General features: G+C 36.6%; 4 protein-coding genes and 1 long non-coding RNA gene across 6 annotated transcripts in view; 2 read left to right on the forward strand and 3 right to left on the reverse strand.

Annotated features, from left to right (window-relative positions):
• Positions 1-2238, reverse strand: part of LOC103415094 (uncharacterized) — a 5158-nt gene extending 2920 nt beyond the window's left edge. The window contains exons 1-2 of one of the 2 annotated variants that reach the window (XM_008353450.4): positions 1937-2238; positions 706-1139 (exon numbers count right to left, since the gene is read on the reverse strand). In XM_008353450.4, coding sequence (XP_008351672.1) covers positions 706-1021 — 316 coding nt within the window. In that variant the 5' untranslated portion in view covers positions 1022-1139; positions 1937-2238. Of the gene's footprint in view, positions 1-705; positions 1140-1384; positions 1693-1936 lie in introns of those variants that run through there. The other variant, XM_070822252.1, reaches the window with a different exon arrangement.
• A 5046-nt stretch (positions 2239-7284) lies between these two features.
• Positions 7285-7887, forward strand: LOC139196050 (uncharacterized). The gene is made up of 2 exons (XM_070821714.1): positions 7285-7594; positions 7697-7887. The coding sequence occupies exons 1-2, from the start codon at positions 7285-7287 to the stop codon at positions 7885-7887; spliced, it is 501 nt and encodes a 166-aa protein (XP_070677815.1).
• Positions 7888-44232: 36345 nt separating this feature from the next.
• LOC103448428 (protein CASPARIAN STRIP INTEGRITY FACTOR 1) lies at positions 44233-45436 on the reverse strand. The gene is made up of 3 exons (XM_008387694.4): positions 45253-45436; positions 44720-44775; positions 44233-44587 (listed from the first exon to the last, which is right to left on the reverse strand). Exons 1-3 carry the CDS (start codon positions 45332-45334, stop codon positions 44447-44449), a joined length of 279 nt encoding a protein of 92 aa, XP_008385916.1. The 5' UTR covers positions 45335-45436; the 3' UTR covers positions 44233-44446.
• An 11611-nt stretch (positions 45437-57047) lies between these two features.
• LOC139196051 (uncharacterized) lies at positions 57048-57380 on the forward strand. Its single transcript, XM_070821715.1, has one exon. The coding sequence runs from the start codon at positions 57048-57050 to the stop codon at positions 57378-57380; it is 333 nt and encodes a 110-aa protein (XP_070677816.1).
• A 12608-nt stretch (positions 57381-69988) lies between these two features.
• On the reverse strand, positions 69989-71076 carry LOC139195894 (uncharacterized). The gene is made up of 2 exons (XR_011580964.1): positions 70845-71076; positions 69989-70651 (listed from the first exon to the last, which is right to left on the reverse strand). It is a non-coding gene; the product is annotated as an uncharacterized lncRNA (long non-coding RNA).
• Between the last annotated feature and the right edge of the window lie 1013 nt (positions 71077-72089).

A 72089-nucleotide genomic window follows, 5' to 3' on the forward strand; every position in this document is an offset into this window, starting at 1 on the left:
TATTTGCAACGCATAGCCATCCAAGTCAACCTCAGTTCAGAGCGTGGCCTTTGATGGAATATGAGCTCATATAGGCAAGGTAACTGCATCGCATTGTCTTTTGAATTACATGCAACTATGCAACACATAGCCATCCAAGTCAACCTCAGTTCAGAGTGTGGCCTTTGATGGAATATGAGCTCATATAGGCAAGGTAACTACATCGCATTGTCTTTTGAATTACATGCAACTATGCAACGCATAGCCATCCAAGTCAACCTCAGTTCAGAGAGTGGCCCTTGATGGAATATGAGCTCATATAGGCAAGGTAACTACATCGCATTGTCTTTTGAATTACATGCAACTAAAAACATTATAAAGTTGTATATTGTCTTTTCTTATTCACCCATCTAGATACTTTTATTGGATGCAAAAGTCTTGTCTGCATATTTGTCAAAGTCTCATATATGCATGTGACACTAAAGCGAATACGGTACATTCAAAACACATGGCCAGCTTGCAAGAACAAATATAAGAGGGCAAAACGCAAAATTACAATCTAGCAAGACATAATCTTGTAAACAAGAAAGAAGAGAGCAAGCTCTTCAATCCAACCCTTCAATTGTATACCAAAACCTTCAGAAGAGAGAAGAAAATTCTTCAAACTTACACTGCAAAACTATTGGAATATGAATAAAATGAAAGAGTTTTCATACTAAAAAATACCTGAAGTAGGAGTCCTGACATGCTCGGCAGTTCCCTCAGAAATTGAGGATTTTCGCTGTGTATGTCTTCGAAAATGTTCTAATGGACTTCCCTCCTCAGATACACATGCCGACTCAAATTTAACTTCCGATCCATCATTTCTGCTAACACCATCAGAAAACCAACTTACAGAGGTCTCTTCAGCTGCTACCCCCACTCGGTTATCCCACCGAAAGCTCCATGTTGGTGAGTACCGAATATTACGATGTACAATTTCGCTACTAGCAGTGTTTGTTATAGTCTTGTCTCTAGCAGCAACACAACAAGCAGAACCCATCCTCAAAATACACAAACCTCTAACTTACAATTGTAACCCCTCAATCACAGCTCGCATCCTCAAACTTCAGACTCGACTGACAGTCACAGCAGCCTTGACCCCATAAACAGTTGCTCTTCTGAAATTTCAGTCAAAGAAACAAACCATCGTCAGTTGTATCATAACAAAGCAGCACAAAAGGAAGTAAGGGAGTTCAACAAACCCTAATTCTGTTGCATAAAAGCACGAAACATAAACGAACCCAAAACCACAAACCACGAAAAACATCTCAACCGGAAATTAAGACTAAAACCAACCTCCACACAGACACCACAAAAAATGAGAACTAAGTTTACCCAAATGAAAACGGTTCACGAATCTCACATCTCTTCCTTTTTCCAGCTGGGATAACACAGTGAAGCCAAAACATGGCAAAACCCGTACTCGAATCGAATACATAGACAGTAAAATAAACCTCTGGACAGTATACCCTAAAAAATTAGACAAACACAGATTCATATTTCATATTTTTCCACTCCTTTTGTTCTTTCAACACCGTTGGCACCAACCACCACCAAAACAGAGCTCACCGACACACAAACAAGCACAGTGACAGCGTGTGGGAAATATATAGACCTCCAGAAGTCAATTCAATCTGCTACCCCTGAGGGCTGTCTAAAATCCCAAAGTTGTGGAAAAATCACAAAGTAATGCCCTAAGAATTAGTTAATATTGAGGAGCTCCATGAGTCAGAGGATCCGATATCATGCCCAATATATAGAACTCGTAGTCAAAACTCAAAATATTTCGACAAAAAACATCCAACAATTTAATCCCTAAATTATGAAATTGGAAAACAATTAATAACAATAAAAAATTAATTTTGATTAAAAAAAAAGCACGCAAAACGCAAGCTCTGCATTACAAGGTACTCACAGAGAGGCGAAGCTGGAGAAAGGAATGAAGACTTCTAAAGAGTGAGAGAGAATTATAGAGAGAGTGAGAGGCGGCGGCTGCTGCTCCTGCTTGTTCGTTGCACAAGAATGGGGAAGAGAGAGAGAGAGAAAGGGCGGAAGAGAGGTAAACACTTCAGAGGTTTTGGTTACGCCGTTGGTTGCTGTTGAGAGCAACGGCGTCGTTTAGAGGCCTAACGGCGTTTGGTGACGCCATTGCGTGGGAAAGGAGCGCTATGTCTATTCCCCGATCGGTTTGTGGAAGTTAAAAATTAAAAAATAATAAATTGTTTCTTTTGGTGGATTTTAGGGAAACTAAGGCGTGCTTTATTGGGTTGTACTACACAGGCACAGTGGTAAACAGTGGCTCCCCAATAAACAAAAAATATAGAAGGTTCAGGATTTGGTGTTCCGAATTGATGAGTTTACTTAATTGTGATTACGAGTAAAGTGAATTTCTCATAGTTTTTCTGAACCCAGAAGTGGTGAATAACCATAAATTACCACAAGTTATCCTCTTAATATATATATTAAAAAAAATAAAAATAAAAAAGTGACTGAGCTATGCTGAACAGTGTTGTACTTTAGAGTTTATGGAAAGATTTGGGGTGGCGGTTGTCTTACGGATTACGCAGAGTGCGTAGTACGCATTCCGTGCTTTTTACGTTCCAGCAAAGTATCCTGTGAATTAATTTTAGAATTGAACGCAAATCGAAGAAAAAAATAAGCATAAACCAAAGAGTTTAATGCTTTTTCTGTTACTTTTTATTGGGAAATAATTTTAGCATCACCCCTTTTGAAGGAAGAGAAGGAATAGAATCAGAATCAGAAATATTGGGCGTAAAAAATGAATGATAAAGTTACAACATTTTCAAATGAGATGTCAATATGTTTAATTCAAATTGGCAATTTTGATTCTTTTTTTTTTTTTTTAAATTGACAACAACTTTAAAAAAAATTAATTAAGTATTAAATTCATTTTATCAATTTTTGTTTTTGTTTCAAAACATTTTAGTTTAATGTAATAAAATAATAATTTAATTTCACATATCAGATAGAAAACAAAACTTTATTTGTAAGTGCGTTTCATAATAAATAGATCATGGTTAACATAATTAATAACATCTTTTGTATAGTGGCTTAACTGTTTTTACAGCTTACACCCTCAAGGTTTTGTGTTCTATTTCTTTCTGTTACACCATGTAAGTCGGGTTCGCAACTTAAGTTATATTGTTTACCACTGCAATTCAAGGATAAAGACTTGAATCATATTTTTTTTGCCTTTTTGAAATTCGTTTTTTTTTCTTCATAAGCAATATTTTGAGAGAGAATTTGGCTTTGAAATGACTTGTCTATTGTATGATGTACTGACTTATTTCAATTTATTTTAAACAAGTAAAGATTAATACAACTATATTTTAGTGATTTTTTTAGTATTAAAATTTAGCGATATTCTTTTAGTCGTTCATAAAGAAAAGATTTTAAGTTTTATTCTTTTACGATAACAATTTTGAACTAAACTTTAATTATGTGGCTTAGATCAATTTTATTATTAGTTTAATACTATCGTATGTATTTCAAGAAAAGGAATTAGAAATGTGTTTTTAGGTTGTGGTGAGGTGGCCACTATAAAGTACAAAAAGGGTGATTTGTCAAAAGAGGAAGTGTGCGTGGTTAAAGACTTGAGAGTCATGCAATTAAGAAATTAAAACATCCACGTCAATGGGGGGATGGGATGATTAATCACCAAATGGGAAGGCTACAAGGAAAATTCACGAGAGCAACCTTTGCCACTTTGGTTACGAATGTAGGTAACCCACGATTTTGACCCTGGGAATTGCATCACGTGCTTTTGCAAGGTGTGTGGGTGGGATCATGGCGTAAGTAACTACCCATGTAAAACACCCTTACTAGGAAGCAAGTCGTAGAATGCTTCGCTCAAATGTTTTGGCATGCCGGTAGAGCAGTGAGTGGTGGGGTAGCAATCTAGATTACAAATGCGGCCCATGGCTTTAAGATCTGATTTTTAGTTAGGGTAGAGGAAAAGTGGTGGGGAAGAACATGATTGGAATGGAATTAGATGCATGTCTGTGATGGGAATATTGAGGGACTGAGGTTGAGGAAAATGGGAAGACAAGAAGACAATATAAAGGGAAATACGAGTAACAAACCTTCAAATCAAGACAAAGTTTCGTTCCACGTGGCTTTCTTTGGGAAGATTTTTTATGGGAGGCCCACATCACAAGTGTATAATGAGAATGAGCATCCTCACAGTCACAGGGCCACATCACAAGTACAATGAGAATGAGGATATTTTTTTATGAGGATTTCGGTAATCCTCTAATTACATTTATTTATCGTACATCATGTCAGTTTTCATTAAGTACTATTTATATTTAATTACAAATAAAAAAAATTTACAATGATTTCTGACCGCGTGAACAAACGTGATTTAAGGATCTCCGGAATCCTCACAAAGAGGATCCTGAGAGAATCCTCATTCTACAATGACTAGCCATTTATTATTGTTAGGAAAACTAATGAAAAGTAAACCAAAAAAAAACTTTAGTTTTAATAACAAAGGACAAATAAAGGTGTAATGAATAGTACCAAGAAAATGTAAAAATGTGATTTTTCGTTAAAAATGAACAATATCGGGAATGTTTCGTTAAAACTTCCATTATTGTTTTGTTGGGATGACATTGTATTTTATAGATAGGTTGACGGTGTTTGGTTTGTATTTTGTTTTGTTTTGTCTGTGATAGTTTTTAAGGCAACGTGAATGCAGTTTTTGTTTTATTTAATAAAATGATACTTTAACATTAAGTGGGTGAAATTTGGATTAACACAATGAACTAGCCATAACACATTAGCATCGAATTCAACATTTATAAAAGTTAGAACTAAGACTTCCACTAGTTTTAGAAAGAAAAAAAAAACTAAGACTTCCACTTGTAATGATGAAGGAGAATGGAAAATGATAAACATTCACTTACCTCTCACACACCTATGTTCGATCATGGCTGTAGTTTTCATTTGATTTATCCAATCTGATGACAGAAAATAAGGAGGAATGTGTGAGAAGCTAAAATTGGTGTGAAAATATCTCTCTAAAAAATAAAAGGAAATTAGCTAAAATGGTCCACTTTTGATATTTTTGTGGAGTAAAAAATAATCAAGAAGAATATGAAGACGATAAGTGGATTTTTTGGGTAAATAAGATAAAATTACGGGAAAATTAGGTTCACATCCTTCTTTTTCTTACTCTATTGATTAAAATCCTATTTATTTTCAATTTTTGATCAAGGTGTATTAATAACATCATTAATTATTTGAATAATAAAATATTTTTATTTTTAAATATATTCCTTTAATGTTAAAAATGTTACAATTAGTATATTTATATTTATGGCTAAATTTTTTTATCATATATTTTTATTTTTAGTCTGTACCTATTTTTAATTTGCAAATATTTTTTAATTTGTACCAATTTTCTTTTTATTTTTAATTTGTACCCATATATTAGTTTCTTTTTTTGCCCATATTTTTTAAAGTTTTATTTGTGTCTGTACGCATGTGTATACCGTCATGTGACATTTAATCAATGATAGAAAAATTACATATGGTATATTTATGTTTTATGCCTAAACTTTGTATCATATATTTATATTTTTAGTTTGTACCCACTTTTAATTTGCAACATTTTTTTTTTTAATTTGTAGTATTTTCTTTTTAGTTATATTTTGTACCCATGTATTAATTTCTTTTAGCGCCTATATTTTTAAAAATTCATTTGTATTCATAATTTTTAATCTTTTATTTGTACCCTAATTTATTTCTAATGTACCCATTCTTCTTTATTATTGTACCACTTTCTTATATGTGAAATGTACCAATTTTTTTAACACTATGAATACATTCTTTTGCCATTTATTATTTATTATTTTTACATAGTTTTTATCCATTTATTCAATCAAAATTTTTGAATTTTTTTATTGTAACCATTTCTAATAGTATTATAATGAGGGATTTTAAATTTATAGGATTATAAATCTCATAAAATATCAAACAATTAATGTCAAAATTATAAAAATATAAATATTAATAGTAATATAATGACGTGTTCAAAGTCAAGTGACCTTGATCAAACTTTGAATATTATTAAGATTTTAATAAAAAAATGTTAAGAATTAGGGGTCGCATCCAAAGTATCCCATAAAATTACCCTCGAGACATACTGGAACCCCCACGCGCAAGCAGCGGACAATCACGACTCAACTAAGATCAAAAGTCATCAAAATAGGTATTTATTTAAAACCTATTTCATCCATCCTCATCAGATCTTCCCCACAAGGTAACCCTCAAATATTCATTCAAATTATGATTAATTACCTAAATTAATTGGTTAATTCCTAATTAATGAATTAATTTTCTAATTGATTGCAAGATATTATTTTGACATAATATCTTGCAATTACACCCAAAAACCACCATAAGTGGTCTTACCCCTTTTCTCCAAATAGGGGCGGGCCGGCCACACCCCTATAAATAGCTTTAATTTCTCCCAAAAACCTAATTCCAACTCTCACAAAATTCTCCAAATTTCTCTAAACACTTTTCTTTCAAATTCTAACTTTGGCATCGGAGGTTCTTCGGCTAAAGCCTCCCCTCCATTCATCGTGGGCGCGTGAGGATCTTGGCCTTAACACCATTTATCCACTCCAGTGAACAGTAATAGACTCCAATGAATAGTAATAGGCCAATGCATCTCCACCCCTAAAAAAATGCGCTGGCATAAACGATCTTCACCCCTACAAAATGGGCTGGCACCCAGCCCATTTAAAATATTTTAAAATTTTTTCTAAAAGAATAAAAAAATAAAATAGTTTTAATTTCGCATAGGATTTTTAACCAATCTCGTCACGCCACGTGTCATTATCCGAATGTACTATTTTGTGAATAGATTTCCGCTAAGATTTTCAACCAATCCCGACGCGCCACGTGTCACTTCCGTTTTACAATAATTTAGCCAAGATTTCGATAAGATTTTCAATCAATCACGTCATGCCACGTGTCATTATCCGAACGTACTATTTTGCGGATAGATTTCCGATAAGATTTTCGACCAATCTCGACGCGCCATGTGTCACTTTCGGTTTACAATAATTTAGTCAAAATTTCGATAAGATTTTCAACCAATAAACCCTACATCCTTTCTTTTTTTGTCCATATAAACCCTACATCCCTACATCCATCCTCACACCAAGCTTAATCCTTCTTTTAAGCTCAGAATCCTTGTTCATCATTTTCAAATCTTGAGTCCTTATTACAATGTCTTCTTCAAGGAGAGTGTATAAACAATTGCAGGAGCAACAGAAAAGGTTGTTGGCACAACAGGCAGAATTGGCCAATCTCGAGGAAGGTGGAGATGGAGATGAGGCTTTTTTCATGGAGGAGGATGAGGATGATCACCATAGAACGCAGAGGGCCTCACATTCCTGCCGTGTCATGGAAGCCGTGGGTCAGATAGCCAAACCTAGACGTGTTGCAAACCTCGATAGAAAAAGGGAAAGACGAGATAAAGATCTCTTGGAAGATTATTTTATTCCCAATAGCATATTCTCTGATCATGTTTTTAGACGTCATTTTAGAACGCAATGAAGTTTGTTCGACAAAGTCATGAATGTTATTTGCAACCATGATCCATACTTTGTGCAAAAAGATGATGCTTTTCATGTTCTAGGTCTTCTTCCTGAGCAAAAAATTACGGTTGCCTTGCGAATGCTTGCATATAGAGCATCTGCAGATCAAGTGGATGAGATCGCGAGGATGGGAAGAACAACTGTTCTGGAGTCCTTGATGCGGTTTTGCTTTGCTATTGAAACCCTCTACACCAATGAGTACCTCCGGACACCCACGCCAAGGGACATATGAAGGCTTCTGAGGAAGGGTGAGATGCGAGGCTTCCCTGACATGATTGGAAGCATCGACTACATGCACCGGACTTGGAAAAATTGTCCAAGTGCGTGGTAAGAAGCTTATGGTGACAAAAAATGAACCAAAAGCATCATTTTGGAAGCGGTGGCTTCATTTGATACATGGATTTGTCATGCTTTTTTTGGTGTTCCAAGAGCTCAGAATGACCTAAATGTCATTGCCCAATCCCCAGTGTTCGACGAACTGCTGCAAGGAAAATCGCCGAGATGCACATATTGGGTTAATGGTACCCAATACAAGGGATCATACTACCTTGCAGATGACATTTACCCAAGGTGGTCAACGTTTGTCAAAACAGTGCCACATCCATAGACTGAAAAGGAAAAACACTTCACAAAATGTTAAGAAGGGTGTAGGAAGGATGTCGAGCGTTGTTTTGGTATCCTGCAAGCTCGTTGGGCGATTGTCAGGGCTGCAGCTAGAATGTTTGATGTCGAGGCTCTTCAATCCATCACGATGACATGTATTATTCTCCACAACATGATTGTTGAAGATGAGTATGATTATGATGTCGTCGATGAATATGAGCTGGATCCGATGAACAACTCAAGAACACGTATCTACTTTGCTCATGACCGAACTGAAGATCCCTTGCAACACGAGCCGTTGGAACGCGATAGACTTTACAATGAATTGATCGTTCAGCGGTACACTAATGTGCAAGAGCCATACTGGCACGTAACTCGCCAGAATGACTTGATTGAGCACCAGTGAGGATTGCATGAAGGCGAAGATAATTAAAATGAGGCTTGTGGTTGAAGAATAAAGTGTTTTTTTTTTTTAAGTTTATGTAATTCTATGTAGTGTGTTTTGTTTTTAAGTTTATTTGGTGAGTTTATGTAATCTTATTTCATGTGTTTAAATAAAGTACAAAAATAAATAAATAATTACATTAAAATTGCATAATAAATTTAATAAAAATAACATAAGAAATTACATAAGAAATTAAATAAAGTTCAAAAGAAAAAAAGAAAAAACATACAAATTACATAAGAAATTAAATAAAACTCTAAAAAAAAAGAAATTACATAAAAATTATACAAAGTCTATGGAGCTAGGATATGTGGTGCTAGGATCTTGGTTGCTATGATTTGTGTAGCTAGAACCCCCTTGACTTGTTTCCGCATCTCTTGCACTCCTCCTTCGCATGACATCTCTTTTTTCCGATGTCCAAAAATATTTTGAATTCGGAGACAGTCCTACGAAATACTTGCTTATAGTGTCACAATCTACTTGAGCCATCCTTTCTTCTCTAAGCATTTCATTTTCTCGATGAAGTGCTTGTCTAACCAGCTCGTTCTCTCGATTAACTATTTCTCTTTGTCTCTCAGTCGCCGCATCACGGGCCTCAGTAGCTGCTATTATTGCTGCCATAGCAGCAACTTTTTCCTCATCTCTAGCATTTTCCCGTGCCATGTTTAGTTCACCTTGGCAAGCAAGTTCCTCCATATATTTAGTGTAGTTATTTTTGGAAGAACTACCTTTTTTCTTTGATGCCTTTTTACCTTGAGGCCTGAGGGACCGACGAGTCGGTTGGATCTCGAGCACTTGTTCAGGCGTCCCTTCCGTGTCTTGAAATGTGTCGGCTTCTTGTTCGGCCATGTCTGGTTTTGGTGAACTATGTAGACCCATGCCGTGCATGACAACTTTTGGACAGTTTGCCACAATTTTGTATTTAGGGTAGTCTTTGACAATTTCCCAACATTCCCATTTGTTGAATGATTTGTTCTGGTTTTTGAATTGTAGAATGCTTAAGCTTGTAGTGTCTATAAAAATGTGGGATAAGATAGTGTTAAAAAATGCGGGTGTAACACAAATAAATAAATTAAAATATTGATGCGGGTGGAATGCATATAAGTTACATAAAAATTACATAAGAAATTAAATAAATTAAATTTTGATGCGGGTAGAATGCATATAAAAATTACATAAGAAATAACATAAAAATTACATACGAAATTAAATAAATTAAAATATTGATGTGGGTGGAATGCATATAAATAAATAAAAATATTGTCACCTAATCCGCTAAACTTGTCCCACTACGCAGGTTACCGGAAGCATGAGAGATGGCGTTTTTGCAACAAGTAAAGGATGCGTTGAGTTTTTTCCAACGACCTTAAAGACCTTGACTAGTTCTAGCATCTTTTCCATGTACATCGCAAAATGCTTTCGTAATTTTACTCCACATTTCTCGCTTATCCATCTCATTACTCGTAATCGGGTCATGAGTAGTGTGAACCCAACATTCACACAACGTAACATCTTCAATGAGCTTCCACGAAGACATTTTTTCTCTCTTAAAGTGTAGAAAATATTGAAATGTAGTGTAAGGTGGAAGATGAGGGTTAGATATTTATAAAAAAAAATTAACTTTTTTTAAATTTTATTGTATTTTAAAAAAAAAGTTTATGTATTTTTTATAATTTTTAATTAATTTTAATGTAGTTAATTAATCTGGACTGTTGGATTTGAAAAATATTCAAATCCAAGAGCCAAGGATATGCCACGTGGCCAACGGTCATAAATCTGACTGTTGGGCCCTTATTTTTTTTGGGGAAAAAACGTGGACCGTTGATCTGTGATCGGACGGTCCAGTTTAAAAGTAAAATTTAAATTTTTGTTACCGTTGGAAATCCAACGGTTTATAAAAACTAGCTGTTGGAAATCCAATGACTCTGAGCATGCCACGTCGCTGCAGCACAAGTGGGCTGACAGCAGGCTGACAGCGCCTGCTCCTTTGTCCCTTACTCGTTGTTAAGCCCGAGTCTAGTCCACACGCAAGCCAAATAGGCCGGCTCTTGGGTCTGTCAAAAATCGGCTGGTTTGTTGCTTGGCTTGGGTTGGGTGCCAGGTAACTGAACGGGCTGGAGTGAATTCTCTGACCCCTCAGCTTGATATTTGGACTGGGTGTTGGGCAAATGCATCTCCGGTGGACTTGCTCTAAGGTGTTAATTATTTTGCAGGTGCATTTTCGTCCAAGAAGAAAAAGGTTGAAATTTGTATCCACAAGTTGGTGCTTTCATTGAAAGCTTGAGTTACACGCTCGTAAAAGACTTTCACAATCAAGGTTTTTCGTTTTCTTGTTCATTTGTAGATTTTTTGTACGTTCTTACTCTTGGAATTTTTATTTATAAAAATTCTTAGATAAAATATAAAAGAGAAGTATAATGACAAGAGATTCGGAAATCTTGACGAATGGATATTCCAACGTTCAAGAAATGGGACCACGGCGATCCACGAGGCTAAACGCGACAACAAATGGAGCGACACCACCACCACAAGGCCCCACTTTGGCAGCTACCACTGAAGCAACTGTAGCAGCCACCCTCAGCAAGGCCCACGATGCCAAGGCCTCAGTCCAAGCTGTGCCATTGAAGCCCACACAGACCCAAGCCCAAGGCGAGCCGGCCCAAGCCACCCAAGCCCAATTCAAGCCAAACGCGTTGCCGAACTAAGCCTTAGCCTTGCACCCGCGTGCACCACATGCTATCCATCCCACTCTCATGGTGTCCCAATTTCCCAACTCAAATCTTGCACCCGGAGTCTACCACACTTTCACTACCCAAGGAGACACATTTCATCCAAACTCTTCCAACCCAAATGGAGAACAACACTTGTCTCGACAAGTCGTAGAGTTGACGAGCGCCATCGCACAATAGATGACCTTGGTGAATCAGCTCTTGGAGCTCACCAAGATGTAACATGTCCCAGACGAAGTGTCCCGAAGTAGGACAATGGCAGACGAAGAACCTCTCTAGCAGCATCCCTGCAAACAGCTGCTCGACCAGGCATAAACTGAGCATTCCAACAATGTACACTCCCGACTAGGAACCCAAGATATCGTATACTCCTGTCTTAGCGCGCAGAGTAGCGTGCATTCTTGACTAGGCCCACAGACGAGTAGACATTCATATTTGGGGCCACACTCGGATAATCAACATGAGCAGCCTTCCTGGCAAAGTTTTCATTCGCGGCTAGGCCCGCAAGGAGCATCATTCACCTCACATCAGAGTAGGCAGTATGATGGACGAAGAGAAGCAGTCACTCAATTCGGCTTAAGTTCAACCCGCAGTTTACAAGAAATTCGTTCGCCTGCTAAGAACGTGCCACATGCACCACAACCGTGGCATAAACGAGCCGAACACATGGAAGAGCAGCTGAGATTAGCAGGTCACGATCGGGAGCAGCCGAGAGCTCCATTACCCCCAACAAAGGCAAATTCAGGAAAAATAGAGAGACTCTTAAATGAGCGATTGCGCGATTTCCAACCCAACAAAGGTCACTAACGAGGCACTACGACATGACATAACCAACATAAGCAGGCCACCCTTCACGGATGAGATCGAGCAGGAAGAGCCTTCACGCAAGTTTAGCATGCTGCATTTCACATCCTTCAAAGGGGATGGAGACTCTGAGAAACACCTAAAGCACTACCGAAGCGCAATGATCCTCTATCGAAATAACAATGCTCTCATATGCAAGATAATTGCCACCAATCTACAAGGCAAGGCGCAAGATTGGTTCCACACCTTGCCGCCACAATCCATCAGGAGTTTCGACGAACTTTCTTTGGTTTTCACCAAAAAATATTCATCATATCGCTCGACCAAGAAGAAGCCCGACATCCATCTGGGTTTGCTTTCTAGTGTGAGAGGATAAACTAATTGCTCTCAAGTGCAAGAGGGTAAACCAATTCCCCGACACCCACATGGGTATGCTTTCCAAGGCGGGAGGATAAACTTACACTCCGAATATCCAGGTGTGGATGAGCCAGGATTCCCTGGTATAATTAGGTGCACAATAGCTTACGCCGGGATTCCTAGAAGTAGCCATAATGGTCCTTTCAAGGCTTAGCTAACTAAAGCATTTTAGGTCTCTTGGCCTAATCCACGGGGAACCGGGCCTCAGAGACAGAGGAGGCACATTACGCAGTACACCCTAGGGACGGCTGCCCTGGAACTCTAAAGCTGCTATCAAGTGCACTAAGGTAGCCTGCGGTTTCTAGAAAACTACCTACGGCTTGCCCTTCAAGCAGTAAAGTCGCGTTAGACTTATACAACTGCACATTCTTGTGAAAGGTTAAACAAGCTAGCGTGCATATACAAAGATATATCCACTGCCAACATTCTACGCAGTCAATAAGCTTCACCTCTGGCAAGCACGAAATGATCGTAATACCCCGTATGTAAAAAAAAAAATGGTTATATATATATGTGTGTGTGTGTGTGTGTAATTATTTTTACGTAACAATTTTATTAGATTTATTTTATGCAAGAACCCACTTTCGATATGTAAAATAGTTTCAATGTAAAATCCTTTTTGCTACAAATTATTTCAAAAACTTGCTAGTATTTATTTCATGTTCATATGTAATTAGAGATATTGTTAGTTTGAATTGGAGAAGGGGATTATGATGAGTTTGGCTTTATTTTTCTCACAAAGGCTAAGTGGCGTTTTGCCAACCATTGGAGAATAAAGAGGAGGGGTTAATCACTACTCTAGATAGGTTGATGTGGAAGTTGGTAATTAATAGAAGCTAATAATTAGGGTGAAGAGGTGGAGTCTATAGCATATGTATGTTAGTTTATTTGCATGTAGGTGGCAACACTTTGAGGTATTAGAAGTGCTTACTCATCAATCTATAGGAATCTTAATCATTAGGATGATATTCACCACTCTAAATAGAGGAAGATGACAACTTATTGTGGTTAAAACATTTCACGTGGCCTTTGATGGAAGGAACATCTTGCATGATATTCATTAACTTAACACTTGTTGTCTTTCCATTGGAACACATTTCATTCTTAATGATTAGGACAACATTTATTGCCTTGTTATTGGAACACATTTCATGGTAATGATTAGAACAATACTTGGTTTCTTTCTATTGGCACACTTGGAAGCTTTCTCCTCAAACTAGATGGGAATGAAGATGTCATGCAATCTTTATAAAGGAAGGAGCAAGAACCAATGCAAGACATGGAGAAAAGAGAGAGGAAGAAGAAAAAAAAAGGAAGAAAGAACAACTCAAACAAAAGCCATCCTCCATTTCATATTGCCCAATTACCTTTCTTTTACATATTGTTAAGGCTTTAAGCCATCTTTCATTGTATTTGTAAGTTTATCATATATAGTGAAATAAAATGAAAGCAAACCCCAGTGGATGTAGTCGATTTGGCAAACCACTTAAATCTTGTGTTGTTTATGCAATTACATTTTGAGATCATTGTTATGAGAGCACTCCCACTAAACCTTTGAAAAGCTCCATTTACTTCCCTTGAGAATGTTGTAAAATAAGAGAGACAAATCCTAGAAAAATGCATGAGAACTTACCCAACAAAATTACTCTATAGAACTCAAATGGAGTCATGCATCAATACCACCTAGAAAGAGAGATGGAGTAAAATGTTAAAGTAATATTTATCAATTAGATTGTTGTGTGTTATCCACACTATATATTAATGATAATATAATATGATTTTGGCTACTAACAATTTGATTAGTGTTGCAGATATAATACAATTTTGGCTACTAATAGTTTGATTAGTGTTCGAGATGTTATAGAGCATGTGATTATTGATATCCTTGTTACATGGCATATAAAATGAGATTATTGATATCTATATGAACATGACATATACATAAACATTCATGCAAAGAAAGTAAAAGAGTTGTGTTGTATCAAGTGCTCACTTGTGTAAAATGTTTAAGTTGTGAGGATATTCACGGGCTGAAGTTTGCCTTGAATATAAAATAATGAACCTTGTAATTGTCAGGCATAGGGTGCAGGGCTTGAGTATATAAATTGGTTGATTATAAAAATAATGAAATCTTGTATATATCAGGCGTCGAGGGAAGGGCTTGAATATACAATTGGGTGTCAGGCTTGAATATACAATTGGGTGTCAGGGTAAGTACCTGTATAATAAAGTGGAAACTGAGAGTTTAATTACAAAAATTGGGTTTAAGGGATGAACGGGAGTTAACTCATTTTCTAAGGTATTCAGAGCCAAGTGGTATAAGCATAGTATGGGACATGCAGGCTTGAGTGCCTTAGGTATTGGTTGACGGGATTAGAAGGGAGTGAGTACATTCATTCATCTCATTGCATATACATTTTTTTTTGTATTTGCAAGAGCTACTGATTTCATTTATTATTTTAGTTGGTACTTTTGTTATGAATCAATTTTGTATACTAATATTTTATTTCCACTACGTATTAAATAAATTATATGTGGTAAACTCAAGCTTTTATTATGTAAGATTTGTTATATGTTGTACGGTGTAATCGTTGTAATTTTATTTTAATTTTTCCACCATATCTTGGTTGTAGAATTTATTTCTATAGCTAAGATATGGCTCACACCCCAGCTCCTGAATGGTCTTTATTCACGGGTCAGGGTGTGATGGATCGATTAGATTTACACTAATTCCTAAAGTGTTGTGATACTTGCTACGCAACCCACGTAATTGGTTACATAAAGAGCGAGGAGTTCTCTCGAACCTTTACTTACGAAATTCCATACAACCACATACTTTTGATACGAAAGGTTAGTGAATTTCATGACCCAAAAATCTTTAGTATGTTGTGATGTAGGCCACACAGCTCAAGGATTGAAGAAAGCCAAGGTTAACAACCAAGTGGTCACGCAGACTCATTTGCTTCTGTAAGTAAGGCGTCCGGCTGCCGACCCTATGGTTAACAACCTTGCAAAAGTTTTACACCAATACCTAAGGCTGCATAGGCTACGCGGGCCTGTCTGCTTATAGAAAAGCAACACGCTTGCCGCTAGTCTAAAAGTCAAAGGTTGGGCGTAAACAAAAGAAGTGAAGATGAAGAAAAGCAAAGGAAGCAAGTTTATTAAATTTTCTAGCAAAATTGATAAACAAATAGTAAAGGCCAAAGGAGTTCAAGCAAAACAAAAGCAACAAGAAAAACAAAGAAAACCCTAAAGGCTACCTAGGAGACTACCCTTCAGTAGCTTGGACATCCCACCACTACTCGGCCGCCACACATTCAGCAACCGCAACGTTCCAAGCAACGGCATTATCCGGCGTTTCACCCCTGGCTGTTCTAGCTTGGGCATCAACCTCTCCGACTACTTCACCAATGGGGGCCTCAAAAGTAAAAAAGTAAAGGCAAGCAAATATTCCGGAGAAATAAAGAAGGTTTCGAAGTCTTTCCTAGCAAACTTGAAGTTAGACGGCCTACTAAAGAGATGATCTAAGCTTGTGGAAATTGGCCTGACTCTGAATAAGCGAAGCCTCGAGCCTAGCCTTCTCATATTTTAGCTGCACGTTCTCCTCAAGCGGACGAACATGGACGCGCCGCAGCTTATCCATTTCTTTCTTTCAAACTTTCGTTGATCTTTAGTGCACCTTGGAGTTCCAACACTTGGGTTTCAAGCCTATTAATGACCTTTTTGAAATGGTTCACTTGGTTATAAGCAGCAATCAACTCTTCATCCTTTACATAAGCAGCAGAACGAAGCTCAGAAACAGCACTCTCAAGATCTTAAATTTAAGGTATGTAGCATCCGATCTCCTTCTCTGCACTTTAATACTTAACTTGGATCACGTCAAGCCTAGTCTTCAAGTCAACGATCTCTTTGCAAGTGATCTCAAGCTACAGAGAAGTGGGGGCAGCTATATTAAACCCCTTCAAAGCGATGAGCTCAGATTTCAACCTTTTGATATTCTCGGCAGAAGAATAAGTTTCCATTGCTATAGCCTTTACCATATCCTTGGCAACCTTGGTATCCTTTTGGTCAAATGGCATAGACTAGACTGCCAGAATAGCCATTTTCTACATCATGGCAAGTAGGGCAGTCTTCGTATACTCGGTTATGTACTTCACAAAGGAACTTAAGCAAATAACCCTTCTAACGACATCGATAAACTTGGCAAAAACGTCTATATTTTCAAGCAGATCTGGTTTTAAAAGTGCATAGATCTCAGTAGTCTTCCAAGAAGCAGGCTTAGTGGATTTCTCACAGCTGCCCACTCGAGCAGTCTTCTTCTTCCCAACATGCAAATTAGTCTCAGCAGCAGGGGGAATAGGCCTTGGTGCCACTTTAGCAGCAGAGTCTACCTTATCGCTCTTCATATTAGTAAGCCTCTCCAAAGGTGAACCAGACTTAGCTCCCAACGGACACCTTAGCACTAGTTTCGGCACTAAGGGCACGATGGAGGCTCTACGCTAAGCAATCTTATTGGTAATCGAACTAGCCATCTTTGGCATGGTAGGCGTCACTGGCTCAGATCTAACAACCCCAATCTTTCGTCTCCTTGGAAGAAGTCAAGTCAATCACAAGCCTAGGGGAAACTAGTAAACCCTCGCTGTCACATCCCGGCCCGGGCCCCCACCACATCCCAGGCTTGACTTCACCGTAGTACGATATTGTCCACTTTGGGCCCTAACCATGCCCTCACGGTTTTGTTTCTGGGAACTCACACTAGAACTTCCCAGTGGGTCACCCATCTTGGGGTTGTTCTTGCATGAACTCGCTTAACTTCGGAGTTCCTATGGAACCCGAAACTAGTGAGCTCCCAAAAGGCCTCGTGCTAGGTAGAGATGGGAATATACATATAAGGCTTACATGATCCACTCCTTTAGGCGATGTGGGATGTTACATTTCACCCCCCTTAGGGGCCCGAAGTCCTCGTCGGTATATCCCTGGCCAGGGATTGGCTTTGATACCAAATTGTCACATCCTGGCCCGGGCTCCCACCACTTCTCTAGCTTTACTCTGCCGTAACATGATTTTGTCCACTTTGGGCCCCGACCACGCCCTCACAGTTTTGTTTCTGGTAACTCACATGAGAACTTCCTAGTGGGTCACCCATCCTGGGATTGCTCTTGTGTGAACTCACTTAATTTCGGAGTTCCGATGGAACCTGAAGCCAGTGAGATTCCAAAATGCCTCATGCTAGGTAAAGATGAGAATATACATATAAGGTTTACATGATCCACTCCCCTAAGCGATGTGGGATGTTACACTCGCGAGCAGTGGAAGAAGTCTTTGGTTTTTTCTCAGTTAGTACCTCTTGAGCAAGTGTGGAAGATCTCTTGGATGCCCAACATTCCAACAGTTCATGAGGCCCGCGACCTTTTCATTTCTCTCAATATTCGACCTGGCTCGTGTTATATCCAAGAGCCTAAAGGACATGAGCCATGCGGCTCGCCTAGCACTGCGCCCTATCGCCTTAATCTACGACCTCAATCGCACAGTTGCCTTTGGCTTTAGCCAAACTGAGCAGCCCAAGTAGTGGTCCCTGCCACAACACCTCATCTGCCCATGTCGAGCCAACTCTTGGCCCCTACTAGCATAAGTGTAGCATCACTCCGATAGCTGCCCCGCGACAGTAATATCCAAGAAGAAGACAAGGAAAATTAATTTTTTCTTACCTCGGTGCAGCACGGAGAAGACGAAGAAAGCAACTAAAGATGGTCCTTTGCACGTGGAAGTGTAGAAGATAGCTAGGGGATGGGGAACAAATATCCTTTAACTTTCTCTCTCTTGTATGGTAGAATAAATTGCTCTCTAAAGTTGATTTAATAATCAACTTAAGGTAGACTTAAATAGACTTTGGGAGAAATTTATTTCCCTTTCCTAGAAGGATCTAATTTCCAATTAAAGAGGGAATCTACATCAAAATAGGAAGCAATCCTACGTTTCCTAAAGCAAGAAGATCTTTACACCTGCTGCCCTTTCCTGCAAGCAGCCCAACAGGTGTAGGGGCATTTGTGGCGTAAAAAATAATCAAGAAGAATATGGAGACGACATGTGGATTTTTTGGGTAAATAAGACAAAATTACCCTCGAGGTACATCAGAACTCCCACGCGTAAGCAATTGACACACACGACTCAATCAAGGTCAAAAGTGATCAAAATAGGTATTTATTCAAAACCTATTTCATTCATCCTCATCAGATCTTTCCCACAAGGTAACCCTCAAATATTCATTCAAATTAGGATTAATTACCTAAATTAACTGTTTAATTTCTTAATTAATTAATTAATTAATTTTCTGATGTGGTACAAACTAACACACAAATTAAACCGTATTAAGATAGTTGTAGTACGCGTAAGTAGGGATCGTTCTAGGCCGGGTATTAGTTAGGGATGCTAATCAACACAAATTAAACTTAAAAACTGAAAACTAGACTCAAACAACTCAAAACAAGCTAAACTGACTCAATTAACACAAAACTAAGTTAAATTGACTCAAAACAAGAACTACAGGGTGATTTGGACAATAATTAAACTAAGAAGACTCACAACAATAAAAAGAAACCAATTTGGACAGATTTTAACGTAAAGACACGAAATATAAAAGGGGGGGGAGTGGTTTTGACGAATTTAAAACCAAACAAAGTAACTTGCAGAAAACAAAGTAATTGATACGAAATTGGGTGAATGAAAGGGTGAAAGGCTAGTTAGAGGGTCCTTCTCCACACAGGACACATATGCATACAAATTGATTTCTAGTTATGATTTCATAAATCGTGAATGCAATTTACTTATTTGTTTGATTAATAACTTATTCTTGTGTGTTGATTAAGGACGCATACTTAGTTTGCATGCATGAATTCGATGATAGAATATAAGGGAATTTCACCTAATCGTTATGAACTTATATTCACAAGTAGTAAAAGTCACTAGTCATGATTGTGTTAAGTGAATTCTTGGCAAGAGTATCATGTAGTTCATAGTTACGAATGCCTTGTCAATGCTTATGATTTTCATAGAACTTAATGATCTTTGATATGTATTTCTATCATGTTGTTCATATAGGGAACTTGATAAGAATAATTTGGTTGCGTCGCTGAGTCCAATTCAATGAATATAGGAAAATCTGAAAGTTAATTTGTGATTCTCACGATTAATTTGGGGCATTGTCATTCATGGTTTATAGGAAGAATAACTGGAAATTGATTTGTATGCATATGTGTTATGTGTGGAGAAGGACCCTCTAGTTAGCCTTTCACCATTTCATTCACCCAATTTCGTATCAATTACTTTGTTTTCTGCAAGTTACTTTGTTTTAGTTTTAAATTCATCAAAACCACTCCCCCTTTATATTTCATGTCTTTAGGTTAGAATCTGTCCAAATTGGTTTCTTTTTATTGTTTTGAGTCTTCTTAGTTTAATTTTCCTCCAAATCACCCTCTAGTTCTTGTTTTGAGTCAATTTAACTTAGTTTTGTGTTATTTGAGTCAGTTTAACTTGTTTTGAGTTGTTTGAGTCTAGTTTTCAGTTTTTAAGTTTAATTTTTGTTGATTAGCATCTCTAACTAATCCCCGGCCTAGAATGATCCCTACTTACGAGTACTACAACTATCTTAATAGGGTTTAATTTGTGTGTTAGTTTGTACCACATCAAATTTTGGCACCGTTGCCGGGGATTAGCAAAATTGCTAATCTTCCCTTTGTTTCTGTTTTTGTTTTGTTTTATTTTCTTTGTTTTAGGTACTAGTTTATGACTCGAAGTTCTCAACCTGTTCGTGCACATATATTGGAGTTTGACGACGATTTTGAAAGAACTTTGAGAAGAAAGAGGAAGCAGCCAGAACCGAATCACCTAGTTCTAGTTCTGAATCTGAATCAGAAGTTGAAATTGAAGAGGAATTCGGAGAAGAACAAGACATGGCTATTGACAATCGAACAATCAAGGAACTTTCAGCCTTGGGATTGGACAATGCCATGTCTCTTTGCATTCAATACCCTACAATAACTCATGGCAAGACCGATGAGTTCTAATTGAAGTCTAGTTTGCTGCATCACATTCCCAAATACCATGGGTTGTCCATGGAAGATCCGAACAAGCATTTGAAGGAATTTGAAGTGGTGTGCTTGAGCATGACACCAATCAACGTGGATGGCAATATTCTGAAGATGAAAGCCTTTCCATTCTCTCTTATGGACAAGGCTAAAGATTAGCTCTATGAATTAGCACTGGAACTGTCACTTCTTGGGAAAGCATGAAGAGAGTATTCTTAGAGAAATTCTTCCCAACTTTAAGAGTCATTCTGTTGAGGAAGAAAATTAGTGGAATTCAACAAAGCCAAAGGGAATCCTTTCCAGCATACTATGAGCATTTTAAGACATTAGTTGCATCCTTCCCACAACATCAAATGAAGGAAGAGCTTTTAATTCAATATTTCTACGAATGACTACTTCCAATTGAGAGACAAATGCTAGATGCCTCGACAAATGGTGCTTTGGTTGACAAAACCCCAGTTACAGCCAAGATCTTAATAGCAAATCGAGCCTTGAATGCACTACAATATGAAGGAATTGGACAAAGAGACCCCTCACGGCAACACCACATTAATATGGTAAGTTCAATGGCCGAAATTCAATCTTAATTGGCTAATCTCACTGTTCTTGTGTCACAAGTTGTTGAAGGATCCAAAGGGCAAGGAACAAGTGTATGTGGTGTGTGCTCTATGCAAGGACATCTCAATGATCAATGCCCTCAGTTGATAGAGAATGGGGGATGGGAAAGTGCCAATGCCATAGGTTATCAAAGCCAAAATCAACCAAGGAATGACTCATTCTCCAACACTTACAATCCGGGTTGGAGATATCACCTAAACATGAAGTGGAGGGAGCCTCAACAAGCTCAACAACAAGGGGGATATAGAAAGCCACCTTCGGGACTCTATTAAAGCCCATTCGCCACCACAACTCCCATTACAATCTGCCCAACCAAACTCAGGTTCGTCATTGGATAATGATAAAGTTCTTCAATTACTAACTTCATTGATGCAAGGACTACAAAATCAAGCCAAGGAGATGGGTGAGGTGAAGAAGCAAATTAGGCAGATGGCGGAATTCATGGGACAATTTAGAGAAGAAGGCAAACTACCTAGTTCAACCATCATTAATCCCAAGGGAGCTTTTGAAACGGCTAAGGCTATCACCTTAAAAAGTGGCAAGGAGTTTGGAACCATCCCACAAACATCCAAATCAAGCTAAAAGGAGGAAGAGAAGCTACTGCTCGAAGAAGAAGAACTAGACAAAGCCACGGCAAGGGTAGAACAACCCTTGCCGCAACCCTCTAAACCTTCCAAACCGTCCAATTCAGGTAAGGTTGGTTCAAATTCGATTCTTTCTAACCCTATTCCACCAAATGTGCCTTTTCCTAGCAGGTTCAAGCAATCTAAGAAAGAAGAGAATGAAAAAGACATTCTAGAAACCTTCAGGAAAGTACAAGTCAATATCCCACTCCTTGATGCAATCAAGCAAGTTCCAAAGTATGCTAAATTTTTGTAAGAGCTTTGCATAACAAGGAAAAGGATTTCGAATAAGGAAGTGGTACAGGTAAGTGAGAATGTTTCAGCAGTTTTACAAAGGAAACTGCCTCCTAAATGCAAAGATCCAGGTAGTTTCACAATCCCTTGTGTTATTGGAAATACTAAGTTTGAACATGCTATGCTAGATTTAGGTGCTTCCATTAATGTCATGCCATACTCTATCTATGCATCTATGAACCTAGGAGAGCTTAAAAACGATGGGGTTATTATTCAATTAGCTGATCGTTTTAATGCAAATCCGAAAGGAGTTTTGGAAGATGTTTTGATGCAAGTTAACCACTTGATATTTCCAGCAGATTTTTATATGCTTGACATGGAAGATTCGACCCATTCTACACCATTGTTGATCCTTCTTGGGAGACCTTTCATGAAAACAGTCCGCACCAAGATAGATGTGTTTAAGGGGAAGTTAACAATCGAATTTGATGGCGAGATTATTGATTTTAACATTTTTGAAGCTAATAGGTATCCTAAAGACGATCATTCTTGTATTTTCATTGATGTATTTGATTCGTTGGCGCAGGAATATCTTGACTCCTTGAAGAGGGATCCCCTTGAAGCAACTATTGCTGAAGGAATGAGACTTAAACCCAAAATGGCCGTGCCTAATTGTGCAGAAATTAGCGAGATGGTGGCTGCCATTGAGTCTTTACCACAACACATTGGTACGCCTCTAATCCCAATTCTAATTCTCGTTTCTACTAATAAGTTGTTACCCTCAGTGATTCAGGCACCCTCCATCGAGCTTAAACCATTACCAAATCATTTGAAGTACGTTTTCTTGGGAGATAAAGAGACATTGCCTATCATAGTTTCTTCATCACTCACGGAAATAGAGGAGGAGAAATTGGTTCGGGTGTTGAAAGAGTACAAAATAGCCATTGGATGAACCTTGGCCGACATTAAAAGAATTAGCCCTACAACGTGCATGCATCACATACTTCTAGAGGAGGGGGCTAAACCAACTCGAGAGGCTGAACGTCGTTGGGTTTCACCGGTTCAAGTAGTTCCAAAGAAATCTGGAGTCACTGTGGTGAAGAATGCAAAGAATGAACTTGTGCCCACTCGTATCCAAACAGGTTGGAGAGTTTGCATTGAATATAGGAAGCTCAACGCCACAACATGGAAAGATCATTTCCCCTTGCCATTCATTGATCAAATGCTTGAAAGGTTAGCTGGTCATTCTTTTTATTGCTTTCTTGATGGTTATTTGGGATATAATCAGATTGTTATAGCTCCAGATGATCAAGAAAAGACTACTTTTACTTGTCCATTTGGTACTTTTGCTTATCGTCAAATGTCATTCGGTTTATGTAATGCACCAACCACGTTTCAAAGATGCATGGTAAGTATCTTTTCAGATTTTGTTGAGAAGATTATTGAAGTTTTCATGGACGATTTTAGTGTTTTTGGTGATTCGTTTGATGATTGTTTAGCTAATCTAACATTAATCTTGAAACGCTACATTGAAACTAACCTTGTTTTAAATTGGGAAAAATGTCACTTTATGGTAAAACAAGGCATAGTTTTAGGCCACATAGTTTCAGAAAGGGAATTGAGGTTGATAAATTGAAAATAGATCTTGTACACTACTTACCCTCTCCCACTTCGGTGAGAGAGGTTTGTTATTTTCTTAGACATGCAGGATTCTATAGGAGATTCATCAAAGTTTTTTCAAAGATTTCCCAACCTCTCTGTTGTCTCCTTCAAAAGGATGTGCCCTTTGAATTTAACGAGGAATGTGAAAAGGCCTTCAATCACCTCAAAAAGATGCTAACTTCGGCCCCTATCATAGTTCCACTAGATTGGAGTCTTCATTTGAGCTTATGTGCGATGCTTCAGATTATGCATTAGGGGCTGTTTTGGGACAAAGGAAGGACAAACAGCCGCATGTCATATATTATGCTTCTCGGACCTTGAATGACGCTCAATTAAACTACTCCACCATTGAAAAAGAACTTCTTGCTGTTGTGTTTGCTTTAGATAAGTTTCGTTCGTATTTACTTGGTACTAAAGTTATAATTTACTTTGACCATGCAGCTTTGAAGTACTTAATCACAAGGAAAGAAGCTAAGCCAAGACTTATTCGCTAGATGCTTATTCTCTAAGAGTTTGACGTGGAAATCCGAGACAAGAAAGAAAGTGAAAACGTGGTGGCTGACCACTTGAGATGAGGAGCCATTACCCATCCCAGAAGCATTCCCAGACGAGCAGCTGCTGTTCATAGAGGTAAGTGAGCCATGGTATGCCGATTTAGTGAATTATTTGGTGTCTAAACAAGTTCTAAACACCCTAAACAAGCATCAACGTGACAAACTTAAAAATGATGCACGGTTTTATGTGTGGGATGACCCGTACTTGTGAAATATTACCCTGATCATATTCTTCATAGGTGTGTGCGTGAATCTGAGTTTAATTCAATTTTAACTTTCTGTCACACTTTTGCATGTGAGGGTCATTTTGGTACACAACGCACAACACTTAAGGTTCTAGAATGTGGATTTTATTGGCCTACTATCTTTAAAGAAGCTAGAACTTTTTGTATGACTTGTGATCGTTGTCAAAAAATGGGCAATATAGGTGGAAAAGATCAAATTCCGCAAACCCCTATCTTTTCTGTTGAGATTTTTGATGTTTGGGCTATTGATTTCATGGGTCCTTTTCCTTCCTTACATGGTTTCAATTATATTTTACTTGTTGTGGATTATGTGTCGAAATGTGTGGAAGCAAAAGCCACCCGTACTAATGATTCCAAAGTGGTTGCAAATTTTGTCAAAACTAACATATTTGCCAGATTTGGAATGCCAAGAGTACTTATAAGTGATGGGGGTTCCCATTTTTGCAATCGCACTATTGAGGCGCTGCTCAAGAAGTATAACATCACACATAAGGTTTCGACACCTTATCATCCTCAAACAAGTGGGCAAGCCGAAGTTTCTAACCGAGAAATCAAGTAGATTTTGGAGAAGACAGTGGGGCTAACTCGGAAAGATTAGAGCTTGCATTTGAATGATGCACTGTGGGCGTATAGTACAGCCTACAAAACATTAATTGGGATGTCTCCATTCCAGCTCATCTATGGGAAACCGTGCCATTGGGCAGTCAAAACGTTCAATATGGACATAGATGCGGCTGGACTTCATAGAAAGCTTCAATTAAACGAACTTGAAGAAATTAGGAATGAGGCTTATGAGAATGCTCATATTTACAAGGAGAAAATGAAGGCATTCCATGACAAGATGATTCGTAGCAAGACGTTCTCTATAGGGCATAAAGTGTTACTTTTTAACTCCTGCCTTCGATGGTTTCCAAGTAAGTTGCATTCCAAATAGATTGGTCTTTTTGTTGTTACTAATGTCTTTACATATGGTGCAGTCCAAATTCAAAGTTTAAAGATCGGACATGAATTCAAAGTGAATGGACACCATTTGAAGCCCTACTACAAGAATTTTGAGGAGCATGTCGTGGAGGAAATACCCCTCCATGCCTTTGGCCCTAATGAAGCTTAAATGGAGGTATCATCGGCTGGAAGACGTTAAAGCAAGCACTTCTTGGGAGGCAACCCATGCGTTCAAATAAAGAAGACCTAGGAATCTCCAGCTCCAAAATCTAGATTTGCGTTCCTTAACCCTACTCTTTATTGCTTTTACTTTGCCATGATTGTCATGTTTGTTAGTTGTGTTGTTTGATTGTTTGCGTGTTAGTTTATGTTTGAAACATTGAGGACAATGTTTGGTTTAAGCGTGGGGGGGGTAAACAAATGATTTTTCATTTTAGAGTCGTTTTTGTGTGTTTGTTTGTGTCTTAGGGTACCTTCCAACACAATGATGGGGATTTGGTTTTTAATTGCATGACCGTTAAAGGAAATTACAAACATGGGTGGAAGTTTGATATGCTCTTTGGTTAATACTTGGTTGTAGTTGTCATTAACGAATTCACATGTAATCACAAAGGAAAAAAAATCAGTTTTGTAACATGCTTGAAGGAAGGAACTCAAACTAACGCTATAACCCTGAGAGACTTGAGCCTATACTTTATTTGGAGAGTTATTAATCTGTGAATTTTTGTTTTCTAAAGTCGTTGCATGATCTCATTAATTTTTTTGCTTGGTTGCTACTTAGAATGTTTTTTTTCATCATTTTAATTCCAAATACTAGAACTCATGCCCGTTTCATTCAAAGCTTAAAATTGAGTGCATAACATATAACAAGATGAAGTTGTTTAGTTACCACCAGAGCCAAAAAGCCTTATTCCCTTGCATATGTATTGTAGGTTTAACCCCTTTGAGCCTTATTTAGCCTATTTTCTTTGTTAGCCACATCATCCTTACCTAGCCTAGATTAGGACTATCCATACCCTTGTTCTTAAAGTATAGTGGAGCATGACTTAGAGGGAATTCCTTTTGATCAACATTATGCAGAAAACAAGTGTGGGGAAAGGTTATTTCCAACGAAAGAAAAGAAGAAAAAAAAGAAAAAAAAAGTGAAAAAGAAAAAAAAAAGAGAAGAAGTTGAGAAAGAAAGAAAAAGTTCAAAATAAGTGAGAATGAACTCACAAGTATTGGTTGTTGAAGAAGGGGTCCAAAAGTTTGAATTCGGCCCTACGTGATGTGTGAATTCTCCCTTGGGTTTAAAGTTGGTTGCTGCATTCAAAAGTGAATTCTAAGTATTGATTTCATCACTTTGCTTACTATCACTTTAAGAACCTTTGTTTATCCTTAACCTTTCATCGTTAGCCAATACCTTAGCCCCAATACAACCCTTTGACCTGTATCTTGATTGTTGTGTGTTCAATAATGTGGAGTTTGAAATTGTTACGAGCATATGGAATCCCTGGTTCTCGCTTCTAAGTAGTGGCATTCCGTTCATGAGATCATATACATGTTATATTGATAATTCCAGAAAGTGCCTTCTTTGATTATAAACGTATGTGAGTGGCTAGTCTACATGTTTACATCAATCTTCTCACATGTACCTAGTATAGGGAGTGTAGTCAGAAAATCTGTGTGAACATAGAGAGTATATTTGGTGAGGAATTGAGGGAATTCTCTAAGGCATGTTACTACATTCAAAATGTTGTTTTAATTGATTAAATGTGAGCTAGTGAGTGGTGACTGTGATTGAGTATGAGCCCGAGGGTAAGGATGGCTAAAACCTATGGGAGTAGTGATTTTTAATGTGTCATGTTTCATTGGAAATCCCTGAAGCAAACGTTGGAAGGTCTAGGTTATGTTTTGTTTGTTTCATTTTGTTCGAGGACTAGCAAAAGCTAAGTGTGGGGGAATTTAATAGGAGCATATTTATGCGACTTAGTTAGCTCGTTTTCTTGCATTTACATAGCTAGTTTCTGCTTATTAGAGTGTTTTAAGCTATTTTCATGTGTTTTCAGGTTCAAATGACAAAGTTAGCAAGAAAGTGCAATTTGGAGCAGTTTTGGGCCAAGAATGGATAGCACATGCATGGAGCAAGGTGGATGGACGTTTTTGAAGTTCAGAAGGCTAGGAATATGTTGAAGAGATGAAGAAAATAAAGTAAAGACAAAGAAGATGAGGAATCAGCTAAAAGGAAGAAACATTATCCAAAACCTTATCTTATCCAACATTATCCAAACTAACTTTATCTTATCTTATCCTATCCTAATCTTATCCTACCTTAATTCCAGCTGCAAGGGGAGACTAATTTCACATTAAATCACCTACAAATTAGGTTTCTAAAAGCCAAGACCCTATCCTTAGATTGGTGCCGCACCCTCTTATCCCTTTCCTTCTAGAAACCTGTCACAAACCCTTTCTAGAAGCCTTATTCCTGATCCTAAAAGAGTGCCGCCCTAGCCCTTCTAAAAGTTATGTTTCCTGCAGCAAGGACCAATCATTTTCCTCCCTGGAATCTGAATAAGAAAAGTCCTTTTTCCTTGTTGATTTGGAGTCCTGATTTCCCTCTTTCTCAGCTTTGCTGTGCCCTAGCCCTATATATATATATATACCTTGGCCGTATAACTCAGTCACCACCACCATAAGTTCACACCACACGCAAAAGAGAAAATTCAGAGAAAAACACAAGAGTGCCATGGCTTTGCAAGGAAGGAAGGAGAAGAAGGAGCTTGTGCCATGCCTGCCATCCAAGGCCATTGGATTGCTAGAGCATTTCTGGGTTCTTTCTATCCTTAGTTTTAGTTCAATGTTTAAATTAGATTGTCTTTGTTTAATTCCAAACATGTGAAACTAATTTTGTTTTAGTTAGAGTAGAATTCAAAGCCATGAACATATGTGATATGAATTGATTACATCTAGTTATGATTTCATAAATCATGAATGCAATTTACTTATCTGTTTGATTGATAACTTATTCTTATGTGTTGATTAAGGATGCATACTTAGTTTGCATGCATGAATTCAATGCTAGAATATAAGGGAATTTCACCTAATCGTTATGAACTTATATTCACAAGTAGTAAAAGTCACTAGTCATGATTGTGTTAAGTGAATTCTTGGCAAGAGTATCATGCAGTTCATAGTTACGAATGTCTTGTCAATGCTTATGATTTTTATAGAACTTAATGATCTTTGATATGTATCTCTATCATGCTGTTCATATAGGGAATTTGATAAGAATAATTTGGTTGCGTCGCTGAGTCCAATTCAATGAATTTAGGAAAATCTAAAAGTTAATTTGTGCTTCTCACGATTAATTTGGGGCATTGTCATTCATGGTTTATAGAAAGAATAACTGGAAATCGATTTGTATACATATGTGTCATGTGTGGACAAGGACCCTCTAGTTAGCCTTTCACCCTTTCATTCACCCAATTTCGTATCAATTACTTTGTTTTCTGCAAGTTAGTTTGTTTTAGTTTTAAATTCGTCAAAACCACTTCCTCCTTTATATTTCGTGTCTTTAGGTTAGAATTTGTCCAAATTGGTTTCTTTTTATTGTTTGAGTCTTCTTAGTTTAATTTTCGTCCAAATCACCCTCTAGTTCTTGTTTTGAGTCAATTTAACTTAGTTTTGTGTTATTTGAGTCAGTTTTGCTTGTTTTGAGTTGTTTGAGTCTAGTTTTCATTTTTTAAGTTTAATTTGTGTTGATTAGCATCCCTAACTAATCCCCGGCCTTGAACGATCCCTACTTACACGTACTACAACTATCTTAATAGGGTTTAATTTGTGTGCTAGTTTGTACCACATCATTTTCTAATTAATTTCCTAATTGATTGCAAAGCGGAAATTTGCATCCACAAATTTTTTATTGTTGAAATGAAGAAAATAAAAAATTGACAATATATCAATCATACATTAGCAGTACAATGAAAATAAAATGCTAGTTAGACCAATTTTTTAGACCACGTTTGCAAACTATGTGACATGTGTCTAATCAGAAATAAGAATATTAATAACACTTAGTAATAATTTACAAAATATGATTTAAATTGATGATCTTCTTAACATTACTCATGATAATATAAAGACGAACTACATATTTGTATCATCATATGTCCCATCCAACGATATGTAAAAAAACAGGACAACCAAATGGTCCGAATGTCAAAACTAGACCATTTCATCCAAAAGACAGGTTGGGAGGTAAAATGGGTGTGTGTGAGAAAACAACCCATTTTTGCTTTCTTCTTCTTAACGATATGTGAGCCTCAACAAAGCCGAAGTCTCTAGAAGCTGAAGATGATAAGGTGAGCGAGAGCTGCTGCTTATCCGTCTTAGAAAAGTTCTTCAAAGTTGGTTGTAAGCCCAATGTGATTACTTTCAGCGCAACCATCCACGAGATTCTTGTTGACAATAGAGATTCAGAGGCAGCAGGACTTTTAAAAAAAATGGTGGACGAAAGTTGTAAGCCTGATGTGATTACTTTCAACACAGTGAAAGGTTTTTGTACGACGGGTAACAATAATGCAGCTATTCAATTGCTCAGGAAGAAAGAAGAAAGAGGTTGTAAGACCTACATCGTTGCTTCTAACACAATCATTGACAATCATTGACAGTCTCTATGTCAATGCATTGAAATCTTCTCGAAAATGATTGGTAAGGGTGTTGCCCCGGACGTCATTACGTGTACCTCTGTGATTCATGGAGTTTGTAGATAGGCGAGTGAAATGAAGCTACATTGCTGAACGAAATGGTGTGCAAAATATTGTTTCGGATTTGTTCACATTCAAGGTCTTGGTTGATGCATTTTGTAAGGAGGGGATGGTTGTGGAGGCGAGGAGCGTGATTGAAATTATGATACCGAGAGACGTTGTGCCTGATACCGTACGCACAATTCACTCATGGATAGTTATTGTCTGCGAGGTGAATATTGAAATGTTCCACATCGACCGTATTTATGAGAAAAGAAGAGTTTAAATATCCTAACAACCATAGTCCCACCACGTGAAGAACATATATGAGCCAAATATATCAACACTCCTGTTATGTTTATTAGTTGGACTTCCAAATGTTTGGACTTCCAAATTCCAGTTATGCATACTTGTGGTGTTTGACTGACTGGACTGTCTAAAAACAAACAAGCTGGGATGGCAATGGAACTTTTTGGAGAGATCGAACACAAGAAATTGGGTATGAGTATTGGAATTTACAATATTGGTATCGAGGGTTTGTGCATAGCCCAAAAACATGAATCTGCAGACATTAAGGGCAATGGAACTTATTCGCGAAATGGTGCAGAATTTCTCTGCAGATGCATCAACCACATAATTGATAGTTGATTTATTGTCCATAGATAAAGTAAATCCCGCTTTGTTGCCATTGATAAAAGAATCATTAATTATGAGGTTAGTTCCAATCTTTGAAGCAGAGCCTTCTCAGTATTCCAATGACTTTTGAAGCTGCTGGACCTTTGTTAAGTCATGCAGGTATTATGTATATAATTTGTGAGAGAAATCCATCAATTACTTTGTCATTCTTATGGCTGCAAAAGCAAGTGGTTAATTTTGTAGATTTGATTTCAAACTGCTGATAGAGCTAAGATTTCATGTCACAGGAAAGTTATTGGTTATCTGTTGAATTTATCCAATATAAATCAACCTTTAAGTTGTCTACTACATGTAATAGGAATGTAATATTGGAGAAATAATGTTGACTGTGATTCGATCTCTTAAAGATATTAATCCTATATCATGTGTCTTATATTGGAAATAGGATTGATGGAATCCTTAATTGACTTTCAAAGTGTTATCTTGTATTTCATTCATAACCTCATTGATTTACGCCATAACTAACGGCTTAGGGAAGATAAAACAGCAGCTTCTTGAATTAAGGAGTTGACAACCAAGATGAGACTCCTATACAAGTATTACTAATCACAAGAAAAGTGTAGCCGGCTATTAACCACTTAGGGAACAATCAATACCCAGAGGAAACATACTTGAGTAATTGACTAAACCCTAATTGCCCAATTTTACAGTGAACCACCTTAATATTCATGAGACTCAAATAACCACTGGACTACTTCCAATACTCCCCCTCAAGCTGGATCTAAAAGGTTTATGGATCCAAGCTTGGACAGAAGCCTTTGAAACTAATGAGAAGCCAAGGGTTTGGTCAATATGTTTGCCAACTGATCGAAGCTTCTTGTATAATGGGTCTAAATCACCTGCGACTGTACTTGTTCACAAACATAATGACAGTCAACTTCAATGTGTTTCGTCCTCTCGTGAAACACTGGGTTTGATGCTATGTGCATGGCTGCCTGGTTGTCACAGAATAAGGACATAGGTTGAGTTGTAAACACACCTAAGTCACGCAGAAGATTTTTTAGCCATATCAGCTCACACGCAGTTGAGGCCATTGCACGGTGCTCAGTTTCGGCACTTGATCTTGTGATGACAATTTGTTTTTTACTCTTCCATATGACCAAGTTTCCACCGACAAAGGTACAATAACCAGTGGTGGACTTGTGATCGATTGCATTTCCTGCCCAATCGGCATCACAATACCCCATGATTTGGGTGTTCTGATTCTTCTTCATGATGATGCCACGACCCACAGACCCTTTTAAGTAGCGTAAGATCCTTTTAACAAGGTTCAAATGTTCGATTGTGGGAGAGTGCATGAATTGCTTGCGATACTCACTGAATATGTGAAGTCGGGTCTGGTGATTGTTAGGTAGATCAACTTCCCAACAAGTCTCTGATAATAGCTTATGTCCATGAGTGGGGTGCCCTCTAAGCTAAGTTTAAGCTTGCTATCAAGAGGAGTAATTACAGGTTTAGCATTGCTCATGTTAGCTTCCTTAAGCAAATCCAAGACATACTTTTTTTGATTAAGAAATAGACCCTTGTGAGAAGTTGCCATCTCTATTCCAAGAAAATACTTCAATACCCCAAGGTCTTTAATTGCAAATTTTTGTTGCAGTGATTGTTTGAGTTGGACATCTCTTCAACATTATCACTTGTAATTATTAAGTCATCAACATAAATCAACATAACCAATTTGCCCACAGCTCCAATGCAAACAAACAATGATGAATCGACATTACTTCTTTTGAAACCAACACTATTAAGAACTGAACTTAGCTTGGCATACCAAGCTCAAGGAGATTGTTTCAGTCCATAAATTGATTTGTGCAATTTGCACACTAAATCAGGTTCATTGCTTTGATGATGCCCTGGTAGCAATTTCATATAGATCTCCTCTTCGAGATCACCATGCAAAAAAGCATTCTTCATGTCCATTTGATACACGAACCATCCCTTGTTGACCGCAACAGACAATAGAACCCTAACTGAGTTCATTTTTGCAACAGGTGCAAATGCTTCTTTGTAATCCACCTCAAATGTTTGAGTGAATCCCCGAGCCACCAGCCTTGCTTTATGCCTCTCAATTGAACCGTTTGAATTAAATTTGATCTTATAGATCCATTTACAACCCACTGCCCTTTTTCTTTTTAGAAGTTTGGTGATGCTCCAGGTTTTGTGTTGGTCTAGAGCTTTAAGTTATTCTCACATTGCTTCTTTCCACACATCTTTGTTGTTAGCCTCATGAAAACTTTGAGGCTCACAGTAACTTGAAATGGTGCTTAGGAATGCAGCATGAGAGGAAGTCACCTTTTGGCACGACACACAATTTGAGATTGGATGCTTAGGTTTGTAGGTGACAAAATCTTGAAACCTTGTGGGAGGTTGTCTATCACGCATAGGATTGCGTCGTGGGGCTGCGATAGTTGTCTCACACTCGTTCAAGACATGAGTCACACTTTAAAGATCGTTTTAGTTGTATCCATCATCATGCATTGTACCATCAGGATGTGTGCTTTCATTGTTACTTTCAGTGAGTGGTGCATCATTATTGACATGGCTAGGACCTTTATTTGTTGCAGCATCATTGAGCTCGATTCTTGGTAGAGGGAACAAATCCAAGATACACTCCTCTTGACTTATGGTCTCAAGTGACTTGCTGAAAAAAGGGTTAGCTTTATGAATTGAACATCTTTAGACACAATCATTTTTCTCAGTTGGAGATTATAGCACTTATATCCCTTTTGTGTTGATGAATAACCAAGAAAGATGCATTTCACAGCTCCAGGGTCCAGTTTATCTAGGTGATGAGGTTGAACATGAACAAAACAAATACACCCAAAGACCCTAAGGTGTGAAAGGTTAAATTTTCTTCCTTTCATGACCTTTATGGGAGATTTAAATTCCAAGATTCGGCTAGGAAGTCTATTGATGATGTAGGCCGCTGCCATAACTCCTTGGGACCAAAATCTCTTTGGTACATTCATTTGTAGCATTAGTGCTCTAGTCTTTTCAAGTAGGTCACGATTTTTCCTTTTGGCTATGCCATTTTGTGGAGGTGTGCCAACACAACTTGTTTGATGCATGATGCCATGATTGCTCAAATATTATGTCATGATTTGGGACATGTATTCGGTGCCATTATTAGACCTTAAGGTTTGAATTTGAGAAGAGAAATGGTTTTTAACGAGATTATGAAAATCCTTGAACACTTCCATAACTTCATTCTTAGACTTTAAAAGGTACAACCATGTGGCTCTAGAGAAATCATCAACAAAGATTACAAAATACTTATAACTATCAAAAGATTCACCATTTGGTCCCCATACATCCGAAGGAACAAGTTCAAAAATCTTGCTAGCCCTGGATAAAGACGAGTTAAAAGGCCTTAGACAAGTGGCAGGTTTCACATGGATTTAAATCCTTCCCTAAGTTTGGAAACAAAGTTGACAAAATAGGTTGAGAAGGATGAGCTAGACGTTGATACCACAATTGGTTATCTTGGATAAAGTTGGACTTGGCTTGAAAACCTCTAGGGCTACTCTTTGATATGTAATAGAGGCCATCTAGATAAAACCCATCACCAATTGTCTTCTTGGTGACACAATCCTGAAAAATGACATTGTGAGGAGAGAAGATGGCTAAACAATTTAAGGTATTGGTGATTTTTCCTACAGATAGGAGTTGGAATGGAAAGGAAGGAACATATAAGGCCACTGACTTAATTTTATCTGACATTAAGTTGATTTTTCCCTTTCCCAAAACCTTGGCACCATCACCATTTGCAACTGAAACTTGAGAGGGTTTTGATAAATTTTCAAACTTATGAAACATAGACACATGGTTGGTTATATGATATGTGGCACCCAAATCTACGACCCAAAAATCATGCAACATATTTACATTAAGAGCAGTTTTGAAAGCATTCATGATACCTTGCATGTCTTGTTGGGATACGTGTTCAGTCTTCGCCAGAAAACCAGCAAATTGGCCTAGCAAAGCTATCGAGTTTCCATCTTCAATACCGACTATTTGGTCAATTCCAGCCCTCTTTTATTGCTTTGAAGATACGATGCAAACTCATTTATGAGTGCAACTGGGTTTGTTGTGAAGTTCTTGAATGTATTAGATCCATTGAAAGTGGAGGCAGATGCTTGGTTGGCTCTGTGTGCAGCATGGTTCAACCTCTGTGAGCCCTTGTTGTCCTTCATGAAACCAGGCTTTAATTCTGGATGTAAAATCTAGCATGTCTCCTTAACATGACCAATGTAGTTGCACTGTTGGCACTTTAAGTTTGGATGCTTCCTTTTGTACTTCCTCTCATTGGTTATATACGCCCTTGCTTCAGATACATTGACCTTTGTACCAACGTTCATGACCTTCCTCCGCACTTCTTCACGTTGGATTGTTGCACATACACTGGTGAAGGATGGAAGTTTAATGTTTATGAGTATATGGCTTCGTAGGTCTTCATATTCTGAGTCGAGAATGGACAAGAGTTGGAATATCTTGTCTTCTTCAGCCCTCTTCAGTAACGTAGACGCATCAGTTGTGTGAGGGTGATACATTTCAAACTCATTCCACATGCTCTTCATGTTACCGAGAAGGTGTATGAAGGGCTTTCCTTCTTGTTGCAGATTGGAGATGTCCTTCTTTAGTCGGAAAACACGTGCATCATTGTTCCGATTGCCATACATTTCCTTGACAGTCTCCCATAGCTTGAGTGATGATTCAGAGTAACTGAAGATTTCAGCTAGTTTACGTTCTATGGAATTTAGGAGCCACGACATAACTAGTTAATCCTTGCTAAGCCGGGATTCATAAGTTGGTGAGGAAGCATCAAGTACTTCGATGCTTCCATTTATGAACCCTAACTTGGACCTTCCACCTAGGGCAAGAGATACTGCTCTCGACCAAGGCAAGTAATTAAACTCATTCAACAAGACTGAGCTTAATCTTTGATTTGGGTTGACATCTACCTTAGACAAATTAAAGGAGGAAAGAACCTATGAACTTTCAGCTTCAGATCCAAAGGGATTATCTTCAGCCATTTTGAAGGTTGAAAAAGATCGGATGGTAGTAAAGCAGAAGCAGGTTATTTTCCTTGCTCTGATACCATATTGACTTTGAAAGTGTTATCTTGTATTTCATTCATAACCTTATTACAATTGTACAGAATTATATAAGGAAACTAACCCTCATTGATTTACGCCACAACTGACGGCTTAGGGAAGATAAAACAACAACTCCTTGAATTAAGGAGTTGACAACCAAGATGAGACTCCTATACAAGTATTACTAATCACAAGAAAAGTGTAGCCGGCTATTAACCACTTAAGGAACAATCAATACCCAGAGGAAACATACTTGAGATATTGACTAAACCCTAATTGCCCAGTTTTATAGTGAACCACCTTAATATTCAGGAGACTCAAATAACCATTGTACTGCTTCCAATAACTATAATTATGATACTTAACTTAGAGGCTAAGAAAGTAAGTTTAGGTTTCTTTTATGGATGGAAACCCTAGCTTTTAGCCTATATATATAAACACCGGTCTCTATAAGCCCTAGAAACACAACATAATGCTTCCCATAGAGTAGTTGTATTAGGCTAGGAGTTTATAGAAGATCTTGGTGTTGCCGTACGCTGCTCCTTTTGCATGCATGGCTTCCGTTGGATTCAGGTCATTCACTCATTCGTTTGTGTTTTAATTATACAACCTTGTAAGGCTAACAGTTGGTATCAAAGCCTTTGGTTATATAATTAAAACCTATTAAGTTCGACGATATATAGAGTCGTTTTACAAGATATGTAAACTGAATTTTGGTCTTAAATTCAAGTGTGATTCCATATCCTTGGCGTACTAATATGATATGTTCAGACATATTCTACGATCAGTTCCTTTTGATCCTAAATTCAAGTGTTAGTTAAATATTAAAAATCAAAGATGGAGATCGGTTAAAGAGCAAAGGTCGATGGGGCTTACGATTGTGTTGTTCATGGTATCAAGATTATTTCTTACTAAATAATCTTTTGGCACGAATTTGAAATTTTTTATCAGAAATAGCCATAAACCGTGTTTCAATCCTATAAACATATAGGAACGTAAAGAAGCATATATGTAAGGCGTGGTATTATATTATGTATTTTACAGTGGAAACCATGGCCCTGAGATGAATATATAACAGTTTTGTTCTATTTCAATTTTCATGCTAATGTTTTGGTTGAATTGATTTACCATGTGCCACTGATGATCTCAATTTTTGTAAGCATCCTATATTTGTTCTGACCTTACTGAAGAGGCTCCTCCGATTAGCAAGCAGAACGAAGTCATCTACCAAAACAAAATGGTTTGTTTCATTGACTTTGATTTCCATGATGGTTTATGGTATTTTGGTTGATATATATTTGGGTTGATCCCTGAAAGCTTAAATTGGTAATAAGATAAAGATATAATTGCATGAGTGATGTGCTAATTATTGTAGAGCATGTACATACATTGAATACCATGTATCAGTTAAGTATGTCATGAATATGGATCAAATTATTTTATGTTTGGCAACCCTATAAAAATAGGCACATGATTTATGTGTTTGACTAAGAATTGAGATTATCAAATTTTAATCTGGTATATGTTAATATACTTCATTTCGATCAGGAAGAGCAATGATAAATTTAAGGTTTGCAATTTCTCTGAATTATTACTCCAGTAAAGGTACCGTTATGATATAATTTGGTTGCCATAAATTTCTATTACACATTCACTGATTTGTTCTCTACAAAATGGCTTGAGGTGATACTCCAATTTAACAAGAAATAATTGCATAAGTGTCGGCAAATGGCATATGCAGACATGCCAAGAAGTATGTAAATGTCAAATCTATCTTGGTTGTTCGTGGCTAATTTTGTTAGTGCCACATGAGAGCAAGCTTGATGGAATCAAAAGCTCCAGCCACAGGTTTAAAGGGGTTTTTTTTATACTGCCACACGCGAGAACACCTGTGTGAGGTGCATCTTGGGTGGACAGGCGACAAGGGGACACTAACCACCTTTCAAATGCCTCACGGATTATTGCAGGTTCTGTTTTCCTTTTGCATTACATGATTATGTGTAGGAAATATATATATAGACTGAATTAAAGAGCCATGTCATTAGTTGTTGTCGGAAATATCTAATATGGATTCAATTTTAAGTATGCAAACATGGAGCAAAATTGACATATGGCGTGTTTTATTAAAGGGATTGGGTTGTCCTATATTGCTTTAAGCTTGAGATGATCTTATGTAAAGACACAATGTGTAGATTAGTAATGCAGTATACTAGTACTTAAGTATGATTGGGGATTATTTCAAGTAAGGTTTATAATGAGATTAACTCCATAAGGAATTTGCATGACTAATCAAATTAGTTTTGCCTACAGTTTTGCTTTCCTATCTCAGTATAGTCATTTAATTGTACATGACTAGTTAACTATGAAATTGATGCATAACTTGTGGATTGACTGAGAGTGACAGAAAGCATCCAGTGACAAGGACAAGAATACTAAATGAATGAGATTTGTGGTAATCATGTGACAATTCTCATTTGTATTTTTATATATTCTTATATGAGAATTTTGGTTGGTCATGTGGTTGTATATGTTTACAAAGAAGTGCTGAACATATGAAGGCATGAGGTATGTAATCCATTCAAAGTATGTGGCTTAATTAATAAGCATGAATTTTCAAACATGTATTATTGTTTGTGGTTTTTCCTATCCCTAAAGAATTTAAACAATACTTTGATCAGTCAATTTTTATGTGCCATAAGGGGAGAAGGAAAGAAACGTTTCAAGGCTAATGTAGGGCATATATTGGAGATGTTTTCTATGGAAGAAACTTTTCAAGTATGATGTCAGGTTTCTTGAGATTAATATAATGTCAAAGGGAGTCATGAAGGAATTAGTGTCATTTGTTGGCAAGACTCGAAGCTCGAATCAGGTTATAATAATTTTGTCACTTACAGTTAATTAATCCATGTGACTACTTGTATTGTTTCAGGGCAGAGTTGATCAATGTCTTGTCAACTAAGCAAGCCGTAGTGGCTTAGTTGATGCTGGGACTATGGTTTTTGAGTTACTTCGATCAACATTGCATCTTAATTAGAATAAAAGCGATAATCTTCAACCCGCATGTGTGGATTGTTTCTTTTAGTTTAATTATGATGGCATAGTATGGGTTTTATTTCATAAGAGTAGTGAAAGCTTCATCTGCCCATAGGTGTTGAAGTTTTTCATGAAGGTACTCTTGAGACATAAAATCTAGTACTAGAAACTAGTTAATTTTCTGCCTATAGGTGTAAATTAACCTAGTTTCATGAAGTTTATTGGGGATAAAGTTCCATGCCATCAGTTGCAAATATTTCCACTATGAGCCCCATAATAGGTTGTGGTTTTAAGGCATGGAAATTGGTTGCATCATGATGTATTTTGTGTCTCTTCATGAGACTTGTTGATGCGAAGTATTGGACCCATGAAAATTAATCAAGGATTGCTAATGTACGCATTGTTTAAATCTTATGCTTGTAAATCTTTTCAATTTGAACTATGATGTCGGTTTAGAGGATGAAATTTGATTACTAAATATGAAATTGAATTTGTTATGGGTGCATAAATTCATTATAGATGCACATAATTGTTTCTGGCAGATTACGTGGCTTGATTTAAATCGGGTGAATGACACGTCTAATGGTCACCAAATGACCTGAATTTTAGATATGTTCAACATATAGATGTCTACTATGTGTTTGCAAATTTTAGTAATTTTCTGCCATGTATGTTAATTATGGTGAATTTACTAGTAACCCATACTCGTATAGACAGTTTTTACTAACAGATTATGTTGGTCTTTTTGAGACATCACTTTAGACTACTATTTTGACACAAAACAGCTCCATATTTTTGTCTTATGAAGATTAGTATGTCTATTTTGGTTAGTATAACTTTGGTAGCAATCAAGGTTGTAAATTAATTATGATAAATTCTAAAGTAAGTGTAACTCGTTGCTGAAATTCTGTTTGACAACTTTATGTTGGTTGTAATGTCTATTTTATTATGTCCAAAATATAAAGTAGTTTTATTTAGGTACATCTTTGAAAGAGTTTTTGCCCAAGTGGGAGAATTAGTGAACAAAAATTGGGCTTCACACTCATTAATTTATTTGCAAGTATAAACTCTGAAAACTTAGTGGGAGTTGTTCTAAAATTTTGAGCATTAAGTGGACTTGAATGAATCTATTAAAGTGTTATCTTCTATGAATTTGTGTTACTCGAATGTCTATAATATGTTTAAGTTGCACGAATGGATACTTGGTATATGCATACATTTTTCTGTTATTTGCAATCATTTGGATTTCTTGGTTGATCATTTGTTTTGAGGCTCATAAGGACTTAGCATAAATGTGGATTTATTAATACATATAAGGTGGTTGTTGGATGCATGTTTTTGTGTAACAGTGGTGAATGCTTTCGTGCTTAGTTGTACCTTTCATTGGGGTAATATGCATTCATAATTGATTGAGTAAGGTTATTCCCAACGGCATATTTTCAAAAGTATGATTTAAGTATTGATTTGCAAATTAAGTAATGATGTTGCAGATCAGTGGGAGCTTAAGTTTCGTGTTAGTAATGTCTTACATTTGCAGATGACCTATAAGGTATGTATAGAATCCATGTATTCAGTTTAATCTTTAGTTGGATTCATTAAGTCACATTTTTGTGTGCTAGTCATTTATCTGATGAAATATATGTCAGATATCAAGTTGTTATCAAAATGCATACTAAATGGTATGCCATGGTCTATACATCAGTTGTGAGGTTTTCCATCTGTCCGCAGGTGTTGGAAATCACCATTAAAGTAATTGGTAAAGTGCATAGATCAGTGTCAAAAACATGTTAATTCATCTGCTTATAAGTGTTGGATTAATTTGTTTTACAAAGCTTTTGGGTAATTTACTTGGACATGTGCCTATTTGGTACTTTTAGTTGTGTCTGTTGGCTTCAAACATTATTTGTATGCTTATTATTGGTCTAATGAAAGTGATGTGTGATTGTTTTGAGATGTATTCACATCTGCATGTTATGGTGGTTTCATTAGATGAAGGATATCTACATTGGCAGATTTAAGGCTTCAAAGAAGCATAAAGTGTAACTTATGAGTTACAATAAGGTGGACCTGAGATGATATAAAGTAAGACATTTTGGTTAATTTAAAGTTTAATTTAAAGTTTCATCTCTTGATCATAATTTGTGTTCATGTGAATGAGGATCTTAGCATGTGTGATTATGAAGGTTATGGACTGTGTCAACCCTACAACCTTGTTAGTTCCATGTTGAGAAATGCATTTGACAGAAACTGCATTAATGATGAGATGTAATCACTATTACATGGCCACTAAAGAGACATTAGTCTCCAATCTCAAGTATAAACATGAACATTACATTTTGTAGACCAAGTGGGAGAATGTTGGATTTATCCAATATAAATCAACCTTTAAGTGGTCTACTACATGTAATAGGAATGCAATATTGGAGAAATAATGTTGATTGTGATTCGATATCTTAAAGATATTAATCCTATATCATGTGTCTTATATTGGTAATAGGATTGATGGAATGCTTAATTGACTATAATTATGATACTTAACTTAGAGGCTAAGAAAGTAAGTTTAGGTTTCCTTCCTTTATGGATGGAAACCCTAATTTTTAGCCTATATATATAAACACCAGTCCTTATAAGCCCTAGAAACACAACATAATGCTTCTCATAGAGCAGTTGTATTCGGCTAGGAGTTTATAGAAGATCTTGGTGTTGCCGTGCGTTGCTCCTTTTGTATTCATGGCTTCCGTTGGATTCAGGTCAATCACTCATTCATTTGTGTTTTAATTGTATAACCTTATAAGGCTAACATTATCTACTTTATATTGCATGCTACTCTCTTATTTAAATTACCAGATCCCGCTTATGGTTGTTGAGAATGAGCCCCACATTGATGGGAGGAGGGACCTTACATAAACTTATAAGAGATTGGGCTACTCTCCATATTGCCAATTGGTTTTGTGGTGGAACCTCAACTTTCTTCATGGTATCAGAGCAGGTTGTTCCACGTGTGAAGCCTAACGGCCACACACGGCCCACGTCAAGGCTGGTCTTTCTCAATGTGGCGTGGTGTATAGCACACAAAACCTTTCGATACAAGAAGGGGCCATTCACTTGAAAGAAGAGAAGAAAGAAAGGAGGCCCGATGTGTTGTCCACGTGTTAGGCTTGAAAATTTGCCATATGTGAGGGGGCATGTTGAGAATGAGTCACACATTGATGGGAGGAGGGGCCATACACGGGCTTATAAGAGGTTGAGCTACTCCCCATATTTCCTATTGGTTTTATGGTGGAGCCTCAACTTTCTTCAGTGGTTATAGTTTTCTTCCTATAGTTACAGTAATGTTGCAGTAAGAAGTTACTGCACATATGATTTCTCACTTCTTTGGAAGGTAGCTGTTTCTTTCTATCAAGTACTTTTCCCAGCATTTCCCTCACTTTCGCGTTCTTTCTTTCTTCATCCGTGCGTTAGGAATATGGCATAAATACGGTGGCTGAGGTGTGGAAGAATACCACCAAGGACATTGCAGATTTCCGGTTGGGGAAGTACTTATCTAAGCCTCCGGTATGTCACTTTGGCGTTCCGAACCAATAATAGAATAACATGTATAGTAAAATTTTCACATGACATAGCCACTATGGTATCCCTATGGTATGTGTAAACTTTTGCTTCAAACTAGGGGCCTTTTACTAATTCAAAGCAAATTGCCAAATACTGTCTTTTTATTTATTTCAGGAATTGCCAAATATTGTCAAGCACAAGAAATCATCAACATGCTTGTGGGTTGAGAAGAAAATTACATAATGAGGCATGCAACTTTAAAGTTAAGCAATGAAGCAATAAAAAGTGTGTGATAATGTAAACTCCTTGACAACTTAAAAAATGCAATTTCTATGCTGCTTTTAAAAGTTTATTTCATAAAACGGAGAGGAGCCTTTAATGTATTTTTTCAATTCTCGTAATTCTCTCGTTAGTTTTAAAAACTACATTGTTTACCCTCTTGTGTTTCACTCTCTTTGGGGGAAATGACTACCACCATCTTCTACTACCACTGCCTCTGCCTTCATTGCAGCTACCACCACACCACCATCCCACCGCCAATTTCATCACCAACACCCTCACAACCACCGTCGCTGCCTCCGCTACTGCCACTGCCATAGTTGCCTTCACCAACACTCCACACCCCCACACCACCATACCATGATTGGTCTCAATCTATTTTGCATATAAAAGTTTGAACATCAATTACATTTTAGTCATCATACACATGTATTACAATTTTATATAAAATTAGGATTAATTACCTAAAACCCCCCCTAACCTTTTAGTATCATTCTAAATTGGTCTCAATCTTTTTAACATTCCAAACAAGTACCCAACCTATGAAAAATATCACATCCGTCAAGCCCCGGTTAAATTTTTGTTAAATTAACTGGGGCTTATTTGTCTCCAAAATCAATATAGGGTCATGGAAGCATGGCCTCCACTAGCTAACAGTCACTTCCACCCCCATCAGGCCATCACCTCTAAACCCAACGCACAACCACCAACTCCACCCTACAACTCAAGCCGCCAACATAAAAAAAAAAGTCATGGAGGTTGTTGAAATTGTCCAAACATTATGACATTGTTTTCCTCACTCACAACCATGTTAAAAATTTAATTTACCAAATATTTAACTTTACTTTACAACTGATTATTCTAAAAGTACGGTGTGTTAGACTTTATTATTCTACTACTTTTTAAACCTCTAGGGGTTTTCTTCATTTATTTTTGTAAATACAACAAAGTCGTCCATAATGTTCAAACTCAGAACTTTGTTAAACAAAGTAGAAGCTAGATGTCACTCTATGCTAATTAATTACTTACAATTTGCAGGAGTTATATTATGTAATTTTCAAAGCTAAATATCTATTTTATATCATATTGTACTTTCAACCAAAGAAAAAGTATAATCGTAATGTTTGACCATGATCTGAGTAACTCCAACCAAAAAAAAAGAACTGCAAGAGGACATAGATATAGAATGGACATAATTCAGTTCATGCTATACATACATAGTGAAACAAATACCCCATACACATAAAAACATCATTCTTCTTAAGACTTAATTAAAATACAATATTACAGTTCAAAACTTAGTATAAATTATCTATATATATCTCACATAAGTACACTAGGATTTCTTTTAAGACTTTATAGTACTGGATACACACTTCATTTATTTAATTAATACAATTAATTCACTAATCCGACCGGGAACGCGGATGGCAAAAACCATCACTATCATCTCAGTTCGGAATGAGCTTGAAAGGAGGCTTAACAAGAGCTGGTGCTGGATCATATCGCCCATAGTCTTTGGTGTTAGCTCTAAGCAGCCTTTCATGGATTCTGGCTACTTCTTTGTGGTTCAATGGCTTCCCTAACATTTCCTACGGCGTGAAAATCAGATAACGAGTCAGAGGCAAACATTTCTGTACAAGTAATACTAATTTATTAGGAGGAGGAGGAAGAAGAAGGAGATCATAAACACAAGAATTTCCGAAGCCTTTCTAATTACAAACCTCTGTAGTTGCATCCATTTCTTTGGCAAACTTGTTGACAGACATCGATTTTCGACCTGCAAATGCAGTTCTCATGTCATGCATATTAGTAAAGGTGAAATCTCCTTTTCGTTTGCATAAATTAATATCCTGTTGCACAATATTTCTGGCTAGAGGAGTCTATCTATTATGGCTACTCAGACGTAATAAGTATTAATCAAAAGATCAAATCAATGCAAATTAGCTATATTTTCATAAACATCGTAAATAAGGGGCTGCTGGTGCACTAGCTCCTAATTATGCATGAAGGCATAACTACAAGAAATTAGGGTTGTGCGAGGATGCTTTTGGTTACTAAAAATTGCAATTCTTATTGTTAATTGTTTCGTCACTGCAGCCCTATTTTCTTGTACATATGCGTATCTTTATATACATATGCATATCTTTATATATATATATGTGTGTGTATATAAACAGACATCTCTGACAATGCAAGGATTCATATAACTAATTAAAACCAAAGGCTGCAGCGGAACACTTAACAAAAGACAAACCTGCTGCAAAAGCGGTTGATAAAAATGATGCTGAAATCAGAATAAAGAGGATGATGAACTTCTTGAGGAACATGAAAGCCATGTTGTTAAGCAACTTTGTTGTTCTTGTTTCTGTCTGAGACGCTTTTTTATCCTTCAAGATGAGAGAATTTTAATGGACGAAATGATATATGGTTCCTATATACCTACAATTTAATGCAAAGGAACATCAAATCGTCTACTTAGGCTAAATGCCTGGGCTAAAAGATCATCTCCAAACCTGGGCTAAAAGCCAAATTACCCCCAAACACTCTCCAACTCATGTTAAAATTTTAGGCTAAATGCTAAATGTTATTTCTGGACCAAATACCCCCCAGCTTTCCCTCCGGGCTAAATGCCAAATGTTTATCGGAATTTAAATTTTTTTAGATTAAAATGTTTATAAAATTAATTTACAATAATCTACATATTTATTTTAAAAAAAAATTGATTTAAGAAAAAAATTAGTCTAAGTTCATTCTTTAATAATTCCGGGCTAAAATTTTAGGGCAGAAGGGTTGGAGTAGAAAAGATATTTCTGGGCTAAAAGCCAAATTTTCCGAGCTAAAAAATTTAGTTTTTAGCCAAAGGGTTGGAGATGGTCTTAGAGTGGAATTCCTAGAGATAAACAGAAAATTGACAGGAAATTATAAATTAATAAAAGCTTTATGCTTTTTAGCTTTGAATTGTAACGAAAAGGTGACATAGACCACTGTCCTGTTGTTGGGGGCACAAAGTCTAAGAAGATAGTGTACTTATATAGTTTATTAACAGAATAGTACTTAATGTATGATCCACAGTGGAAATTATCATGAAACCCCTAAACATCTTGGCAAAACTTTGTTTATAACTAACAATCAAAGTAATTATAAACCTTGAATATACAACAAAAATGTTTAAAAAACAGCAAAGACACCAACCCCAATAGGGCAATAAAAAGGAGCTTAAAACCGGAAAAACTATAGCGAAACCAGATTGAAAAAATCCGACATAAAATTTGGGACACCCCATCATGAATGACCATTTACGTTTTTCAGATTGCTGTACATGTTCAGTTCAGTTATGAGTAAACTCAAAAGGACTGAAATGGAAAATTTGGAAGCCATGTAGGCCGTGCTTGACTTAAAGAGAAACATTAGGTATAAAAATTGCTTTTATGGACGACCAGTGCTTTCAATTATCTATAAAGACAAAGGCAACATACCAAATACCACTTAAAGGACACTGGACTGGTGGAGAATTAAGAGAAGCATATATGCACTGTAATATTTAAAATAATCCATCTTTCTTTTCATTTGTTTTCCAAAGTGGTGTTAGGGCAGCCTCTAACTTAATCAAACCATCCCTACATTTGCCTTCAATAATTGGCCAACCTACTCCTTCCCTAATATCCAGTCAATTATCGTCTAATTTTGATCTTAGACAATGTTAGAATACCATATGATTAGTGGGAATGTGGGATGTTATGCACTAATTTGAGAAATTATAATTGAAACTGAGTGTGGAATATTTGTGATGTTTCCAATCAATCACTAAAATATCTCACTAGGATATTTGTGATGTTTCCCATCAATTACAACTATAGGTTAATTAAGTTCTTAAATTTCCCCATAAAAAAGTATAACGTCAATTATCGTGTTAACATTATAAAATATTAAGCCAAAAACATGAGGTAGCAGAGAGTTCATTAGGAGTCCTACTTTCGAGAGAGCCTCCTTAGCATTTCACATATATATACACGTGTGTCACCCACTTTAACAACTAGTTGCAACTTTAATGTGAGTTATGTCAGTTGGTTAGAATAGTGTGTTCACATTGTTGACTCAAGCTCGCGCTCTTCCAAGTTTTAATCTCTCTTTCTTTGAATTGGAATAGTTTAAAATATCACTTTGTTAAAAAAAAAATTAAAAAAAAAAAACTAACTAATTGCAATTCATAATGCATTATTGGTTTGTGGTAGGAAAGTACTAAGAAGCGAGTCTTTAACCTATTGACCAAATGGGGCTTTATTAATAATACTACTACAAGATAAAATCATACCTAGAAAAGGTCTTAGAATAAAACTAGGAAACATAATAAAATAATAAATTAGCAAATAAAAAGGTTTCCTATTTAAAGACAAATTCAGACTTCTTAGAAAAATAAAATTTTGATCAACCAAATCAACTTTGATTTGGTCCAAAAAGGTCTCTTTGAAAGCTTAAGACGTCCCCAACAAATCTTCAGAATAAACTTTCCTCAAATATGCCATCTTCATCCCCAAAATACACAAAACGTTCAAAAACGTCAATCTGGGAAAGTTGCGCACTGGGCCTTCTTTTCTTCGCCACAGTCAAACGACATAGTAGAAAAATCTGAAATTTTGACACAATTATCTTGAAAGACTCACGAATCTACTTAGAATTCTCCAAAATTCCTTCGTTTGATCATTTTATGCCCAAAGTAGATTCACATGTCCTATAATTGAAATATAGAACAAAGTATCAAATTCAATCAAAAAAACCAATAAATTATAACTAATAACGTAAAATATATTGTATAATATCGACTCATCAAATACCCCCAAACTTAGCGTTTTGCTTGTCCTCAAGCAAAACAAAACTTAGAAACAAAAATAAAAACTAACAAACTTAGCTACAACAAATTTTCATTTTAAGTTGCAATCCATAGAAAAGTTCAAAAATAAGATCTTTCCAAAAGTTTCAACGAAGCCCACCACAGAGTCTAACCCCTACCACTCGTCATCTTTATTTAATATTTCACACATTTATATATTTAACTATTATATTTTTTTTCTTTTTTTGTTCTTATTTTTTTTTAGTAATAGTAGTGGTTGTGCAATGTCAATTCACTTAAACTTTCGATTCAACCCATGTAACGAGCTTTAGGTCAATGACTCCCAAACCATAAGGGTTTAGGGCACTAGGTGTAGAATATCCTAAGGACTTACTTACTCGAGCTGAAAAGGCCACAAAACCAACTAACCACTTTGTCCCATGCCTAAGACTATCATTTGACGTGAGAATCACTGCTGATGAGACATGACTGACCCAATCTCTAGTGGAACAATTATTACTTTATTCACAACAAAAACTAGACTTCACTTTATTTAGAACAAATTAAAAAAAAATAAAAAAAAAATAAAAAAAAAAAAAACTTAGACAAAAAATAAGTGCTTCAATGTCACTCCCACAAACTATGTTGGTGTGAATGTGCAAATTTTCAAACTATAACTCATGAATTAGTGTCAAAGCAGCGATAAATAGAAAAACTCTACTGTGGGATTAATCTCCACCTTGTTCATTTGTTCGAACGTTTAAAATAATATATGGATATTAACTTAAAAAGAATGAAAATTTTAGCTTACATAAAAATTAAAAATCCTAAAAATCTATTTCCCACCCCCAAACTTAAATTGCACATTGTCCTCAAGGTGTGGAAATAAATAAAAATAAAAATAAAGAGGCAAATTGGGACAACAAAAAGAAAAAGAAAAAAAAAACAGTTTGTTAAATTTTTTTTTTTTTTTTTTTTTGAGGAAGAAAGAAGATTAAATTAAAGAGAAACCTCGGAGACACCAAGGCCTCGAGAATCATACAAGAGAGCGTTTTTTGATTGAGTAGGAACACACCCAAAACAAATATATAAATTAGTACAATTATGCCCAAGAAAAGTGATGGCATCCGCTGTGAAGTTTGCTTCCTTGTAGACCTGATTCCATTCCACTAGCTCAAACGAAGAGGCAAGCCATTTAATGTCCTCAACAATGGACCTAATTCTCCATGGTACTGCACACTTTCTAGAAACTGCATTAATGACCACCTTCGAGTCCCTTTCCACCACAATTTTCCTGATTTGACATTGTTTGGCCAAAAGCCAAGGCATCTTGGAGAGCCTAAGCTTCTATCATGACGATAGTGTTTGGTCCAAGATGTCGAGCACTCACAAGAGAAGGTTGCTCCTGTTGATTTTTTATTATAAAACCGTAGCAGCAGAAGTGCCTCACACTGATCCATCAAAATTAAACTTATAAATGCCTTCTGCAGGCGCTTTCCAACTAATGATGTTGCTTGAGATCTTAGTCTTCCTTGGTTTCTGTTTCAAATTAGCCTTCAAGAAATCTTAACCAATTGTAGCGGATGCCATCAGATAGCGAGTTGGATGAGGTTTAATCTATTTAAAAATAAAATTATTTCTATCATTCCACATATTCTAACAAAGAATTAGGATTTTACTAAGATTAGAAAGATCATCTTTATATAAAGCTGACATCCCCATTAACCAATCATTCATATTGATAATGGATGAGGGTGGAGACATGTTATTACAAAGCTTCCAAACTTCTTGAGCATGAGTATAGTAAACAAAAGGTGTAGTTGATCCTCCTCTACAATATTGCATAAAGGGCAAAGAGTTTGACCATTATTATGATACTTACTTATTCTTTTGAATGTAGACAATCTATTTCTTATAAGCAACCAAGCAAAAAAATTAACTTTATTTTGGAATAATAAATTTCCACACTTTTTTTAGTAACTCTTTGAAAGGTTTATTGTGGGTATCATCAATTTGAATCCAAGTAGCAGATTTAACCAAAATTTTTTCATTAGGTGACGGTCCCCAGATAAACTCATCCTCCATATCTCTTAAAGGGATAGGGATGCCAAAAATTTTATTTGCCACATTATTAAGTAGAAATTGAAGAATTAACTCCTTATTCTTCAATTTATCTACCATCACATCACTAACTCTTAGATTTAAATGTAAAGAATTTATTAATTGATCTTGAATGAGAGTGGACAGTAGAAAAGGGAAAACCCAGTCATGGGACCAAAACAATATGTTTTGACCATTTCCAACGATCCATCTCATTCCTTTTTAAAGGATAGGTTTACTAGCCATAACTCCTTTCCAAGCCCTAGACTAATTTTGTTTACACTTCACACTACAAAAGGTTTCATTTCTTAGATATTTTGCCTTCACAATTTTAACCCACCAATTGTCATTATCTGAAATAATTTTCCAAGAAGGAAGGCAAGATTAAACTCTTCATCTTTTGTAATCCCCAGTCCCCATAAAGACTTGGGCAAACATACTTTCCAAGCCATAGGGGAGAAATTAGATTTTTATTCCAAAGAAATTTCCTACACTCTCTATTGATGGCTTCAGTAACTTTCGGGAGGCATTTAAAGCAAGCCATAGTATGATTGGGCATGCTAGCAAGGCTTGATTTAATTAGGGTAAGTATGCCAGCTCTAGATAAAGTATTAGTTTTCCAACCAACAAGCTTATTCTGGATTCTCATGATGAGTTCTTTAGCATTAGCAGGGTCTTTCCAAAATATAATATTATGAATGCCTAGATTTTTACCAATAGTTGTCTTATGTTAAATATGCAATATGTTCACAATGTCATTTTTATTACATTAGAAGTATTTTGAGAAAAAATATTAAGGCTGATTTACGTAAATTGATTTTCTGAACTGAGACTTCAACAAAAACATTAAGGGTTTTCTTGATACCTCTTGCACTCTTGTAGATGCTCTACCAAAAATTAAACAGTCATCTGAAAACATCAAGTTAGACACTATGACCAAAAGGAGAAGAGAGAACACCAATATGGTTAAGTCCTTTTAGCAGGAAAGTTAAAGTGTCTGATTAGTGGCTGAAAGATATATAAATATATACCAATGTTATTCACCACAAGTATGCCAATTAAATCACCACAAAACAAGAACAAACTAAACATTCATCAATCAAACATGTTTATGAAAATTCAATACATATGCAGAGACACTAACATGCAGAACCTGGATTAGAAGATGAAGCCATTGTAGCTTGTTGATCTGATAACCTTCTCCTCTTTTGCAAACACCAATGCTCTCCAAACAATAGGTATTTGAAACACAATGAGCAGACTGTGCCAAGAGCAGTGATTAAGATCATATATATATATATATAGGGTTGTTCTAATTATTCCCCTATTAGAATTCTTATAGAACTTGAACAAGTAATCCATATAGGACTTGTACTCGCAATCCTACAAGAAAAAGGATTTCACTAAGCTTGTTAATAGGACTTCTCCATTCAAAAGATTTATACTTCTCGGCTCTTAATGTTCAATTCATACTCATACTCTTACATTCTCCCACTTGAGTATGACATATGAACCACAGCTCTATAAAACATGGAGGTGATCACCAAGTCTAGAGTAACAGAAAACATATCTCCACATTCAATTTTACCTAAGCATCTTAAAGCATGGAACTCAAAAGTCTCCTTTGACCATCACAAAATTAACTTAAGAATCACAACGTGCCCAAATTGCTCTCTGTATTCATGTGAACATATGTTTACAGTAATGTCAAAATCATTACTCACACTTTTCTAATATAATCTCAGCACAACAATTGTCAAGACAGCAGTTAATAATCAAAACCTATTAACTACGAAACATTCTATATTAGAACAGTACATTCAATAGTTCAATAAAGGTATCTTGCAACAAAATCACAAAATGACTTGCAAACCAAACTATCATATAAATATGTTCTCTAGTACAATTGATCACCAAAATTTGGAAAAAATTGAACCCTTATTGAAAACCAAAATAATGACTAAAAACTACCTGAGATAATAAAACTCAAAACAAAACAGAAACTAACTTAGCTTTTGGGATAGCTGCTTCAATACAAGCATGTCATAGTGAAGCAACAACACAGTCTTGATACTAGAACAGATCACTCCCACTTGTCAAAAGATTTTAACACACCCATTCGAGCTACATTTCCCTTGAACACATTATTGGGAAATGCCTTAGTTAAAGGATCTGCAATTATCAAACTAGTCGATAAGAACTGAATTTCAATCTCCCCTTTCTTAACCATTTCTCTCACTTTAAGAAACTTCACATCCATCAATCTTGAAGCCGAAGTTCTCTTGTTATTCTTGGAAAAAAACACTGCTGTAGAATTATCACACAACATTCTCAGAGGTTTCTTCACTGAATCTACAATCTTCATTTTAGCAATAAAATTTCTAAGCCAAATAGCCTATTTCATTCCCTCAAATCATGCCACAAATTTAGCTTCCATTGTAGAAGTTGACATAATTGTTTGTTTGACACTTTTCCAAGAAACAGCACCTTTTTTCATCATAAAAATATAGCCTCCAGTTGACTTCCTTTCATCCACATCCCCAGTAAGATCTGAATCTCTATAGCCAATAATTTCCAAACAATTTTCTCTGCCATACACCAACATGAATTCTTTAGTTCTTTGTAGATACCTTAAAACTTTCTTTGCGGTTATCCAATGATATTCACCTGGATTTGATTGAAATCTGCCCAACAAGCCAATAATGAATGCTAAGTCAAGCCTAGTACAGATATTAGCACACATGAGACTACCAACTAATGAAGTATAAGGTTTCATCTTCATCAATTCAGCCCCATGTTCACTCTTAGGACATTGATCTCGAGAAAACTTATTACCCTTGTTTACTGGAACATCAGTCTTATAACAATATATCCCTTTTAAGACAAACCAAGAAGTTTCCTTTGTCTATCTCTCACAATTTCAATTCCAAGTACTTAATGAGCCTCCCCTAAATCTTTCATCTCAAAGTTTGTACTCAAAATGGTCTTGGTTTCCATAAGCAATTGTAAATCCGAGCTAGCAAGCAAGATTTCATCAACATACAAAACTAGGAAGATGAAATTCGAACCCTTAAACTTAAGATAGATGCAGTCATCCATCTTGTTCTTTACAAAACCATGAGTTGTAATTACTTGATCAAATTTAAGGAACCATTGTCTTGAGGTTTGCTTAAGTCCATAAATTGACTTCTTGAGCTTGCAGACCATCTTATCTTTCCCTCTTTCAACAAATCCAATAAGCTGAATCATTTGAATTTCTTCTTGTAAGTCACCATTCAAGAAGGCCGTTTTGACATCCATCTGGTGTAATTTCAGATCAAAATGAGATGTCAAAGTCATAATAACCCTCAATGAATCCTTAGAAGAAACCGATGAGAATATGTCATTATAGTCAATACCCTCCTTTTGGTTGAATCCCTTTGCTACCAATCGTGCTTTATATCTTTTAATTTTCCCAGCTGCATCTCTTTTAGTCTTAAAGGCCCATTTTGCAACCAATAGGCTTGATTTGTGATGAAGAGTTGACCAGTGTCCACACTTTCTTATACATTGATTCCAACTCTTATTCCATAGCCTTATGCCATACTGTTACTTGAGAACTTTGAATAGCTTGATGGTAGGTAATTGGATCATTAATATCTCTTATGTCGAACTTAGCTTCTTGAAGATAAACATAATCTGTAGAAAAGGCCAATTTCCTGTTTCTATTGGATTTCCTCAAAGGCTGCTGAATATTTACATGATCTGGACTTGGAATATGTTGTGACTTTTCTAAAGTCGGCGAGGCATTAACAGTTTCAGTCATAAGATGATCTTTTGCTATAATTTGTGTAGTCTCGGATCCAATTAATTCCTCATCTGGATCAGTAGTTTGAGCAGGTAGTCTTGGTAACACAGAGATATGATTATAGTCCATAAGTAATGAACCATCATCTGGTTGATCTAATTCTTCAAATTCAAAGCTATCTCAAACCAAGTCTGACACATCTTCATCTTCTAGAAAAATTGCATTATGTGTCTTTTGAATTCTGGTGTGTGCTTAGGACAATAAAATTTGAACCCTTTTGATTTCTCAAGATATCCAACAAAATAGCATGAACTAGTTCTTGGATCAAGTTTCCTTTCATTAGGGTTGTAAAACCTTGCCTCTACCTTACATCCCCAAACATGGAAGTGATGAAATGTTGGTGTTCTTCCAATCCATAACTCAAAAGTTGTCTTTGGAACAGATTTTGAAGGTACTCTATTGAGAATATAATTTGAAGTTCTCAATGCTTCACCCCAGAGAAATCCAGTTAATTTGGACCTCGAAATTAGGCTTCTAACAATTCCCATCAGTGTTATGTTCCTCCTCTCTGCAACTCCATTCTACTGAGGTGTACCATGAGTTGTGCATTGAGCCACCATACCTTGTTGTTGAAGAAAGTGAGCAAAATGACCCTTTTGTTGCCCACCTTTTGTATACCCACCAAAATATTCCCCTCTTCTATCTGATCTAACAATTTTAATCACTAAGTTTAACTTTTTTCCACTTCACTTTTAAAGACTTTGAAACACTCAAGGACTGCAGGCTTGTCTTTGATAAGAAAGATATAACTATATCTAAAAAAGTCATCTATAAAAGCTCACAAAATATGAATTCCCACAAATGGTTTTAATAGAGAAAGGTCCACAGACATCCGTATGTATAATTTCAAGCAAGGCATGACTCCTTTTAGCATCTAACTTTCTTACATTGGTTGTCTTTCCCTTCATGCAGTCAATGCAATCAGATGTGTTTTTAAAATCAATGTCAGGTATAAATTTTAATTTCGACAGTTGCAAAATCCTTTCTTTAGAAATATGTGCTAATCGTTTATGCCACAATATGTAAGTATCGTAAATATGCATTCTCTTGGTTGTTATATTTAAAATCTGCAAGCTATTTGACTCCACTGAACATTGCAATTTCCATAAATCATCATGCATAAAATCTTTTCCTATTAAAGACCCTTTTCTAAAAAAATTCACGCATTCATCATCTCCCATGAAAACACCATCTTGTTTTACTAACTTTGATGTAGAAAGCAAGTTTCTCCTCATTGAGGGCACATAAAGCACATTAACCACTTGTAACACAAAATTAGTTGCAAATTTTAGTTTAACAAGGCCTACAACTTCAACTAAAACCTTAGTTCCCTCACCAACAAAAACATTATAGCAACTTGTTTGTTTTTGTTTTTGAAAACCTTGTAATGAGTTAGTTATATGAATAGATGCACCCATGTCAAACCACCAAGAGTTTGTAGGAATTTCAATGAGGTTTGATTCTTCACAGACATAAATATCAGTTCTACCCTTAGCCCTCAACCAGTCCTTGAATATCTCATAGTCTTTTCTATAGTGTCCCTTGGTTTTAGAGTGATGCCATCTAATTTTTTCAACATTCTTAGCTTTCTTCTTAAAATTGATCAATTTAGAGGAATTGGAACTTTTAGCAGGTATAGCAGATTTATCAGAAAAGCTAGGATTGGATTTAGAAGGTTTACCAGTATTAGCATTGTACTCCTTTTTTCCTTTGGATGAATGCACGAAATTGATAGTCTCAACTTCTTTGCCTTTGCCTTTGTCTTGCTTCTATCTGTTTTCTTCTTGCACACACTGAGCTATGAGTTCATCCACTAACCAAGTTTTATCTTAGGTAGACCTTCAATTGATTGAACTTTAGAGGTAAGGCTTGTAGAATCATGAACACAAGCTATTTTCACATATCTTCATATCTAACGAATTCAGTTTCTTAATTGCATCAGTCATCTTCATAATATGATCCCTAATTGATCCTCCTCCTTCAAATTTGTAAGATGTGAGAAGAGTCATGTACTGAGCAATTTCAGCCTTCTGGGATTCCTTGAATTTGTTCTCAATAGCTGCGAGGTAATTTTTTTGCAAATTCACATCTCTTTATGCCTCCTCGTACAATATCAGTCATTCCACTTTCCAATATTGAAAGTGCAACCTTGTTTGCTCTAGTCCATCTTTCAAACTCCAAGTTCTCAGCTTTAGTGCTCTTATCAGTGAGAGCCGCAGGCTGTGGCATGTCTAGTACTATATCATACTCATTTAGTGTCAAAAGCAATTCAGTTTCTCTTCTCCACTTCTTATAATTGCTTCCACCAGTGAGTATTGGCACAACAACTAAATTCATGGTTTTAAGTGAAACTACAGAATGACAACAATGAAATCAACATTTTGAATCCCAAAGAGATTCTTGATTTCCATCAATTCCCTCACTTGATTCCTAATATGAATCAATTTAATCATATACTTAGCCCTGATCTAACAAAACAAGGCAACCATAGAATACACAATTCACAAGGAATCACAAATAGAGGTTCATGTTCAAAATAGCGACTTTAAAGTCACCTATAACATGCCTACAATTTCTGCAGAACCAAATTAGTAAAACCAACAACATGTATATTATGTTATAGCAACGAAAGCAATTATTCAATGCATAGACTCAAATATCAGTTTGAAAAGAGCAATTTGATTCAACAACGTTTTAAATACAGCCATGATAAATGGTAAGTATTAAAGCATCTCAATCTTGTTGTTGATGTTTAAGCTTTGCAACTGCTTTCTGATTTAGGTTTCCTGTTTTCCTTTGTAATTTAAGGTGTTTGTTCTTAGTTTGTAATGTAGGGCTCAAATTAAATCAAAGCTAATAGGCTAGATGTGTGTCATATGGCATAGCAACTCACTTATAGGTGAGCATGTGTTGTACACGTGAGTGTGTGAGGTGGATAAGTGAGTTCGCCCTCAACGGCTATATCTCACCTTCCGCTCTGTGCTTCTAAATGTATCAATTCAGTCATAACTGAATAGAATCCAAAGGAGAAATCTTTTCATCTTCTTCGCACCTTCATTCCTTCATTTTCTGAGCAGAGATCATAATCTCATTGATTTCTTTTTTATTTTGTTCTTTGAAACTTCATAAAATCAGAAACCCCTATAAAATCACAAACTCTAACATGGCTTCAGAGCTAGGTTCATCGCTTTAATCTGGGCGTGAATCTATGATTTATGTGTTCTTAAGTGAATTGCGCTTTGAAAATTTGTGAAAATCGAAGATCTGAGTCTAAATGGCTGGATCAACGAGTTTTGAGCTTCGCACTCCCATTTTCAATGGTGAGAACTATGAATTCTGGAATATCAAAATGCATACCATTCTCAAGTCTCATGGACTGTGGGAGCTCGTAGAGATTGGGTTCACTATCCCAGAAACATCTACTGTGGTTGTGGTAGCTGATGAAAAGAAGGAGAATGATGCAGCTACTGAAACTCCAACAAATGTTGCAAAGATCATAATGAAGGATGCAAAGGCTCTTGGGTTGATCCAAGGAGCTGTGACTGATCAGATTTTCCCCAGGATCTCTAACGAAGAAACCTCCAAGGGAGCTTGGGATATTCTATAGCAAGAATTCAGAGGTGACAAACAGGTTAGAAATGTGAAATTACAAGGTTTAAGCCGAGAATTTGAGTACACTAGGATGAGAGATGATGAATCCTTATCTACATACCTTACTAAATTGTTTGACCTTATGAATCAAATGAGGGGTTATGGTGAAGAACTATCTAGGGAGAGGGTTGTTCAAATTACTTATAAGCTTGCCTAGAAGTTATGACTCTATCTGTGCTGTGATTGAACATTCAAAGGATATTGAAACTCTTGAAATCCAAGAAGTGGTTGCCTCTATGAAGGGTTATGAACAAAGGCTAGATATGCATGTTGAAAACTCTACTAAAAAGGCATTTGCTAGTCTAAATGTTGGGTCTAAGTTTCAAAAACCCAGTGGGTTCTCCGGTACTCAAAAGTCAAGGAAAGATTGGAAGAACAAAGGGAAAAAGTGGGATAACAAGCCCAACCTTGTCTCTAAGCATAATAATTCTCATGATTCGAACAAAACAGCTTGCAAACATTGTGATAAACTGCACTATGGAAAGTGCTGGTTTGAAGGAAAACCTAAATGCACAAATTGCAATAAATTTGGTCATGAAACCAGAAACTGCAATGGGAACAAAATGGTGCAGAAGGCCAACTATGCAAATCAGGTTGATGATATGGGAACCTTATTCTTTGCTTGCAATTCTGTGACTCAAGTGAAAGTCAATAATACTTGGTACATAGATAGTGGTTGTAGCAACCACATGACAGGAAATGAAAACTTGTTGATGAATGTGAGTAGAAACTTGAATGCAAGAGTGAAAATGGGAACTGGTGAAGTTGTGAGTGTAGCAGGAATAGGTACACTTGTCATTAAAACTAAGATGGGAAAAAAAACACATACAAGAAGTGATTCTGGTGCCTGGCTTAGAGGAAAATCTCCTAAATGTGGGACAAATGTTGGAACATGGTTATTATCTACTATTTGGTGGTAATGCAGTTTGTATCTATGATAGCTGGAACTTGAATGGATTGTTTGCTAAGGTTCAAATGACTGGCAACAGGTGTTTTCCCTTAACCATGATGCCTGCTACACTACTAGTACTGAAAGCTAGTGTATCTCATTGTACTCAGACTTGGCACAAGAGGCTAGGTCATCTAAACACAAGAAGTTTGTTGCAACTTAGGGAGCAAGAAATGGTTCATGGACTGCCTCACTTGGAAGATTCCAAGAATGTCTGTGAAGGATGTATGCTTGGCAAGCAACATAGAGATGAATTTCCAAGAGAATCTGTTTGGAGAGCTAAATTTCCACTTGAATTGGTATATACAGATGTCTGTGGTCCAATGCAAATTGCTTCAAATGCTGGAAACAAGTATTTCATTTTGTTCATTGATGATTGTACTAGAATGACATGGGTTTATTTTCTAAGATGCAAATCTGAGGCATTTGAGTATTTCAAAAGGTTCAAAACAATGACAGAATTGCAGTGTGGACACAAGATCAAGTACCTAAGAAGTGATAGAGGTGGTGAGTTCATGTCTTCTGAATTCAGTAACTATTGCAATGTCTCTGGTATTCAAAGGCAACTAACCATGTCATACACACCACAGCAGAATGGTGTGTCTGAAAGAAAGAATAGAACTATGGTGGAAATGGCAAAAACTATGCTACATGAAAAAGGCATGCCATACTAGTTTTGGGCAGAAGTTGTGCACATTGTAGTATATCTCCTCAACAGGTGTCCCACTAGGTCTTTGGATAAAATGACTCATTTTGAAGCCTATAGTGGAAGAAAACCTGGAATTGCATATTTAAAGATCTTTGGTTTAGTATGCTATGTCCCATGAATTTAAGACACAAGCTTGAATGCAACAGTCACAAATGTGTCTTTGTGGGGTATGGAACCAGTGAGAAAGGATACAAGGTATTTGATCCTATCACTAATAAAATTATATTGTCTAGAGAGGTAGTATTTGATGAGAGTGACAGGTGGGATTGGAATGTAAGCTCTGAAAAATATTTTGATACATCAATTACTACTGATATAGCAGAATATGAACCAACTCAAGGATTAGAAGTTCAGGATGACATTATACTCCCTGAGATCACTTCTGATATTTCACAAGAAAGCTTGAGTTCCAATGTTGATGGTTCAAATTCACAGATTGATCTATCACAGAGCTATGATTTCACTCCAAAGAAATGGAGATCCTTATATGAAGTTTTTGCACAGTGTAATGTTTGCATTATGGAACCTCAAAGCTATGAAGAGGCTGCTCTAGATTTATCATGGATGAAAGCTATGCAAGTTGAGTTAGACATGATTGAAAAGAATAATACATGGATGCTGGTAGACAGACCATCTAGCAAACCTGTGATAGGAGTGAAGTGGGTATACAAAACAAAACTGAATCTTGATGGAAGCATTCAGAAAAAACAAAGCTAGACTGGTTGCAAAAGGTTATTCACAGAAGCCAGGAATTGACTTCAATGAGACCTTTGCACCAATTGCTAGGCTTGACACCATAAGGACTTTGATAGCTCTTGCAGCTTATAAAGAATGGCAACTCTTTCAGTTGGATGTAAATTCTGCATTCCTCAATGGTGTACTCAAGGAGGAAGTCTATGTTGATCAACCTCAAGGTTTTACCATAGAAGGCAAGGAGGATAAAGTGTACAAGTTAAACAAGGCATTGTATGGTCTTAAGTAAGCTCCAAGAGCTTGGTATGATGAAATCGATTCCTACTTCACCAATCCTAGCGAAGCCATTCTAGACACTAAGGTTGAAAACTCAGGGATTCTCATTGTTTCTGTGTACGTTGATGATATTATGTACACTGGTAGTAGTGACACATTGCTGGAAAATTTTAAAAATGACACGATGCAGCACTATGAGATGACTGATCTGGGCTTGCTGCACCATTTTCTTGGTATGGGAGTTGTACAAACCAAGAAGAGCATCTTTATACATCAGAAGAAATATGCAATGAAGTTGCTAGAGAAATTTGGACTAAAGAGTTGTAAATCTGTGGGAACACCACTTGTAGCAAATGAAAGGTTATGCAAGAATGAAGGAAGTGAAGTTGCAGATGAGTCTGAGTATAGGAAATTGGTGGGAAGCCTTTTGTACTTCACTGCCACTAGACAAGACATAATGTTTGGTGCTAGTCTCTTGGCAAGATTCATGCATGGTCCAACTAAGAAGCATATGGGAACAGCAAAAAGAGTACTAAGATACATTCAAGGTACTATGGACTTTGGTATTGAATATGTAAAAGGAAAGTCAGCACTGCTTATTGGATACTGTGATAGTGACTGGTCTGGGAGTGTTGATGACATGAGAAGCACATTAGGATATGCTTTCAATCTTGGCTCAGGTGTATTCTCTTAGGCATCAATCAAACAAAACACAGTGGCATTGTCCACTGCAGAAGCTGAATACATAAGTGTTGCTGAAGCAACATCTCATACCAAGTGGTTGAGGTTTGTTCTAGAAGATTTTGGAGAAGAACAGGTTGAACCTACTATGCTAATATGTGATAACACTTCAGCAATAGCTATTGCCAAGAATCTTGTGTTTCATTAGAAAACAAGACACATCAGCAGAAAATTTCATTTCATCAGGGATGTAATACAAGAGATGGAGATTGAGCTTGTTTACTGCAAATTTGAAGAACAAATGGCAGATATCTTGACTAAGGCTCTACCAAAGGAAAAGTTCAACTATTTCAGAGAGATGTTAGGAGTCAAATCAGCTGCCAGCTTAGAGGAGAGTGTTGATGTTTAAGCTTTGCAACTGCTTTCTGATTTAAGTTTCTTATTTTCCTTTGTAATTCAAGGTGTTTGTTCTTAGTTTGTAATGTAAGGCTCAAATTAAATAAAATCTAATAGGCTAGATGTGTGTCACATGGCATAGCAACTCACTTATAGGTGAGCATGTGCTGTACACGTGAGTGTGTGAGGTGGATAAGTGAGTGCGCCTTCAACGGCTATATCTCACCCTCCATTCTATGCTTCTAGATGTATCAATTCAGTCATAGCTGAATAGAATCCAAGGGAGAAATATTTTCATCTTCTTCGCACCTTCATTCCTTCATTTTCTGAGCAGAGATCATAATCTCATTGATTCCTTTTTTATTTTGTTCTTTGAAACTTCATAAAATCAGAAACCCATATAAAATCACAAACTCTAACACTTGCTGTCAAACACTAGTCTTTTCGATCAATCATAGGTTGATTTTAAATTTTAACAATAGATCTAAACAGACATACCTTCAGTGAAGATTCGAGATTAGAAGAAAACATTGATCGTGATGATCAAAAGTGAAGAGAATCAAGGATTTCTTAATCGCCATAACATCAAGTAAAGCCAAGAAGAAGTTAAACCGAGAGCCCAGAAAACATAACGGTCGAAATTTTTAAAAGGAAGTTATAACGGCTCTTTTAGTTTTTTTTTTTTTTTTTTTTTTTTTTTAACAAAACGATGTCGTTTTAACATTCTTTCTGGGTTAGACTAGATCCCAGAGATGATTCAGTCATGTTTTGTTCTTGAACCAAATTTTGAATTCAATGGTCTAAATATTAATGGCTCTGATACCATATGAAAGATATACAAATATATACCAACGTTATTCACCACAAGTATGCCAATTAAATCACCACAAAACAAGAACAACCTAAACATTCATCAATCAAACATGTTTATGAAAATTCGATACATATGCAGAGACACTAACCTGCAAAACCTGGTGTAGTAGATGAAGCCATTGTAGCTTGTTGATCTGATAACCTTCTCCTTTTTTGCAAACACAAATGCTCTCCAAACAATAGGTATTTGAAATATAATGAGTAGACCATGCCAAGAGCAGTGATTAAGATCATATATATATATATAGGGTTGTTCTAATTATTCCCCTATTAGAATTCTTATAGAACTTGAACAAGTAATCCATAAAGTGATAAAAGTGACCCTCAATGGACAAAGTACAGAAATAAGTCCCACAGTTACAAGGACTTGTACTCGCAATCCTGCAGGAAAAAGGATTTCACTAAGCTTGTCAATAGGACTTCTCCATTCAAAAGATTTATACTTCTCGGCTCTTAATGTTCAATTCATACTCATACTCTTACAGTGGCTCCATGCAAAGGATAAGAATATAGGGGGACAAGGGGTCACCTTGTCTAATACCACTAGTGGGGTAAAAAATAAAAAATAAAAAAAATAAAAAACCCCAGAAGAGTCCCATTTAAAAGAATCGAGAAATGAGAAGAACTAATACATTCCATCGCTCTCTCGATCCAAGTAGCATGAAAGCCAAATTGTTTTAAAGTGCATTTGACAAATTGCCAGTCCAAGAGATCATAGGCCTTTTTCAAGTCAAGTTAGCGATTTGACCTACCCTGCCCTCTTTCAATTTAAAACTAGTAAAAAGTTCATCAGCAATCAAGATGTTATCATGAAAAGATTTTCCAGGGGCAAAAACTCCTTGGTTATTTGAGATTCATCGCTTCAGTAGAGGCTTGAGTCTAGTTACCATAATCTTTGTTATTATATGACAACTAACATTACACAGACTACTAGATCTAAAATGATCCACCGTTTCAGGGTATCAACCTTGGGTATTAGAACAATATTAGTATGATTATTAATGTTAAGAAACGTTGATATTTTTGTCTAGTTGAATGAATTCGAAGAAGAAGGAGTGAAAAAAAATAGAGTGAAAAAGATTGGAAAATGGCAGCTTCTCTCTCTCTGCAAGTCACAGAGGAGCGATTGGTATCTATATATTTCTTCTTCTGATATGCACTCACACACTTACACAAAAACTGTGTGTAGGGGAAAATTACAGTTAGAAACAATTGGATCCTTTCTCTCACAGTACTTAGATCACAACCGCTCATCTAACATGTAATGACATAAGAAAAGAAAGACCAAATAACCACATCGCACTCATGGCCTTTTACACATAAGAACTTCACACTTGGCATTCTTAGCACAAGTGAATAGACATTTAATCTCATCTTATTTCTAATACTCAATCAACTAGAGACTTATAATTCAACACTCCCCTTTAAGTCTTGAGCTGATTTCACTTCAAGCATGCTCCTGAGATAATTGAACCGATCTTTAGGCAGAGGTTTTGTGAAAATATCAGCTAGTTGCTCCTTAGTTGGACAGTACACCAGATCAATGATGCCATCCTTCAGTGCATCCTTGATGAAATGGTATCTTCTGTTAATGTGTTTGGTCTTTTGATGGAACACAGAGTTCTTGGTGATTGCAATTGCTGAGGTGTTGTCACAGTGCACTGGAGTGGCTTCGGTTTGAAATTCACCAAAGTCTTCAAGAACAAATCTCAACCAAATGGCTTGAGTAGTTGCCTCTGAAGCACTGATGTACTCTGCTTTTGCGGTGGAAAGAGCTACACAATTTTGCTTCACGGATGCCCATGAGAATACTCCACTGCCAAAGGAGAAGGCATAACCAGAAGTACTTTTACTGTCCTCAATTGATCCACTCCAATCACTGTCACAGAACCCAATTAACATTGAGTTCTTACCCTTCACATATTCCAGACCATAATCTAGGGTGCCCTTAATGTATCTTAGCACTCTTTTAGCAGTTCCAACATGCTTACTGGTAGGGCAGTGCATAAATCTGGCTAACAGACTGGATGCATACATAATATCAGGCCTGGTTGCAGTGAGATATAGGAGACTTCCCACCATACTTCTGTATAACTCTTCACTTGCTGCACCACTTCCATCATCCGTGGTTAACTTCTCAGTTGCAACAAGTGGAGTAAGCACAGATTTGCACTCTTTCAGACCAAATTTGTCTAATAAGGAGCTTGCATATTTCTTTTGGTGGATGAAAATGCTTAAATTTGTTTGAATTATTCCCATTCCAAGAAAATGATGGAGAAGACCCAAATCAGTCATCTCATACTTTCGTTTCATGTCTTCCTTGAATTCTTCAAGCATTTGCTTGTTACTCCCAGTATAGATTATGTCATCCACATAGATCGACACAATCAAAATGTCTTTCTCCTCTGCCTTGATGTACAGTGTTGGTTCACTTAAACTTCTTGTAAAGCCACACTGTGAGAAATATGTATCAATCTCTCCATACCAGGCCCGTGGTGCCTGTTTTAGACCATACAAGGCTTTGTGAAGTTTATATACTCTGTCTTCCTCCCCTTTAGCTACAAAACCATCAGGCTGCTCTACATAAACCTCATCTTCTAGAACGCCATTCAAAAAAGCAGATTTGACATCAAGTTGATAGAGTTTCCAACTCTTTTGTGCAGCCAATTCTATAAGGGTTCTGATTGTATCTAACCGAGCAACAGGAGCAAAGGTCTCATTGTAGTCTATTCCTGGTTTCTGGGCATATCCCTTTGCAACAAGCCTTGCCTTGTTCTTTTGCACAGTTCCATCCAGGTTGAGTTTGGTTTTAAGCACCCATTTTACTCCAATTATAGGCTTGTTACTTGGCCTGTCTACTAACTCCCAGGTTGCATTCTTTTCAATCATGGAGAGCTCATCCTTCATAGCGTTCATCCAAGACTCATCCTTAGCCGCATCTTCATATTTCTCTGGTTCTATAATGCACATATTACATTGAGCAAGTACATCATCCAGCTTTCTCCATTTTAATGAAGTATGATCAAATGCATGAGTGTCACTCACACCTACACTTGACTGTGAATTGATCTGTGTATCATCAATACCACTTGCAGCTTCTTCCAATATGCCAGATGATAAACCACTTGAAACTTGAGTGTCATTTTCTGTATTCTCACTTCTTGGTGTATCAACAGAGTCAAACTCATAAATAGGCAGTGACATATGTCTTTCTGTGCTTCTTTGCCAATCCCAAGCTGAGTTTTCATCGAACACAACATCTCTTGACATGATCAGTCTTTTAGAGATTGGATCAAATACTCTGTACCCTTTCTCACATTTTGCATATCCAACAAAGACTCATTTTATACTTTTGGGTTCTAGCTTGTGTCTTAGCTCGGATGGAGTATGAACATAACAAACCGAGCCAAAAACCTTCAAATGGGCAATACCTGGTTTCCTTTTGCTGTAAGCTTTAAAAGGTGTTATGCTATCAAGTGATTTGGTAGGACATCTGTTTAATATGTAGACTGCAGTGTGCATAGCTTCTGCCCACATATAGTAAGGCATTCCTTTGTCATGAAGCATAGACTTGGCCATTTCAACCACTGTTCTGTTTTTTCTTTCAACCACTCCATTTTGCTATGGAGTGTAAGAGAGAGACAATTGTCTTTGGATTCCCTCTGTGTCACAGTATTGATTGAATTCATTTGATAAGAACTCCCCTCCTCTATCACTCCTTACACATTTTACTCTCATACCACTTTGCAACTCAGTCATGGCCTTGAATTTCTTAAAACAAGTAAGAGCTTCAGATTTGAATCTAAGAAAATACACCCATATCATCCTGGTTGCATAATCTACAAGCAACATAAAATACTTGTTTCCTCCTGCAGACTCATTTCTCATCGGTCCACACAAATCAACATGAACCAATTCAAGTGGAGCACCTGCTCTTTGTGCTTGACCACTAGGAAAGCTTTCTCTGTGTTGCTTACCATATTGACAGCCTTCACAAACTCTGTCATACTCATCTAGATATGGTAGACCATGAACCATGTCTTTATCCTTCAATTTCTTGATTCCACCAAAGTTTAGGTGACCTAATCTTCTGTGCCAAGTCAGAGAACAATGAGCAAAACTAGTCTTCAACACAAGTTGTTTCTCAGGCCTTAGAGATAGAGGATAGCACCTGTTTTCTTTCATTTTTACACGGATAATTTGACATTCCAGAGAAGGACCATAAAAAAGAGTACACATATGTCCACCAAACACAAGATAATATCCGTGCTCATCCATTTGTCCTACACTTAATAGATTCTCTTTCAAACCAGGTAAGTACATGACTTCTCTGATGTATTTTCTTCCTCTGTTAGTTTCAATTTCCAGTGATCCCATTCCTGCCACATTAACTAACACTCATGTTGGCATTTGAACTTTCCCTGCAACATTGGTATTCATATCAACAAGAAGATCAACATTCCCTGTCATATGATTACTGCAGCCACTATCTATGTACCAATCTCCATTAACCTTAGTCTCAGCAACTGCACAATTTGCATAAAATATGTTTCCTGTCACTTCCATTTGACTTGTGCACAGTTTGCCTTTTGAACAGACTTTCCAACAGTACACTCTCTGGCCCAATGTCCAAATCTATCACAGTTATGACACTTGGATTTCCCCTTATATCTACATTCACCATAATGAAACTTTGAACACACTTTACATTGAGGTTTTACACTCTCTTGACCCATAATCTGTGAGGAAGTACTATTCTGTGCAACATTTGTGAATGATTTTTGCTGAAACCTTGGTTTTGAATCCCACTTCTTACCCTTTTGATTCCAATTTCTCTGTGATTTAAAAATACTAGACTGAGCATAACTTCGATTCTGCCCTTTTGAATTAACAGTAAGAGAAGAAAATGCTCTCTCAGTTGCATCAGAGGAATGCAAATCAAACCTCTGCTCTTGACTCTTCAATATAGCTAGTACCTCTTGCAGTTCAACAGATTCTAAACATTTGGTGTTTTCTATCACTAAGCATATAGGATCATATATCTTAGTGAGACTGATTAACACCTTCTGAACTAATCTCTCATTTGACAGAGTTTCACCAAACGTCTTTATTTGATTAATCAGATCATTTAAACGAGTAAGATACCCAGTCAAGGATTCATCATCACGCATTCTAGTGTATTCAAATTCTCGTCTAAGATTTTGGAGTTTCACAGATCTTACCTGATCCCCACCGTGATATTCGCCATATAACAGATCCCATGCCATTTTTGCTGAGTCTGCGTTTGCGATTCGAGGGAAGATCTGATCGGAGACTGGGCTTTGAATGATTCCGAGAGCTTTTGCATCTTTCATGAAGATTGCAGCCATTTTCTCATCATCGTCAGCATCAACATCTGTATCTTCATCAGTCTTAGCTTTCTTCTTCTTCGAATCGGAAACCGAAATCCCTTTTTCCACCAGATTCCATAGTCTATATGACTTGAAAATGGTAACCATTTTGATTCTCCAGAACTCGTAGTTCTCACCGGAGAAGATCGGGGTCCTCACTTCAGCACTCCTAGATCCAGCCATCGTGAGCTTGTGTGAATCCAGAAACACGTAGTTCTTAGATCACAGACAGACTCCGGCAAACTTCACCGAATCCAGAAACGGTGATGTTTGAGTTCACAGAACACGCCCAGATCTAATCGAAATCAGGCTCTGAGGCCATGTTAAGAAACGTTGATATTTTTGTCTAGTTGAATGAATTCGAAGAAGAAGGAGTGAAAAAATACAGAGTGAAAAAGATTGGAAAATGGCAGCTTCTCTCTCTCTGCAAGTCACAGAGGAGCGATTGGCATTCTATATATTTCTTCTTCTGATATGCACTCACACACTTACACAAAAACTGTGTGTAGGGGAAAATTACAGTTAGAAACAATTGGATCCTTTCTCTCACAGTACTTAGATCACAACCGCTCATCTAACATGTAATGACATAAGAAAAGAAAGACCAAATAACCACATGGCACTCATGGCCTTTTACACATAAGAACTTCACTCTTGGCATTCTTAGCACAAGTGAATACACATTTAATCTCATCTTATTTCTAATACTCAATCAGCTAGAGACTTATAATTCAACAATTAATTAACAATTCAGGCTGATCCATGTTCAAAAAAGTCTTTGATCATATTAACAACATAATCTTTAACATGACTCCAGCATTCATGATATAATATAGCGTGGAGACCATCAGGACCAGGAGCTTTTAAGCTCCCAATAGCTTTCACAGCCTAAAAAATTTCAGCCTTGTGAGGAAATTGTTTTGTTATTCTGAGATACAAGGATTTACAACACTTATGAAGTCATCCACCTTATCTCTATGACTTTGAATGGTGCTGGTGAAGCTTTGTTTGGACTTTTGAATAAATAAATGCTCCATTTCCCACCAGTTACCATGATCATCTTTAATTTTTATGATTTCATTTCTTCTTTTCCTTATAGTGGCTTCGGTATTGAAGTACCTGGTATTTCTATCCCCAAGCTGTAGCCAGTTAACCTTGGCTGTTTGAGCCCAGAGAATTTCCTCATCCCTGTACAAAGTAACGAGGGAATCATTTAATTTCCTTTCCTTTCCCAACAAATCATTCCTATTAGGATTTTTCATGCAGTTCTCCTGAGCAATTGCCAATGATATTTTTTTACAGTTCACTTTGGAACTCTTTTATCTTCTTTGTCACATTACCAAAGATATTTTTGCTCCATGCTTTTGCTTTGAATTTAAAAGAATTATCACAAGCTCTGAACATATCACAGGGATGACCCTGAAAATTGGTCAACCAACTTTCTTTAACCAAATTGGGAAAATCAGGATGATTAAGCCAAATAGCTTCAAATTTGAAATTCGTTTGGAAGTTAGCAGTCTTGTCCAAAAACGTTAGTTTAACTGGGCTATGGTCAGAGTCAAAAATAGGAAAGTTATGAACCCTATACTTAGGGCATTATACAACCACTGAGAGTTGGCCATAACTCTATCAAGCTTTTCAAATATAACAGTATTGTCCTTATGACCAGTAGTCTAAACGGAACTCCAGAAGCATTATGACTTGAGAGGCGTCCTTGATTCTGGAAGTCCACATATTGTAACATGTAGTTTGTGACTACTCTTTGACCCCCTCCTTTTTCATTTAAACTAGTAATGGCTACCGCATCTGCATGTGCATTTAGAGTAGCATAAATACCTCTTCGGTCAACAAAGGTAGCATATTGTTTGAATAGCTCGAGTTTTTCACTTGGATCATCACATATAATATCCAAAGCCTCAAGTACTCCCCTCGTTACTTCCGCATCTTCATTAGGGGCCTTTCTAGTTGTACCTCCTAGTGCCATTTGTCTTATTCTCCATCATAGAAACGCAGAGTCAAAGCAAATGCTAGACAATGTAATGCAATGTTCATCTTTTCCCATCTACTAGCCACAATTTCCTCAACATTAGAAAAATATTCTTCATGCACTCTATCTCTTGTCATTATATCTTTTAGTTCACCAAGCATGCTATCCATTTTTTCGTAAATTTCACCCATTCTTTATCCATCACCATCACAGAATTTTACCAACAAATATATGGGCTTTGTAATCTTTATGACAGAATCTACCTCATCCCAAAAACTATTACTTTGCACGAGCTCAACAACTTTGACCGCTTGGTGCGTGTGTTTACATCTTGATTTTTAACCAATCTTTCCATGCTTTGAGAACAATTGTAGTTGCTAAGGCCTCTATACGCATACTAAGTCTCTTCAACAAAATATAATGAGATGCAAACCTAGTTTTCGCAACTTTCAATAACTCCAACTTAGAATGACTCCTAAACATGGTCAAAGCATGAATATGGTTGAAATAGAACTTGACAATTGGCTTCCTTTTTTGTAAGTGATCTTAAGCCAATCAAAATTTTTTGCTAGATCTTTAAAAATGAGATTCAATGTATGAACAACACATGGAGACCAAAAGATATGTTTGTGTAGCTTTCGAATTTCTCGCCCGGAAGCAATACAATTCTTTGCATTATCGGTTACAACTTGAATGACATTGATTCCCCCCACTTGTTCAATTGCTTTAAGGAAATAATCAGCAATCTCTTTACCACTTTTTGTTACTCCTGAAAAATCATCCACATTCAAGAACATACATCCTCAACTGTTTACTGCAACAACATTAATGAGTGGATTGTGCTTCATGTTTGACCATCCAACTGACAATATGGATACCCCGTGTGTGAGCCATGTCTCTCTAACAGGTTTCAACTCATTTTCAATACCAGTTTTGCATGCATCGAGTAGAATGGTTCTACCTCTTTCATACCTAGGAGCCTTGTACCCTTTAGGTCCATTGTTTACGGCAATGACCATCTCGTGGAATTATGGATTCCTCAATATATTGAATGGTATGCCATTATTGGAAAACGCTCTAATAACCCTCATGTCAACTGCTTCTCTAGCTATAGTTAGCATTGCTTATTGAATCAGGTTTGTTGTTTCACCTTTGCCACCACCTTTGATCTTTTCCTCCTATCGTGCTTTGTTTCTCAAATTTTGAAGTAACTCAAAATTTTTCTGAACTACACCACAACGAGCAATATCTATACTTTTTCCAACTAGCAGACCTAAAGTTAAAAAAAATCAAAATAAAAAAAACAAAATAATAATAATTAATGAATAAATAATAATTTTTGTAATATAATTAGTATCTATGAGATGATAACTGATGCGAGTAGTAGAAGATTTGTATGCCTTCTTGCAGTAATTAGACCTCCATTGTTTTGTCTTACCCGATGTCTCAAAAATGATTTCACTTACTAATAGGGGTTTCACCCTTGTTTTAGCATTTTCGGGCAATGAAGCTTGTTGCGAAGTTCGCCTGGATGATTGAGGTTGATTTGGTATTTTCTCTGATTGTTCAATTTATGTGCAATCATATTCTTCATTCTCGTTAGATGAGAATGAGTTGATATCATGTTGGGGTATTTCTGGTTCCTCTATTCTTCTCTTGCCGAAGACTTTTTTTTTTTTTGAGGATTTGGTGTGGATGTTTTTTTGCAATTTAATGGTTTCTAAACAACAATTGTGCATAAATTTATACTCATATTTGTTTATTAGGTTAAATGTATTTTGTAAGACATACCTAAGGGCCTTAACCATTCGATGCATGTACCATATTTATTTTCGATGCATTTATGCAGTCATGTTCTTTGTTTTTATTTCAATGCATGTACAAACCATGTTTGTTTTTATTGCGATCCATGTACCCAACCATGTTCTTTGTTTTTATTTTGAGGCATGTACCAACCATGTTTGTTTTTATTGCGAATCATGCATGTATCCAACCATGTTACAAATCATTGCGTACAAATAATTGCTTACAAATCATCAATGCTACAAAATAAAAATGATTGCTCATAATAAGTAATACTATAAACTATAATTATAAAAGTATTATTATCAATACTTTTATACACAAACTAATTTACATTCTTTAACGAATTTAAAAGGAATCGAACTGAAAACCGTACTGTCTATGTCTACTCTCTGGTGAATGATACCTTAGGTTCTAGTGAATCCCATACTCGAATCGAACTGCGAACTCAAACCATACTCTATGTCTGGCAACTATGATTTAGATCATGGATTATTTATTTATTTATAGCATTCAAACTTTCTAAGATTTCGGTCTATATTTGGTGGTTTTGTGATTCATGGTTGTATTTCAATTTTTGAATTTTTCTTCTTTCTCGCTTTAATACTTTTCATGTGTATTCACTTGGGAAAAATACTTAAGTCTTAATGATTTTAATGCTGCAGGATATATTTTCTTCTGGAGTCATAAAATCTGCAACAATATCTAAGTATACAAGCAGGTTGCTGGCCTTTCAGGGCTTGACCTTGCTTACAAAGACAACGCTGCAATATACCATACAAAGGTTTTTTTTTTACCCTTTTGCCCTTTTTTATATACTGTTACGTTTATTTTTTTGCTCTCTTGACAAGTGCACAGAAAATGCAATATTTAATGAAAAGACGTATGAATATGATACATGTATAACA

This window comes from Malus domestica, chromosome 05 (assembly GCF_042453785.1).
Source record: "Malus domestica chromosome 05, GDT2T_hap1".
NCBI lineage: Eukaryota > Viridiplantae > Streptophyta > Magnoliopsida > Rosales > Rosaceae > Malus > Malus domestica.

Coding starts and splice junctions, on each gene's coding strand:
- LOC139196051 (XM_070821715.1), top strand. CDS start 57,048: ATGGCTGGATCAACGAGTTTTGAGCTTCGCACTCCCATTTTCAATGGT.
- LOC139196050 (XM_070821714.1), top strand. CDS start 7,285: ATGTCTTCTTCAAGGAGAGTGTATAAACAATTGCAGGAGCAACAGAAA. Junction 7,595..7,696: donor CTCTGATCATGTTTTTAGAC/GTCATTTTAGAA, acceptor TTCATGTTCTAG/GTCTTCTTCCTGAGCAAAAA.
- LOC103448428 (XM_008387694.4), bottom strand. CDS start 45,334: ATGGCTTTCATGTTCCTCAAGAAGTTCATCATCCTCTTTATTCTGATT. Junction 44,776..45,252: donor ATCAACCGCTTTTGCAGCAG/GTTTGTCTTTTG, acceptor CTGCATTTGCAG/GTCGAAAATCGATGTCTGTC. Junction 44,588..44,719: donor AAATGGATGCAACTACAGAG/GTTTGTAATTAG, acceptor TTCACGCCGTAG/GAAATGTTAGGGAAGCCATT.